The sequence below is a fragment of the Pteronotus mesoamericanus genome, unplaced genomic scaffold (genome assembly GCF_021234165.1).
Source record: "Pteronotus mesoamericanus isolate MK-2021 breed Mesoamerican mustached bat unplaced genomic scaffold, CSHL_Meso_final contig_20, whole genome shotgun sequence".
NCBI classification, from domain to species: Eukaryota; Metazoa; Chordata; class Mammalia; order Chiroptera; family Mormoopidae; genus Pteronotus; species Pteronotus mesoamericanus.
In genome coordinates, this window is record NW_026555085.1 from 30,683,802 (window position 1) to 30,755,890 (window position 72,089).

Consider the following 72,089-nt stretch of genomic DNA (forward strand, 5'->3'; position numbering starts at 1 on the left):
CTTAACCTACAGCATTCGATCAGCTGTCTTGCCTTCCAGAAGCATCTGCTTACAGAAGTTTGCAGCTACTTTGGAAGCTGTCCTCAACCCAAGTAATCTGTTTTATTCAATGGTATCTAAAATTAGCAACATTTCCCTTTGAATATTAAAACCAAGAATCTATGCCAACACTTATTCAACAGGTGTCTGCTGGCATTTAGTTCTAAAAATGTCTGAGCTGTTTAACATAATGTACTCCACATTCTATAGTCATCTGAATTTGGTCTGGGCTTTCTGTACAGTCTGGGTAATCATGGTCTTATTTGTTTTAATTTACAGGTGAATATAAATCTCTCAGGTAGCAAAAAAAACATGAACAGATTTTTAAATCATAGAAAAAATAATCTAAGATTTTTTTTAAAAACATTTTTCTGCTTTATATTCATACTTTTAATATTATTTATTTATTTATTTTAGAGAGAGGAAGAGAGGAAGAAAGAGAAGGGAAGAAACATCAAGGTGCGGTTGCATCTTGCATGCCCCCTGCAGGGGACCAGGCCTGCAACCCAGGCATGTGCTCTATACTGGGAATTGAACCGGTAACTGTTTGGTTCACAGGCCAGCTCTCAATCCACTGAGAGACACAAGCTACGGATGCTTTTTAAGATTTTTTTTCTTTTACTATCATTTCTCTCTCTTTCTCTCTCTTTTTTTTCTTCAAAGTTTTAGGTTTGCTCTATCTAATACACTTACTACTAGCCACATGTGGCTATTTATCACTAGGAATGTGGCTACTTCAAATAGAGATATGCTGTAAGTATTAAGATATACTGGCTTACAAAATATTAGTATAAAAAGTTAATATAAAATAATGTATCAATGAATTTTACGTTGATTAATGGTGAAATAACATTTTAAATATATTTGGATGAATAAAACACATTTTAAAATTAATTTCACCTCTTTTTTTCACTCTTTTAAGTATGGCTATTAGAAAATTTCAAATTACAATATGACTTGCATTTGTGACTCATAGTTTATTCTTTTGGACAGTGCTGATCTAGAGTTTACCAGAGCTGCCAACAGCTTTGTATAAACTATCAATCTATTTAGTCTGCTTCCACAAGGAGATATATGTTTGTTCCAAATTCTATTGGTTAGATTTATTCCCAATAACTTCCTTCAGATCTTTCAGAAACCTACATGAAAAATGGATAGCAACCATCAAGTGTTTTATTCTCACCATATTTTTCCATCTCTTCTTTTTTAACTAAAATATCTTGATTCACTGGACTGAAGGGACCTTCATTAGACTGAGTAGACATAAATGTATCAGATTGTCAAATTAGAGATCTCATCTAGTGTCAGGCTTTATTCAAGAGGCACAAGTGAAGCAGGCAGAGGTCTAAAACTTTACATGTAGCACGTGTATGTGTCCTCTGACCCAGCGTAGTAGATGAGATATCTAATGTGCATCATTAATCATCTCACACAGCAATGAGTATTTAGTTTATAAAATATTGCCACCTTATATACTCCAAATAATATAAAGTTAATGCAACCTTCTCCGAAGTGCTATACATCATAAATCTATATATTCTAAGTGTGTTTCTTATATGAGGCCTGTCCAGATTGTATCCAGCTATGTACTATGAAAAATAGAGACTTTTTCTGAAGAAGATACAAGAAACATTGTACATAAGACAATGATGCCCCAGTCCCCTTCAAAGTAGGCACCTTGGTACCTCAAACAGTTCTCCAATCTCCATCAGCTGTCCCATCATATTTCCCTAAATCTCATTAATGGTTTGAAATCTCTTCCCTTTCAAAGATGATTTCAGTGTTGGGAAAAGCTGGAAGTTGCAGGATGCCAAATCTGGGCTGTAGTGGGGCTCAGTCATTTGGTTGATTTGATGTTTCACCACAAAACTCTGTACCACAAGACGTGATGCATGAGCGGGAGTGTTGTTGCAATGAAGCTGCCAATCACCAGTTGCCCATAGTTGCAGCCTTCTAAATCATCTGGATAGTTTCAATGGAGGAATGTTCAAGCTTAACACAAAATCTGATGCAGATTCGTTTCTCTACTTCTTCAGTCATTTCAAATATGATGGCCACACAGTACATATACTCCCTCAATGGTGTCTACTGCCCCAATGACCAGTACAGTGAAGTCATCATTGTTCACATGTGTGCATTCCAGTCCACTCTCCTTGGATGCCAGGTTACATCTGTGTTGTGCAAACCATTCTTATTATATTAACAATGGTTGGACTTTTTCCAGACAGACCTCATATGTATAAGTAGGTCTCCTAAATCAGAGACATAATATTAGAAGTATTCCATAAGTAAGTACTATCCCCCTCACAAATAATATTCAACCACTTACCTAGAGGTCCACTTACCATACTTAGAAAGAGGTTACACTGTGTCACCATCTTTTGTCCTTTTTCTGAGGAGAATTTCTCTGGTCATTAGGGAAGAAAAGATCTAGACCGACTGTGTTGGGAAATGCCCTGCCTGGTTTCAGAAACTGTAGCCCCGCCAACAGGCAAGAGGGCCCCAAGGCTGAAAATAATAAAGGAGGCCTTGTGAAAACAGGCCACTGAGGAGACGAAACTTGTCACCCTGGCAGGGGCACAGCCTCTGCCCTCCTTACATCCCCCTTCTTGGCACTATGATGATCAGTTGTTGATGACGGGTAAGTTCTCTCAAGAGGATAGACAACCTAAACCAGATATCAGCCAGTATGGGCAGCAGACAAGGACGTAGAGGACACGGAGAAAGGGCAAAAAGGCCCATGGACAGGGCCAGGGTTCTCATTCTATCTAAAAGAAGTCTCATTATCTCTTGGTGGCTCCTCCTCACTGACCTGGCTCAAGCTTGAAACAATACTAAAGGCAGGTACAACCCTAAACTGGATTGGGCTGTTCCCGGGGACCCTCAAGCCTGTAAGTCCCTCTAAGCATGCTTTGTTCTTTCCTCAAAAAGCGATGATAACCAGCTCATACTGGAAAGGAGATTTACATTATTCATAGACCCTGACCTAAGGGAGATCTCCTGTGTTTCTCCAATTGTTGTCTATAATCTCTGTTTTCTGTAAACATAGCCTTTTGACATTGATTGATGAGCTTTGCATCCATATCCCTGTGCATATGGTTCTCAGTAAAAGCCTTTGGACACAGAGGTTCAGGGTCTTCTCCACTAGAAGGAAGAGCCAGGTCTCCTCTCCTGGCAAACAGACAAGTGTTTGCAACGACTTGTATTTATTCCCCCATCCGTGACAATCCCAGGACAGGCTCTGTGGGATTCAGAGCCCTGCTCCCTTCTAAGCTGGCTCTGAACAGGAACCTTCAGATCCAGGAGCCCTGTGCTCCCAGAAATGCATGGCCCCCTGTGACACAACTGCTTAAATCTTTTCTGCTCTGGAATTAGCTATAAATATTTAAATCAAAAATATTATTTATGATGGAAATTATAAAAGGAAAGAGAAAAAAAGTTACTTGTTTAAGGTTTTCCAGCCATCGGTGTCCATAGTCTAGCATATTAGAACTCACACATATCTCAGACTTTGTTTCTGCTAAAGCACTAATAGGTTCTAAAATCCAAGGATAAAGAAATTGATCACCCATTGAAATCACCTTCTATGAGAGTATAATCTGAAGCACAATTGCACAGTTTCAGAACTTTGAATATATTTGTTAAGTCTAATGTCATTATTTTCCTCTTTTTCAATTTCCATACACACATATGTATATATGCATATATGGCTGTGTAAACATACATAAGTATTAAAGGCATCACAATATGTATATACAAGATTTGTAATGTACTATATATGTATATATTTTTAATTTTATTTTGTTTTCTTGAACTTGGCCCTTAGGTTTACAACCATGGAGTCAACTGAACATGAGGTTTGCCTTGGGACTGTCTCCAATTTTGCAAGTTTCTTAGATTCATAACAGTAAACTCTCCATGTCTCTAAATGTCATCCACTATCATCTTCTATTTTCTCAGTATTTCTCTATCTCCAGCAGTGTGCTAAATTGTCTTTTTTATCCCTGTGCAGAAATTTATTTTCTAGGATCTGGTGTTCCTTAGGCATTTAAATTCTACTTCCCAGGAGACTTATCCTGTATACCCTCAGTTGACTAAGCCTTGTAGTCTGGCTTAAAAGATTTGAAAGTAGTTGTTAGTCTTGGTGATATTTCTCAATCTGTGCTCCCAGATTCCTGGTACATCCCTATACCGACGATACTCCCCAAATAATGTCTCTTCTTCTGAGTGACAATTTCCATACTATTCCAGTGACCAAAGAGACTTTCCTCTTCTGACCTCATTTAGCAGCAACTTTCACAATACCAGTATTGGATTAATTTACTTTATTACTTCTTTACCTCAGCAGAAAGATTCCATTTTCTTCTCACTCTTCCTTCCCCATAATTACAGGTATTATTCTTTAATTTAAAAAAAAAAAAATATGTAAAGCACTATCATGATTCCAAAGGCTCAAAAGGTCAAACTCAAAGAGAGGATGGCACCATAATAGTGTGGAGTTGGGGAGTGAAGAGGATAGTGGTCACTCAGAGGAGAAGTGATCACTGATGTGGTACCCCTCATCAGAGGGAAGCCTCTGATGTCTCTAAGAAGACAACATGAGAAAAAAGGAGAAAACATTGGGTCACCTGCCCAATCAAAGAACTCCAACACTGGGCCATCATTAACTGCCATATGGAATTGGCGGATGGAAGATAAATGAAAATAAATTGTGTTCAGAGTCCTGATTATTGCACAGGGCTGGACATTTTAATCTCTTAATTAAGAATGTTTTGTAACCTAGTGGTTTCTTAAGAGTAAGCAGGTGAGTAGATAATCCCTGAGACCTGCTCATGTTTTGTCTGAGGGCAAGAAAAGATATTCTCCATTAAGAAGATTTTCTAATGGGAAATAAAGACAAAATTTAATTTCATTAAAGTTACTTCAAGAGTAGCTTGTTCAACAAGCTGAATTCAATGCTAAAGGTACATATATATTAATTTTCTTGAAAGCGATCTTATTAATAATATATAAATACCATAAAGTCAAACACACTGCATCAATCATCTATATACTGGTTTGAATGTTGCCCTAGTAATAACAAAAATCTTTAGAAGGCACTATAGGTATATGTAATAAGAAGATCATTTCCCAAGTCCTGGCCATTGAGAACACATTACATATAATTGGATGTAAGTTGACATATTTACCAAAGATAATTTTTAGCTTTACTGTTAATCTATTTCATAGGAGAAAGTAAAGCATAATGTGAATTAACTGTTTATCTATAATACTTCAAGACTAACAGGCATAAATTCAAGAAAACCAAGTTTCAGTCCATAATCCTAATGAGTAGATAAAGATGTATCAGCATGATCCAGGAACCTCTGGGCATCCAGCAAATTGGCCATATGCTAATTTCTCTGTCAGAGTTACATCCAGAAGCTAAAATGTAGCTCGACTGGGAAATGTTTGTGCTGTGCCCCACAAACCTGGTGTATTTGTACTTTCTAGTCATCAGGAGACAGTGAATCAGACCTAGGAGGAATTTCTACAACTCCCAGTAAATAGTAAGTCTATTTTATAAATTGAAGATTACTAGGAAGGTAGCTAATCTCTAGGGCCTCTTTTCTGCCTTCATGCTATTCATTTTACAAAAGCCTGCAGAATAAACTATATGTGAACCCTAACACTCTTTTTTATTAACAGGTGGTATTTATATAAAACCTCAAACTATATACTTTCTAAAACAGATTAGTGCTTGATTGTACCAAAAACAATTTTACCTAATGTATAAGTAGACATAGTGGCATTTTTGACTTTGGCCAAGATACTTTTATTCATATAACGTTTGTTGCATAATCCTTAAATTTTAAAAAAATGTAAAAAAAAACCCAACTTCCACTGTCATTAAGTAGCCACAATAAATATGCAAACACCTATTATAAAAGACTAATATCTGTACCAACAAGAGAGTCTAACAAAATATATGGAACTCGGGATGATGGGGGAGTCTAAAAAAAGCTTTCTAGGGAAGATTTTTGGTTAGAATTCAGAAGAATACAGAAATTTATGAAGAAACAGAGAATGAGTAAAAGAGACACTCCAGGCACAGGGAATATCACTATTCACTATCAAAATTATGAAGCTCCTCTTATGTATCTAGAAGTACAGATATACTGATGCAGTAGAGCCTTGGCTCTTGTTCTTTTTTTCTACAACTTCAAGCTCCTTCTGGGCCTAAGGAGGTTTCTACAGTCTGGGGGCTATCAAGGGTTGAAAATGAATTCAGCTCAGTCCCCTGGAGTTCAATTAGGGTCCTCAAGGGTGTCCTTGAAATAGTCTGGACAAGTCTCAACATTGAGATTCAATCTGGGTGAGCACCACTGGGCCTGAGGATTGCCCCCTGGAGTCATCCATCAGTCAGTTACCATCTCCCAGTCGCTGACTGCAGAGGGAGAAAATGATTAGATGTTCACAGGGGGCCACCTTCTGAAATTTCATTATTGATAAGCATCTACTTCTTTGCTGGTAGAAAAGACAATCAGACCACAGAGAAAACCAAGAGCTGAGAGTCCCTGAGTACTATGATAAACTCTTCTATCCGTATGTGTCCTATATAAAAATAGTTAATATTGAGTTCTCCAGTGTCAATATTTTTTACTATTCTCTTTCCTCATGTATAGGATCATCACCACATTTGTTTATTTCATTTTATGAGAAAATAGACTCAGAAATTTTACTCTCGTATATATATATATATATTTCAATTGACTTTTTTCTTATTACTGAAAGTCATTTCTTACTGTTTTTAAAGTTTTGAGTTTTTTATGATTTTCATGAAAATTAGGAAAGAACAACAAATGTAAAACTGCTTGTCTCCTTTTCAGAATTAATTTCAATGTACAAACGCTCACCCTGGCTCTATTTTGTATAAGAGATAAAATGCTTTTTAGCAAAATTGTAAGACTTGAAATATGTCAGTCTCATTTTATTTATGCAAATATAAAATGCACCAATAGAAACAAAACCAAGTATTTCATGCTGCTAGTTTTATCTTTGCCATTGAAAAAAGTGAATTTTACTTTTCTATACAGTGCAGTGTTGTTCTGTCTTGTCCTTCACTTCTTTTCTTCCTTTAACATTCTCATAAATAATATTAATTTTACCATATTTTTGTTTGACAACTTGAGTGTGATTGTGGGTTTACTTAACATTTTATCTTAAAATGTACCCTTTTGTCTTAGAACCATGTAATATAATTTTTAAAAAATGATATTGGAATCAGTACAAATGACTATGTAATCAAAATGCTGATGAAATTAAATAGTTTTGTGTTCAAATACTCTCTTTGAAAGCAACTTTTTTCATATTTTAATTATGAAATAAGTCTTTAGATATAAGAAAAAATGTTTTTCTTCAAATACAAGTATCTGTTGTTGCCACACATTCAATTTCTCCCATAGGTCTAAGATTTAAAATAAATAAGATGAATTAAATTAATCTTGGACAAAACAATTTTTCTACATGGCTAATTTATATTCCACAACAGGTAGGAATTATATTCTGTTGCTATGAAGAGACACACTGAAACGGTTGTTTCTACTGTGTTGTAATAGATGTTATTTCTCATACACAAAGAAACCCAAAAGTAGATAGTCAGATTCTATAAGCTACTATGTTTGTAGTCTGACCCTCATTCTCATTATTTCAAAAAGGCTACCAGATATTGGACATCATAATTTCATGTCAAGCTAGATAAAAGAGAAAAGTAAAGTTTTAAAAATGTGTATATAAGATGAAACATTTCTCTTTAAAAAGCCACTCCAGAATTCCATCTAACTATTATTGTTAACATTTCATAATTTAGAGTTGCTTTATTTAACCACAGAGAAGAATGAGGAGTACTGCGAAATTTATGGTTTTTTTAGGTAAACACATTGCCACCCTTAATGAAAGCATGTTATATTAGTAAACATTAAGAATTAATATGCATTAGATAGGTAACTAATCAGTGTGTTTTTTCCCTACATATACTATACTTGAGCCTAAATTTATAATTCAGAGGTCAGTTACACAGTGTGGGAAGAAATTTGACTTGAATTGCCACTCTCAAAGGACACTCAAGAATAAATGTAAATAATTATGTTACATCTTATGAGTTACATTGTAGACCAAAATGATTAAGAACTTGGATTTGGGTCAGCCAGATTTGGTTTTCATTCCTGACATTAGCACTTACAAACTGTAACCTTGACAGGTTATTTAACTTGTCATCTCAGTTCCTTCATCTGCAATATGTAGTAATAGTTTGGCTACCATATAAGGTTTTATAACCTTTATGTAAGTAAAACTATGGCAAATGCCATCATGGTGGCTGGCATACATAAAACTTAGTTGTTATATAAAAGTATGATTAAGAAATTGGCAAATTATAACTGTTATATAAAACTATAGTGATGGTACCCTTCCTGAAAATATAAATTCCTGCTTTAGGAAGATTACAGAAATGTTCTCATATTATTTTCTTCTATAATTCCAGAAGTCCTGTGGATTTGCATAAGATGTTCTATTAAAATGGCAGTCATAGAACACTTTAATAATTGCAAATGGCATGTGTGTGTTAAATTTTTTAACTTAGAATTTTAACTACTTTAATAAGAGTGATGGTGTTTGAGAATGAAGACTCAAGCGCTGTAATACCTTCTGATTGACTTTAAATTGTAGCAAATAAAAACCTGTTTCACAATTTCCCTTTGCATACAATAGAAATACGTTGGAATGTATGGATATGATTCAACCAATTTAACACTTGAATGGAAAATAAGTACTAAATGATGTGTGCACATGGCATAGTTACTATGGAAGGCGTAAGGAATGTGTCTAGATATGGAAGTGAGGGTGTTCCTGCAGTCCATTCTTGCCAAATCCCTTCTTAGTACTGGAACACCCTCATCACATTTGAAAGGTCACAGGAACATTCATTTCACATTCATATGTTCACAGTGTCTTGTGAGATTCCAATTTATCAAGGGTAAAAGATATACTGTAGAAATAAAAATATTCTTCCTTGTTTTGTTTTCATATATTGAACTCTTATTACTGAAAATGAGACATTCAGGAATGAAAATTATAGACTTGCATTTGTCATTGACTTTGGACAAATAACTAAAAATTACTTATATCCAGTCCTTACATGTGATGATACTAGTGTGTCAATTTTTTGACTCAAGTTGCTGAAACTAGAAACGAGAATATTAAGATATTTGTCATTTGTACATCCCGTAGCATTCAGTGTCACTTCAAGTGTCATTAGCCTTTGAATATCATCCACAAAACTAGAAGTATAACTATGAATATTAATTCATTGTTCTGACAAAACAAAAGAAAAATGGAAACACGGTATGGATGGGGACAAGAAGAGTGACTAGTCTTTCACAGACAAAAATGCTCAATCATTCCATGTGACTTGTAAAAAAATTAGAAAATGAAAAGCTTGTAGTCTTATGACATGTATTTCAAGTTCTAATTTTTATGTCGTATTAATACAGATTTTTATTTCTTTCACTTTAGGGACTTTTCCCGGTGAAGAAAAGTCATTCCAGAAGTTGAGAACTTGAGTTTTTCTTTTATAAATCAAAGCTGCATATAGTTATACTATCATAAAAATGGTATTAAACTAGTAAACGGGTTTTACTGGAGTTTATACATATCACTGAAGAATAACAAAACAGTATTCCAGGGCATTCATTTGAAAAACTACAGTTGCAGAGATTTTCTGTTGAATGTGATAAATTTCAAATGCACAAACTTTACAATGGAAGCTCTGATACTTCTCCTTGCCTGTAATATAAGCATTTTTATAAATGTCACAGTTATTTATGCTGTAAACACCCTTTTTTTATTCCTTTTCTGACAAAATAATTCCTACATCAAAGCAGAGTTTCTTAAAGTTACTTTAGAATCTGCCATGTTCTCGTTCATTGTAACCAACAGTTGGATATACTGTTTATTAATTGCATCTTGGCTAATTTGTTGGCATGTCATTATGCCCATAAGTGATTTCCTTTCTTAAACAATGTCAGTGCTTTTCTTTTTTAGGCCATAAACTTTCTGCTTTCTGTCCATCCTAAATTTTGTTACAACTCTCATCTTAGCATTACCACTTTTTTTATTTTGTTGTACATTCTGTTTTCAGTGTAAAAATCCTAATTTTAATATTCACAATCCTAAATGGCCGTGCTTCCTCACTGAAGAGACCTGACCTTTCTCTCTGTAAGGCTGTCTGCTTCCCACCTCTCACCACCTGTTCACCTCCGTTTGTCCTACCTGCTATGCTTGTGTGAACCTCGAAATAGGTTGCTACTCCAGCAAGAGATCACTCTCTATCCCAGGAAAGCTTATCTCCAGGTGTGTCTGTCCTAACAGACTTTTAACCTGCTTGACTTAACTTAGCTGCTCTTCAGCGTAGCAGTTGCTTATCCTCTGAATGGGGTTAATTCATTTATTTTGAATGATTTGTATAGTTAATTTAAAAACAATTTTAATTCAGCCCTTGCCCATAAGGCTCAGTTGGTGGAGCACTGTCCAGTACTCCAAAAGTTTGGGGGTTTAATTCTTAATCAGGGTACATGACTAAGTTGCAGTTTTGATCCCTGGTTGGGGTGTGTATAGGAGGCAACCAATCAATCCTTCTCTTTCATATTGACCTCTTTCTCTCTAAAATCAATAAACATATTAAAAATAATTTTAATTAAATTAAAATAATGTTGATGACTTAAACATGAACATTAAAAGAATTAATTAGTATAGGCATATCTGTTCTGGATTGTGCCAAAGAATCCTTGACAAAATGGACTGCTGCTTCTTGTGGAAGTGATATAGATAGACTATGATATATTTATCAATACTTAATTAATCTTAAGCAGTAAGGTATTAATAATAATATACTCATTCATTGTAAAACATAATGACTATGGTTGATAGTTGATAACATTGCATAATTAAGTTTGCTATGAGTATGAAACTTAAATGTTCTCACTGAGAGAGAGAGAGAGAAGAAGAAAGAAGGAACAAAGGAAGGGAAGAAAGAAAGAAAAAGAAAGAAAGAAAGAAGGCAGGATAAATATGTGAAGTAAGAGATGTGTTAACTAGATCGGGAAATCCTTTCACAAGTATATATATAGAAATAACCACTAGTTATGCTTTAACTATCTTATGATTTTACTTCTCTTACATGATGAATAAAGTTGAAAGAATCCATAATTCAACATTAAAATCTCAACTCATTTGCCTTTTCAAATTAAACAATCTATACTTGCTTTAAATAATTCACAACTTTTTCCAGTGTCATGAATGTGTTTTCTCTGTTGCTCAGAAGTCAGAGGAGGGCGGAGATATGATTCTGCATGTGCATTATACAAAACATTATGAAGATAATACATATTAATGTATCAGGAAGAAAAACACATGTCAGAGCTAACTAAGGTCATCAAAGGTAAAAGAACAAGTTCAAGAACTGTTTATTATTAACCTGTCAAAATAATGTTTCTATAAGAAATACTTCAGTGGAATTGTGAAAAATGTTGAAATAGTCCAGAGAATCAGTAAAAAGGCTATCAGAGAGCCCAAGCATAGAGTAGGACAAGGTTTAAAATTATTGCCTAAACTGTAACAATATTTTACAAAAAGGATATAAATATTTAAGCCAAATATTTTTCTTATGGCTGTGTATTTGTAAAAGGTCATTGAATTACAGTTTGATTTCTATCAGTTACATGTATCACAGAAATTATTTAAACACTTATATCTTCCATAAAAATATATTTCTTTTACTCTAGAATTATCTTAGTAAAAAATTCCAGATTTATAGGAATAGTATAAAACCAATTTTAGAGAAAATCTTGAATAATTTAAAACAGAGCCTTGAAGAGGCCCTGACACAGCAGGTGCAGTGGGGACAGACATGTTTTGCTTAAAGCTTTACAGAGTCACATCTTCTCCTCAATTTAAATGAGGAAAGTTTGGTAGCACAGAAACCATGAATGACAAGAACGGATCCTTTTGGTAGCACAGAAATCATGAATGACAAAAACCGGATCCTTTTGACTGCATTTTCGTTATCCTTACCTAGCATACAAGAGGCAGCGCTGTGCGATGCTCTGCTCCTCAACATCTGGTCTGCAGAGCAGCAGCAGCTCCTAGGAGCTCATTAAAAATGCAGAGTCTGAGCCTCCAGCCCTGACCTATTTCAATTGTATCAACATTTCAACCAGATCAAAGGTGATGCATTTGTAGAGCACTGGAATAATGATTAAGCGCATGCACTGTGAAGCCAGACTAGCTGGGTTCAAGTGGCCTTTTCACCTACTAGGTGGGTGATCAAGGCAAGTCATTTAACATTTCCATGTTTTGTTTTCCTCATCTCAAAAATGGAGAAAATAAGAGTACCAGCTTTTTAGGGTTAGTGAAAAGATTAAAGCAGTTCACTCATGTTATGCTCTTAAAATAGACCTGAGATATAATATGATAATAGTGTGAGAGTGCTTGTTATCATTATTATTAAGCCTGTTCAAACTCTGAGCTCAGATTCTTTTATATTAGGAAGAATAAAAGAGAACACGGAGTAGGTAGGGTTTGGAGGTTGGAGTGAGATGAAAATGAATGTGGAGTCGGTATGTACTTCCAGCTTTGCGGCTGCAACTGATCTGACTTGGATCATTTATGTGCAATTTTTTATATAGATGAATAAGTAATTGCATATCAGCATCTTTTTCTCATTACCAAACACCTAAATTGTCCTTTATTATTTTCAATTAAAATGACAAAATCATATTGGATAAAACTTTAAAGACAAAATGGTAACATCTATAATTGGACTATGGTAATCGTTATCTTTACTGCAGTATTCACAGTTAGAAACAAGTTTTAAAGTAATTTACTTGAGGCAGTGAATGTTGGGAGTACTCATTCATTTATCAACTGACAGTCATTTCCATCCATAACAGAATATATAAATTCCAACATTATGGGTGTTCGTTCTAAGTGATCTAATGCTCATTGGTGGCAGTGGGTATATCTTCACAACTTTGTGTTCATAATATCTTTAGTTGTGGATAAGATAGCAGCAGATGCTAATGAAAATTTTTTTACCTCATATTAGGGTATTTAAATTCCCATAGCTTAGCTTGTACAGTTTGGTTATTTGGATAATTTTCTCTAATATATCTAGATATCTAGTCATTTGACTAACAAATAGATTGAAAAACAATTTAAACATTTCCAGAAGTACCATATATCTTTTCAGTTCTGAGTACTTGGAACTAATTTTACACAGTAATATTTTAAAAAATATAGACACTTAGGCTTGTCTACTCGACTTCTACATTTATTGGCCTCAGTGTTCTAAGGACATTTTAATGAATTGTAATAAACCAAGATACTGGAATAACATGTTTGAATATAAATTCAGTGTTGTATACTTTCTCTTTTTATTGTTGTTTTTGTTTGGTTTGTTTTAGAACTTTTGTTAACAAAAAATCATTTACTTCACAATGTTTTTCACTGTAAACTTAGTTACATACACAAATATATTTTAAGGTTCATAAACCTATTTTAGATTAATTTTAAAGAAATAAAAATCAACTTAGCTCTGTCAAATGCATTTAAAAACAACAAAATTGCATTAACATACCTATCACAATCAAACTACTTAAATATTAACACTTTATTTTACTATGATACACTTGCGATTGTACTCTAAGTTTTATGGAGTACATTATTTACTATAATGAAGAAAATTATTTCATTTTTATTAATATTGACTATAAACTAAGAAGAGTCATTTCCATGTGATTTTTCTTAAGTACAGCTTTTTTCAGAAAAAAAAAATGTTGTTATAGTGAACCAAAACTCTTTGAAAAATAGTGCAAGTCATTTTACAAATGAAAATGATGTCCGGTTTGGCCAATCCTTATAAAAAATCAAATTGACTTGAATTCTATAATGAAATAAATTCTGATATTGTTTGCACCCATGAATGCAAAAACAGCGAAAATGCAAAGAAAGAAATGCGATAGTAATATGCTTGAACAATTTGACCTATTCAGTTTTAATAGACTATTTAAAACAAATGTGCACAAGCACAATAAAACAGTGAATGCAAGGAGTGTGAAGAGGTGAGTCCGTGCTGCTTTCCACAGTGGCAGCAACGATCTGCCTTCCCACCAACAATGTAAGAGGATACCTCTTTCTCTATATCCTTGCCTGCTCTTGTTGTTTGTTGATTTATTGTTGATAGCCATTCTGATAGGTGTGAGGTGGTATCTCATTGTGGTTTTAATTTGAATTTCCCTGATGATTAGTGAGATTGAGCATTTTTTCATATGTCTGTTGGTCATCTTTGTTGTCCTCTTTGGAGAAATATTGATTCAGGCCCTTTGTCCAAATTTTAATTGAATTGTTTGTTTTTTTGGTGTTGAGTTTTATAAGTTTTTAATAAATTTTGAAATATTAACCCCTTATCTGTTACCTCAACAAATTAAAAACGGAACTGCTTGGAGTTACCTCAAAAAAATTAAAATGGAATTCCGTGATGATCCAGTGATTACACTTCAGGGAATATATCTAAAGAAAACCAAAGCACTCATTCAAAAAAACATAAGCATCCTTATGTTCATTGCAGCATTATTTACAATAGCCAAGATTTGGAAGCAAATCAAGTGTCCATCAGTGGATGAGTGGATAAAACAACTATGGTACATTTATACAAGGGAATATTACTCAACTATAAAAAAGAAGAAAATGCTACCCTTTGCAATAGGATGGATGGACTTGGAGAACATTATGCTAAATGAAATAAACCAGTCAGAAAAAGTCAAATACTATGTGATTTCACTTGTATATGGAATCTAATAAACAAACTGAACTAATAAGCAAAATAGAGACAGATTCATAGATAGAGAGCAGGCTGACATCTCTGTGTGTGTTGCAGGGGGATTAGAGGATGGACAGATCAAGCAAAAAAGAAAAAGAACTCATGGATATGGACAACAGTGTGGTGGGGAGGGAAGGAGTCTAAGTGGAAGTGGAAGATGGTATAAGGGGGGTAAATGGTAATGGAAAAAGCACAATAAAAATATACTGTTAAAAAAACTAGTCCTACAGATACCAATGTTTTCCTAACATTATCTATATACAGAATGTAGATATCTTTTACTAATAAAGAACTCATTCTGTGTTAGTTCAGTGCAGCTCAAAAAGATAATATCTAAGAAATGATAGTAGTTTCCAGGCAATGATACCTCATCTAATGAAGACATTGAGAATAAACTTTCTTTATTAAAAAACAAACATATTTTAGAAAAATCATCATAAATTATTCAGAGGACTGCTGTATTTCATATGGCTTAAAAATAATTTTATTTTTTGTGTGTGTGACTGTGTTTAGTAAAACGTCTCCAAATAGAAAATAAAGTTGTGGAGATTAAAATTCAAAGTTTAAAAAATGGTTGAAATATGAATGCTTCCATTTTTCTTAAAAATAAAATTTACTATACAGAACACGTCATGAAATATGAGTGCAAATATGAGTGCACTTGCATATAATGTGATGTAAGTCTAGCCTGCAGAAAAAGTTGCCAAGTGGTTTGACTTTGGGAAGATAGGGAAGGGTTTTTGATTATTTGTGCACTCACGTAGAGTTGGTTTTTCTTTTTGCTTTTTTTATATTATTCAAGTACAGTTGTCACCTTTTTTCCTGCCACCACTTGTCCCTGCCCTACCCATCCACATCTCCCATCCTCAATCCTTCCCCTCTTTCACTTTGTCCATGGGTCCTTTGTACAGGTTCCTTGATGATCCTTCTCCTTCTTTCCCGCGTTTTCCATCTCCTCCCTCCCTTGTGGTTACTGTTAGTTTGTTCTTTATTTCAATGTTTCTAGTCCTATTTTGCTTGCTTGTTTGTTTTTTTGATTAGTTTCCACTTATAGGTGAAATAACATATTTGTCTTTCTCTGACTGGTTTTATTTCAACTTAGCATAGTTCTCTACAATTCCATCCATGCTGTTGAAAAGGGTAGGGAGTCCTTTTTTAATTTTCCTTTTATTGAACATGTATAAATTGAAATGAAATCTGAGAACCACTCAGAAATATATAATAAACACTGTCATTCTGAACATTCTTTAGTGATGACAGCTTATTATAAAATAGTTATGTCTTCATATTATTAAAACCATTTTTGGAAACAGCCATTGACTATAATATTAAAAACATGTTTTCCATGTTGTTTATAGATATAATATCTAAATAAAGAACATCTTTATCATTAAAAAATGAAGTCAAAGAAATTTTTGAAGTTGAGCAAAAGTGTTTGGGGACCTTAATGACTAGTGTATTTTTTTATATAGCATAATATCTTTCCTCAAATCAAGATTATAGATGTAAACAATTTACCTAAAAATGCACAATAAAAATTCCTCGGGCAAAATAGTTTGAAATAAAGTTGAATTTCCTACACTTCTCATTAATAGCTGTATCAAACTACAAAGCTTGTTTTTTAAATCTATTTTCTATGACCTTAGACCTTGGGAAACATGATATATCATAAATAAATTTATTAAGAAATAAAAATTTGTTCAGTAACCAAAACTTCTACATGTACAATCATTTTGTACTGATTTCAGATAATAAGTATACATTTTCAAAAATAATGCCCATTTGTTCTAAAATTATACAATTATGAGTAACTAATGACATAATTTTACAAGACAAGATTTTTTTTAAATGTTGTATGTACCTGTATAAGCACTTCCTGAATTTCACTTATTTGTAGATTCTCTGTATAGGAACTCATAAATGTATCCACAAATGAATTAGGCATAGAGTTACTAATAAATACTTTTTACTATTTTAGTTATTTTAAAACCTGAATTAAATTAGTTATGAAAAGATCTACTTAGATTTTTTGAACGCTGACTGTTACTGAAATTTAATAAAAATGTAAATATTAAATATTGAATAAAATATTAAACTGCAGTAATAGCCAATAGCTAATGTTTTAGTAAAGTCATGGAGGAAAAAAACAAAACAGAAAGTATGTTTCAATGGTCCTGAGGAAGAAGCTTGCTTTGTCCATTGCAGTGGCTGATGGCTAGAGTGGAGGCGGCGGAAACATGGGTGGAAAGAGGTGAGGCCAGAGATGTGACAAAGGAGTAGGTCACTATGAAGACTTTGGCTTTTAACTATGTGATATGGGAGTCATGTTATACTTGGACTTGCATTTTCAAGGCCTCTTTTTCCCGAAGGTTTTGAAAATAGCCTATAGGGGCCTAAGACTGGAGGCAGAAATACCAGTTCAGAAGAGATTGCAATAATCCAAGATGTGGGGACAGCTGGTCCCAAATGGCAGTGGTGAAAGTGGTCAGATCCTGGATAAAGTTGAAAAGTGGGGCCAAGAAAACTTACTGAACAACTGGATGTGTTGACTTCATTATGTTTATAAAAACAATCCTTTTAATACAGCAAATCTACTGATTTTAAGTCCATCTTCCTTGACATAATTTTTCATACAAACTATCTTTCACAACTCTTCTGCTAAAATGACATGATTGTTATGATTCGATAACTGAGAAAAACAGCTTCAGTTCCACATGACAGCATCCCAAATAAGAAATGTGAAGGTTGTTCACAGAAGGGTTATAACCATAAGCAGAAGAAAATTAGGCAAAATAAATTGAAAATTGGTGCTTATGGAGTATAACTTTAAAACTAATTATTGTTATTACAGCACCTAATTTTTATACTTTCTCTAGCTATTTTAGTTAATTTTACTGTGCATTCTATTATAGCATTCCACTAAGGTCTCTCCATATTCCTTCCGGGAAAGATATAAAAATATTTATTTCTTGAATTTACTTACCTAATGAGTTTTCTCTTTTTTTATGCATTATACCTGTTTTTACCTTTCAGAAAAATCTATTTTAAAATCTCTCTCCCATAATTTTCTCTCATAAGTGGCCCATAAAGCAACATTTATTTTTCCAACTAATTGAAAAATATCACTTTACCATTGTTTGTTTTTGTTTCATATTTAAAACACCTCATATAATGTTTTATGTTAAACTTTATGCAATGTTTCCCAATAATTTTAATTGGACTAGATATCTCTAAGGTACCCTCACATTAATTGAATGATTTTATGACTTTGGGTGTTTAAATTTTACTTTTCCATTGCCACTTGATTAAGATCAAAGACCGGACAAAATTGAACAAAAATAATATCAGTGAAAGAAATACACCTGGCCAGATTGCTGGATACCATGTTTTGCTGATGTTAGGCCATTCTGCCACAGGAAACATTTCTGAGGCTGCTAAAATTAAATGCTGATCTACACTGACAAACTCACCATTGTCTTTGTCCTGACTGCTTCAGTAGATTCCCACAGGCTCCTTATTGTCCCCGTAGTACATACCCACAAACCTTTCAGCTCTGTGCTTATTTGCATGCTTCGTATGTTCCTCACATAGTTCTCAAATTCCCTTTGTCTTTTATAGATGTGTCTTACAGCATTTGTTCAATGGATGTTAAATGATCAAAGAGACATTAGTGAAGGAGAGCTGTGAGGCAGGAGGATACCCTACATTGCACACAAGAAGGATCTCATAACATAGTGGCAATTTTTCCATCTATCTTCTGTCCAGCTTTGGACATTCCTACTTTTCAGCTGCACATTGAGATTTTCCTCTTGTTAATTAATGCATAGTTCTAAACAATCTGGAATACTTTGTGGGTTACATGATTTGGCATAGAGTCCTGGAGAATCCAGGAAAGAAAACAGGGTCGCATGTGTACACAATGTGTTACACACGCGCGCACACACACACACACAGACTTTTTATTACCAAAAACTTGTTATAACACAGAAATAATCTGAACTCATAGAGTATTGTTGACACTTTGAAAGGCATAATAAACCATGGAAATCCTAAAAAATGCATACAACAATTTCACACAAAGAAAGAATTGAGAGAAACAGACATTCTGCATTGGGACCAGAGCATCTCTGGAAAACAAGCATTTGGTTAGTCTTACAGGTAGATTTATTTCATCACATGATTTTGAACACTGAAAATTATGACAGAACCTATATTTAAAAGCAAAGAACCGTTCATATAGTCACTAGTGTCACAAAGACCAGGGCAATATTTCAAGTGTGTGTGTCTGTGTGGGTATGTATGTAATCACTGAAGACTTTCTCAAAGAATATTTAAGAATCTATGACGATTATCAGAGGGAAAGGAAGATGGGAGGTAGAAGAAGGTTTAGGGGGCGTAAATGGTGATAGGAGGAGACTTGGGATGGTGAACATGCAATATAATATACAAATGATATATTATAAGACTGTACCCTTGGCAAGGGAAAGAAGGGGGGGAAGGCAGAAAATGTATTTAAAAAGTAAATAAATTAATTAAAAAAAAAAAAGACTGTACCCTTGAAACCTATATTATTGTATTACCCATCACTATATATTTTTAAAAATAATACATTTAATAAGAAAAAAACTCATTTGAAATTATACTCTGTTTTCATTAAACTTGATCAGACAAAAAGTGACAGGATTCATATATTTGTCTTTTAATGCTCACACTTGTTTGCTTCTCTTTAATTGGACATCCTCCCTGCTTCTGCACATTTTAGTCAACACAGCATGAGCAGGAATCAAGTCACTAAATAACTTGATTTAGTTATTTAGTGCTGGGATGTCTCTGTGCACAAAAGAACTATAAACTGCTCATGACAATGTGGTTTACTTAAATTTCTCCACAATCAATATATATAGGAAAAGGGAGCAAGGCAATTGAGGAAGAAAATGAGAAAAGATGTGGAAAACTGAGGAGAATGGTAAGAAAGTAAAATGATGGTTGTGGTGGGGGTGGGCTGAGTCACTTTTCCATAAACTATATGGACTGTACAGAGTATGCAAATCATCAAGGAGAAATTTAGAGAGGTTTCGAAGACAAAGAATAGTTAGGTCATAATGTTTCTGAATCTGAATTTGGAATTCTTGGATAGTAGTCAGCCTTATGTCTAGATTGACATTGTTAATCTTGACAACTGTGTGGTTCTAATTTGTGGTTTTGAAATCACAAAGAATCAGTCCTTTTAAAGGGGTACTATATTTTTAAAAATCCTAGATCAAAAGACATTTAGAATTATATAATCCCCTGATTGTAATTCTGTGTGACTTGCACAGGTTCTGGATCTAGCATTCTGTTAATAATCAGAAATCCTTTTTTTAAAAAATGAACAAATCTATATCATTATCTATAAATCTATTCACTCTTCCTTTACTATCTTATCTATATTATTAGCTAAGACCCCCCCAAAAAAGCAAAGCATGCGTTTATCATATTTCTACCACTTTTATTTTACCAAACTTATTATTGACAAACATACCATAACGGCAGATGGAATAGTGTTGTGCAGAATTACTGTGAAAGAAAAATAATAGTTTTATGTCCTTCCTGGACTGTACCAAAATCACTTAAAAATATGTAAGGCTTCAATACTACTATAGAAAGCTCAAATTGCTTTGATTTAAAATGTCATAATCAGGAAAAAAGTCAGAATCCATATTCCATGGGGCCTATGCACATATAAGCTTATCACATTCAGTATTTTTGAGGTCAAGATTCATATCTGAGTCTGAATCAATATTAATATTCCTTCTCAGCACTTGGTAGATGAAAAATGTTTTCTGCAAAGGAAAAGCTTCTATTACTTTTATTAAATAGTAGTTAGTTGGCTGAACTTTCCTTGGATTTAAAAAACATACTGTAGAAATAGCTGTGCTTATAGTTTCATAGTTTGCAAGAAGCGCTTTTGAGAAATGATATTTTAACTTTATGGAATTCTATGACTTCACAATAATAGTATTTTTACTCAGTTCAATATGCTTCTTTCTTAAAAATAAAAAAGTGTTAAAGTACACTGTCTCACTGGTCTTCCTAACAGTCCCATTAAGGCTTGAATAGATTCCTTTTTGATAAATCTTAGAAAAGCCTTCTTCAGATGAAGCATTCTTATTGTTCTCCAAAGCATAGACTAATTCAATCCTCAACCAATCTCCCATATGAGAATGGGAATACATGAATCACTTTTTCTAATTTTTTTTAAGTTCAGAAATAGAGCTTCTTCCTAATGTACATGGGTTTTCCCTCCTAAGGAATGACGTGCAAGGGTCCTGAGTCAGCCAGGGTAAATTGTACAGGGAAGAGCCCCACTGGTTTCATCACACTCTTCCCTAATTCACCCATCAGATTCCTTAACCTTTTTAAAGAATGTGTTGTTTTGCATATAAAAGAAAGAAAACAGAGAAGGGGAGAAATGTCAGAGAAGTATTTTTCTTCCACCCTCTGAAGCTAAAGCTCATTGTAAGCTAAGATAATTTTAGAAAAATTGAAAACATTGAAAACATTTCAATGTATGAAAAAAAACCCCAAGAAGCATATTAGAACAATCACTTCTTGTTCAACAGGCAATATAGTGTATTAATTTCATTGTTTACAAAAAGCCTCTCCAGTTGTGTCTTGTTGAGAGCATACAGTTCTTTATATATTATTTATCTTGTGTGAATGTTCACAGCTGTTGCCCGAGTCACCCCATAGCATATAAAATAGCTGTCCTTTCACACTTGGTTTAACCGTTGTGTCTCTAAAACTATTTAAAAAAACATAAGACCACTTCAGAAATAAGTGAAACCCAGTGAATTGAGTGACAGATTTGTGTTTCATGGACTAGCACAGTTCACATGTCACTTATAAAAGACTCATTTTTACAAAACATAAAGTCAAGTATTACTCTTTGCTCTTTCTAAAAAAATAAACAAGTATAACAAAATAATAGTAGGTTGTATAATTATTGGGAATTAAAGCACCAAATGTTGGGTTCTTTTTTGAATTTTTTAAAGCTATATTTTAAATTCCAGAGAGAACAAACAAAAATAGAATGTTGCTTTTAATTTCTTAGTAAAAATTCAGTTATTTATCAGCCAAATGGCCTTACATGCCAAAGAATCTTGTGTCTTCATTTTTTTTCTTCTTGTCTTACCCCTCAGGAAAGGTTTATAGCAAAAAGAAAAAAAAGCCAGGAGGCCTTTGAGAGTTATTCTATCTACTCTCTTGCTTGTGGCTGAATTTTAGCCATATTTAGTTTTTGTTCCCATGGCATAAAGTTCTACCTCCTGCCCTAGTTTTCCAATTTTCATCCAGTCCCATAATGACAGATCCCTATTGCTCAAAGTAAGACAGTGTGTTTTTGATCATTAAAGCAACCCCTTTATGTCTCACATCAGCCATCTGTATCTGGACTTCGGGATGTGTCCCCCATCACATAGAAACTATACTCAACAATCCTAAAGTAAATCATTTGGAACAACATACCTGGCCTGGGAATTATACCAAATATATTTTCCAGCACATATATTTTCTTTGGGGTTTATTTATTTAATACGAGCAGAAAAAAAAAGTAAGTCTATTTAATAGAGACTCTCAAAGCTCTGTCTTCCTATCGTTGAAGACAAGAGCTGTCAAGAAGCAAACACTGAAAAGATGCATGCTGCTCTCTGCTCAGTGATGTAAGTAGAACAATCTTGGACAGAGAGGCCAATATCAGACAATAGAACAGCTAGCACAGGGTGGTGAAGCAATTAATTTCTCAGATGCTTACTCAATGTCACAAAGAAGAAAGGAAGGGAAACAATAGAGCTACAGCAATCTTGTAAACACTATGTAGACAATAGATTAATAAAGAATAAGAAAAGTGAAAAAGAAATGTACTTTCAATTCATCTCATGCTAACTTTGATTGGAAATAGCCTAGCATAGCATTACAAAATTGCTTTTTAAAAAATTTTGTTTATTTTTATAATGGAAGGAAAACTTGGTATTTCTATCTCACCACCTCAAGTCAACCTTTCATCTTCTTTCCCAACCAGCATGCTGAGATAAAAGGTATATGCAGGAATAGAGATTGTTTGAGATTTATATTCTTGCAAGATAAGTGAACTATTTAAATACTTATAATTCAACAATATAAGAAAAAAGGTAAATAAAAAAACAAAATAAGTCCTCTGTAATGTGCCTCTGAGAGCAGTGATTTGGGAAGAGAGAATCATTTTTCAAGGTTGACCATATTCCACTTTCACAACAAAGACAAACACCACACAGCTGGTTTGAAATTAGTCACATATTTCCATTTAAGATTCTGTGACCCTCCACATTTTGTGTGATTGTTCAAGTAATTTTATTATTTTGGTTTCATTTTAAAACCAGAATAAACTTAAATGGTCTCTTTTCAAATTCCAAAGTAGAAGTTTAAATTGTCTTAAGAACACACGTCTCAAGCACTCTCAATATGACCCGTTAGGCCATACCTCTGGGGGGGTTGCTTTGTAATCTCTCCTGTAAGTCATGGCACACCTCCCACTTGGGGGAAGTAGGTCACCTGGCTGAATCTATACCTGGCAGCAGCAAGTGAAGAGAGGAGAGCTATAAGGGCTGTTGCTCAAACTCAGCTTTTATCAAGTGCAGGTTCACATGAGATAGAACATCAGCATTACATGAATATCCTATCCTCTACAATATCACACACAGTTAACACACAACAATCAATGGGGGATTAATGAACCCAAGTCCCAGAGTCTCAGTACCAGATCCGGGAGACAGCACCTGCAAACGGGTGTCTTGGTCCAACTTCATGGGTGCCTCAGGCAAAGTGAAAGTTCCAGAGCTCAGTTGGGCAGAGCCTCTGGCAGCATGTGACCCAGAGTAATGTGGAGCAGCATCTCTTGGTGGGAGATTTGCTGCCTCAGCGGTGGCTCGATATTCCACCTCAATTATACTCAAATTATTGTCACCTGATTGATTTGTGGTTCAGGGTCAAGAGACCCCAGTACTCTTTCAGTAGGTGTGCCCTTCCTGCAGTCATGCCTGTGTGCTGATATCTTGGGTGTGCCACCCTGGCAGGCATTTGGCAGGGTGCCCAGTATGACTTAGGTAGTTTCCACTTTGAACTAAAGTGTCATGGCTGACTAGCAGCCATCTTGGTTGACATAAGTGACACCATTTTATTTTATATGCTTTATCCTATATTAACTGAAACAATGCTGTTTTATTGGCCCTGATCTCTACACACAGCAGTTAAGTCTGAAGAGAAAAAGTTACCATGTCCTTTGCAATCAAATCACTTGATCATTCCCTCTGAGTATTGCCATGTTTAAATTCAACTGCTGGGCCAGGTTTCATTGCCCCCACTGAGAGAGAAATTAGAGTTAAGCTTGGGAGGATTATAATTATTATCTCTAGAATTAATGAATTACACCTTGCTGTCTCTTATGTCAGTAAAAGAAGAGGTTCAAGACAAATTAAGTACCACTTGAAAGAAGGCAAAGTATACAGTCCAAGCAAATATTATAGATACTGGATGTAAGGAGAGGCTCCCCAGCCCACACAACTTGATTTTACAGCCCTATGTTGATCAAAGTTTTTCCTTCTCTCTTTTGCAAATTCTTACAAATGTTGCTTATAAAAATAGGTTGTGGCAGCTGAGATCCATGCTGTTGCAAACATAAATCTCATAAACCTAATAACAAATAAAGGAATCGCAAAGACATGGATTCATATTCATTATTTATGGCCATTACCAGAATATATGCTATCTATCATTTTATTAATATTTCTGAGACTTATACACAATGACAACAACCATTTTAAAAACTAATTAAATGAAACTGGAAAACAATCAGTTTATTGTGAGAACTTCAAAATATCCTTAGATTTTGAACTTAACTTACCGAACTATTTTTGCAGTTATTTTGTACAGATGTTGTGAACTTCCTCTTGGAATATAAGAGGTGACTAATAAGTTCTACACCATTATTAATACCTGTTTTCTTAATGAAGTCAAAATATTCATTGCTTTTTCACTTTAGGCTCTAAGTGTGAGTAGATAATACATTATAAACTCACTTATTTCAAATCTGAAAATTAATTTTTTGCATAATGTTACTAAATGCACCTAGTCTGTCAGTGTTTAGGTTATTTTGAAACTATGCTCTTCACCTGTACACTTGCACTGTCAAGTTAAGATTAGCTACAAAGTTCTAAGGATGCCTTTTTAAAGTAAGCAAATAAACACACATCAAGAATATTTAACTGAAGTGACAGGTTTGATAGGAGCTAATATTGATTGTCATATGAAAGTTCATTATACTTAAGTAGAATTATTTTCATGTTTTTATCTTAACCATATGTCAAAGTGGAATAAAATATAAAACCTTCAATAATGAAGATGTATACTGTCTGTTTCAATTGTGTAAGATGAGAGATCACATCGTGCCGACAGTTCATTTTAACAATACCTGCAATAACATAACATTATTACTTGATTGTAGTTTAGTGCCCCTTTAATATCCACCTCAGGCAACTGAAGCACTTCAACCCTAGCTTCATGCATCATCACACAACAAAGGTTTTCATTAGTAGGCCATGCAAATACCCATGCTGTGTTTATTTTAAAAATCTTTGTGCAATATACATGTGCTTGTCTCTGACAAGTACTCAACTTTGGAAGAGCGATTAATTAAATTGACCATAAATCATCCATATGTTACTAGAAGAAATATAGTAGATGAAAGCATTTTTCTTCAAATGCTATATCTGCTCTTGACTAGTTTATTGCTTCTAGTACCTCTGGGCTCTTTATATTGACTGTATGTCTGTATAATCAACTTGAACTTAATGTACTCCTAGACAGTTATTCTTACCAATAGTTGTCAATTTCTTTTTCTAATAACTTATTATTGTTATAAATGTTAATATTGTTCTTTATTATTGGTAATTTACAATATAAAAAATTTTACTCTAATACAAATTATTATTATGTGAATTAAAATGACATCATAAATTAAATATTACCTAACACTACTAGAATGCACTTAAAGTTTAAAATTTCATAATTAGCTTTTGTATATTGTTAAACATATTGACATAATACCATTTATAAACTTTAATTTTCTTTTATCTATCGGTGTTTTTAAAAATATTTACCTTTATTTTCAAATAATTGTATTTGTATAAAGTAGTGAAATTTGTCTCATAATTCAGGAAAAGACTCTCAGTGGTATAAATGAAGAATAGTTGTTCATGAAATACATTGATTTTAGCTTGTGCAAACTATCAACTAAATAGCACTTATTTTGATAAGATGTTATATAATGGAATATGTCCTTCCTAAGAATTAATTAAAGTCAAAGTAAGTGAACTTATATAACCTCACCCACACTCTTTAATTATTTTAAAGTCTCTGTTTTTCAGACTATACATTCATTTTCTCATTGCTGATGTGCTGAACATGTTGTAAAAATTGATCCATGTAAATCTATTATTTTAAAAACATCACCACTAAACAGAAAATAGGAAGACAAGAAAGTACATTCATTAATTTATTTTTGTTAAATACACATATTTTGATAATGTTCTTGAAACAAAGCTAGCACACTGAAGGAAAAAATAATAAAGCATTGTTAATATATGACTAGTTTTAATAATTTGAGGGGATTATAGTCACAGAAGTAAATCATTACAGTATGGTAAAACTAAGTGAAGAATAGAGGTATGTGAAAATACAAAATAAGTATGAGAATGCTAACAAATATTTCAGTCTCCACTAAATGTTCGTCTGGGCCCTCTGAGATGCAAACTCTGCACTAGTGTTTGCTGTGGAAGAGATTTATTGGGGAAAATGCTAGGGAAGAGAAAATGACAAAGGACCCAGAGAAGGATGAAACATCCTCAAAGTGTCATTTATGCTCCTCACCGAAAGAAATCTGAATGGTGTACTTCCACTGCTGTCACAGCACATCTCTTGTCTCACACAAGTTCAAGACCGTCTACCCTATGACCCCTAAAGGCTTTCCTTCCTGAAGGAAAATTTTAAGATATTTTGGTGGGGATGAATCACATGGCTGCATTTGATCTCCAGCCAGCATTTCATTCTCTTCTTCTTCCTCAGTCCTTTCCAAACATCTCTTACTCTCAAGTATCAAGAACAAGAAATGCCTGATGGCTAACATTAATGAGCTTAATGTTCATTTTTAAGAGGTCTAAACCCTTGGTTTTCATATCCTTCTTAGGTCAGTGTTGTCATATGTATCTTCACAGTGAAAATGGAAAGATCAAGTAGCAGAAGATACCCAAGTGGATCACAAAGGTTCCAAATACTTTTATGTCCATCTTGTCGTTAAATTCAGTTCTACATTCTCCTTTAATTCAAGATAAATTACACCTGCCATAGTATGACTTTTTCTGTCTCCTGGTACTTAGGAACAAGGTGTCCAAGGTACCCTGGTAACATGATAATGTATAGGTCAAATGCAACATTAACTGTGTCCCCTGGCAAAAGGGTAATACTAGGGATTAGGACTTTGAGGATAGAAAGCACAAAATTCCCTGGTGAGTCATTAGAAGTGGTGATAGTGCTCACTTCTGCTTACCCTTTGATTGCCAGAGTCGTATATTCTTCCAAATGGGGACACAGCACTATACAGAGGTCTCTCATATCATGTACATACTGCATCCTGAAGGATAACACCCATTCTTTCAGAGTGTTGCCTCTCCACTGACATTTCGGTTATGTTTTTAAAAGAATTTCCTATAATTCTATAAGTTTGGCTGCTTCTGTTTGGTTAGATAAGTAATGCAATAAATGAAACTCATGATTGTTGTCTCTTTCCTGAATCTCCTTCCCTGAAAAGTTGGCCTTGTGGTCAAATGTTACAGAATGTGGGATCTACACTTGTGGACCTTGCCCTCTAGATAGCAGTGATGGCTGAAGCTCAGTAGAAAAATCAATGCTATATTTAGAATAAGTATCTATCCTTAGGAGGACAAACTTCTGATCTTTCCTAGATGGAAGGAGTCCAGCATAGGGAAATTGCTACCCCATGGCTTAGTTGTCTTCTTTAAAACTTAGTGTCAGTCTCTGTTGCTGTAAAGTTGTATCAACCTTGGAGCTCTGATAAGGACATGGAGAGGATGCTTAGACCTTCAGTAAAAATATGTCACTATCCTTATGTAGTCCCACTCGATTGCAAACTATTTCTGATTGGAATAAAAAAAGAGTACAATTACAAAATTAGTAGTTATATACCATTTACCTGAGACCTTAGTAATCTCCTCTTAAATGATACCATGTTCAGCATTACAATTGGGACCAGTGATTCTACTTAATTAATCCTGAATTAATGTGTTGTTACTCTCAGTGCTTCTGCAGGGCAAGACTGGCTTATGAAATTATAAAAATAAAAAAGTTCGTACCAGTTAGGAATTTAATAGTGTTATCCACATCTATCTTCTCCACTTTCAGCAATATTGTTTTGATTTTATGTTGGTCACAGGGGCAGTTTTTGAGGTTTCCACGTAGCCTCCTTTCTCCAGTCAGCCTTATCCCATAGGCAAAGGACTTAATGTGGGACTAGTCCAATTGTTACTGAATAATGGACCCTTGGGGCAGGGAGGCGGGGGAGTGTAGATGCTATTACTGAAAACAACGCCCCTCCTTCCCCGGGGACCCTCGGTTGTAGGTCCTTTGCCTGCTGCCTTGGAATTATGGCTCTCAATGGCAGAGTTTTGTGAAAAGGAAAGGAACTATTTACTCAAAAGTTATACAGATTTGATTAATAGCTAAATATCGCCCTTAAATCTCAAAATCCCTTCAAAACACCCACCATTTAAAACACCTACGAACACATACAGTCCTGCCTTCCCCCTTTTTGCCCTGTTAGGCCAGTCAGAGGTACCGTCCTTCAGAAGAAAAAGAACGAAAGTCCAGGGCTCGACTAAGCAGGCCTCTCATGGTTCTCAGCACCATCCGCTGCATCGCTGCAATCTCTGGTTCTTAATCCAAAGCCATGTGGCACCTCTTCATGGCCCACTAGCAAGACTCCTTTCTCCCCTTTTCTCTCAGCGTGGTCTTCACATTGTTCCCCAGAGTCCATGTCCCTTCCTCTCTTCTGCAGGCCCGTCCCTCCTCTCCTAGCTACATTCCGTGTTAAAAGTTTTTCAGACTTTCCTGATGAGCCTGGTTAAGATGTAAAACAACCCTCTTTGCATATGAGGTCTGAAGCTATCCTGTTATTGACATGCAAAATGACTCAACAACCCTGCTCCACTTCAGGTAGGAAGCTGGCCTGTTACTGATACACAAAGTAACTTTCAATGGCCCTGCTCCAGGTCTCCCATCCCCCATGGTGGCTCATCTTGGGGCAGGGAGAATATCTCATACTTTTCTTGGACACCCCAAGTTCTGGACCTCTTACAAATACCCTTTGGTGCGGGGGAGGGCCTGGCTGTGCCCTGTTACAATTTGCCACTTATATCACTTCAAATTATAATCACAGGGAATGGGAGAAACAGCGTCATATACAGGATGCTGATTCAGAGCCTATACAGCCTTCTGGAGACCCTTACTCAAGCACTGCAAAGTATTACCAATTACCTAGCACTAGAGTCTTCTATAAAGTCATACTGGTAGATAACATGGGGAGATCAGTGAATTCCATGAGCATAGACTCACTGCTGCACATACTTCGCTATGAAGTGAACTTGTTGATCAGAAGCAATGATGTCTGGAATATATAATGATGAGTAAGATATTTTATAAGTTTATCCAATAAGAAAAAAAATGCTGTCATCAGTGTACTGGGTCAGTGTGATATCTTTGTGGAAGAGAAAGATGATCAATATTTCTGACACATAAATTATGACATAAAGCTGAAGAGCTAATATACTCATGAGGAAGGACAGTCAAATGGTGATGCTAGGCTTGCCAATAAAAGCCAACTGCCTCTGGTTGACCTAATTAATAAGGATGGAGAAAAAACCATTTACTAGGTCAATAACTGTATACTTTGTACTAGAGGATGTGTGAAGTCCCTCAAGCAATGAAACCATATCTGGTACAGTAGCTGCAATTAGAGACACAACCTGGTTAAACTTGTTATCGTCCATTGTTATTTTTTAAGATATGTCTGTTTTCTACTTAAGCCGAATAGGCAAGTTGGATGGGGATGCTATTTTTTTTTATCACCATCCCTGCATCCCTTAAGCTCTTTATGGTGACCGTAACCTCTATAATAACTCCAGGAATACAATATTGCTATATTGTTTTGGGGTTATTGTTTTTCTAGACAGAGGCAGTTCCAGTGGCTTTCACTTGCCCTTTGCCATAATAGCAGCCCTCACTTCAAGGTCAGAGAACAGTTGTAAGGATGTTGCCAGATAATAAGGGTATATATTTTAATTATACATTCTGGAACTGGGGCTAGAACCACAGGATGGTTTGGGGACCCACTATGTTCACAGTGATATGGACTTAAGTTAAACCTGTGTTAATACCCTGACCTCCATAAGCATCTACTCTCACTGGTGGGTCACAGTGGTGTTTTATTAGCAGTGGTGTTATCCTGCTAAAAGACCACAGTTCCCTTTAAGAAGGCTAGAAGAAAATTTAACATAAATTTTTAGTAGTGTAGTGACGCTTTTCCTCAATGGGATTCGATTCCCCTTCCATTTTAAAGGTTCTTGGCTTATATACTGGCTCAAGTCTAAGAACTGATTGAGACTGTGAGTCTCTGCTCTTATAATTTAGGTACTCCTATTACCAAAATTGGTGTTATTCACAGTTCTCCACAAAAGATGGTGGTGTAGTTGGAAGGCCTGAGAGCCAGAAAGCCAGTGGTATGGATTTCAGTGTGTTTGAGGCCTGAGAACTAGGACCTTTTAAGGCAGAAAATTGCTCTCTTCTCAGACAGTCAGGTAGAGAGCTAATTTAAACTTCTCTGACTTTTTATTCTATCTGGAACTTCATTGAATTATATGATGCCTACCCACATGGGAAAGGCCATCAAATTTACCTGTTTCACCAATTTAAATACAAATATCTTTCTGAAACACACTCATAAACACACTGAGAAATAATGTTTAACCAGATCCCCTGACTTAGTCAAGTTAACACATAAAATGGACCTTCAGAATCATCTCCAGATTTCAAAGCACCGTTAAATATGGCAGCAAATTATCCCCATTCTCTGGAAATTTTTTAGAATTAAAATCTTGTATTCTAAAAAATCATTCCCATATCAATGAATTCTGACATCCATTTTTATATTCAGGTTCTCTTGATTAAGCAATGTAAAAATCCAATCTCAGAAGTGCTCTCTTGTCTCTTATTTGTACATGCTACCAAATTCTTGTAATTCTTTTAGTGTGTAATCTGTTTTACACTCATAATATCTCCACTCATGTTTCATTGAAATTTAACCCTAGTTGTTAGCCTGATGGACAGAAGAGGAAATTGGAGTGGCATTGGAGGTGATAAGGGTAGAAATCTGTCTCCTGCTGGTTTTCTGTGGTGTCTCTTAACACAGCAAACATAAGAACTCTTGTTAAGGAAAGATGGATTCACCTCAGCATGCCCAGAAGGTCCACAGGGGTCTGCAGACCAACATATTTAGAGTATCCATTTAGATGACCCATTTCAGGATTTAGGGCTCCAAGATTTTCATGTAAGATCACTGACTTTAGCATTAGCTGAGCATTCAAACATCTAGCTCTTTAGCTTTGCAAATCTATTATACTTTTACCTGATGCTTAGTCCTTTCAACTGTTCTGCAAGAGGTAAGTTCTCTGTAAGTTGTCATTATTTACCTAACACTTGCCATTACTGCCTTAGAGTGATCCTCTGTTGCCATTATCCTTCATCAGAAGTTAATACAAGTTAGTAATCGCCTAACTCCATTATCTTTGTAAGCATTGTTTACACTATTATCTTTCAAATGCCCAAATAATCATTCTTGCAAAAGCATTGCTGTCATGTGAACATTTTTCAAGGAACACTAATACAATTTTTAACAATTTTAGGCAAAAGTTTATCCTGCCTCGCCTACCAACAGGTCCCTTTGCCTGTTGAGTGATGAGTAAGCCAGTCCCAAATTCTCATCCTAACATCTGTTTTCTCAGTTCCACATGTGTTAGCCTGGGTCCTGCCCAAAGAAGATGCCAAGACAGAATAAGATATACAGGGTCTCTACCAGGGGCAATGTGAGTGCGTGAAAAGGAGGAGGAATGCGGAGAAGAATGGGAACCATTGAACTCTACATACAGGTCTGATCACCACTAAGGAGAGAGGAAAAGAAGAAAGTATCTCTGGAATACTTTAGACTGCAGTGCAGCTTTAAGGAAGTTTCAGCAAGGCTGAGTCTTGAAGCCAAAGTTCACCATCAGAGGAATCCCAAGTCTCACAGAAATTGACCTGACTTAGTATGCCTTCTACATTCATTCACTGGCTAGGAGAAACCCTTGAGAATCATGGCATCAATATGAACATAGCGTGTTGCTCAATTTCAGAGTGGAGCATCTGGGTGTTTATTCAATTACGCAATCCCACCAGGAGATCTGAGAGGTGTTTTTTCATGGCTGCCACATATTTATGTCACTTATGCTAAAGCATTGTTTTACAATGACACAGAAATTTTTCTTTTTGTGTAATACAGGAAAGTTTTCTGAAAGTATACTGGCTAACCCTGTCAAGTTTGTAAACATGACTAAAGTTAATAGCATCTACAGTGGCCAGTACTAATGAAGGAATAGCATGTGACACACAATAGAAGGAGGAAAATTCTATAATAAAAATATGACTCCTGAGCTTAAGGATAGAAGTGGAAGATTTGTATGTAAATGAATTATTGATTAATGTGAATAAAAAGTAAATTTTTCTCATAAGCTAACTGACAATTCTAACTGTACCTTTTTCCTTCATTTATCCATTTATAATATCCAAAATAGAACATTAAAAGGACTCAAAATTGTTATGAATATCATGCTAACAATTTAGTTAATCTCTGATTCGAGTTACCCCTAGCCACCTGAATAACCAAAGTCACAACTCACTAGAAAGTGTGTGCTCTCCAAAATCAGCCTCTACTTAATCAGAAAAAAAAATTTTAACATTTCAATGCTATCATCAAAGAGTTTTATGTCAACCCTTTATATAAAATATATTTGGCATTAGAATTATTTCATTTGCAAACAGAAGACAGAGTTTATCCTGCTCAAAATTCATTTTCAACTATATGTCCCGTATGCCTCTGCCAAGACACTAACATTCTGCCCACTTTTTTTTTTTTTTTTTGGTAATGAATGATAAAGAGCCAATGAGCCCATCTGGTATGTGGGAAACAAAAATAAAAATAAATAGATGCCTCAGTAATAGATATAGAATGAACAAGCTCATGTTTGATTAGAAATTTTGGTTTCTGTGAAAATATGTCAAATTTGACTTTCACAAATTAATATCAAACTAATTTTAATTATCTGAAATTCAATGGAAATTGCTATTTATATGAAAATATTATATTCTAATGGTGCTATTAAAAGGATATTGTTTTGTCCTACAGTTGGGTACAATACATTTACTATTGTGTAAAGACAATAATTTTGACCACAGGGAACCTATAAATGGATGTAAATCCAGGTCACCAGTGTCACAGGGAAAATAAGATCTGGGTGCTGTATATTAAATGTCTCTATGATGTTTTGATGCTATGCATATAAACACTCATGGTCCTTTTGAGCAATCTTATATTTCAGGGTATCCACAAGGAAGATCACTTTTCTCTGTTGCAATTGATATTTACCATTTGTAGAAAGAAAGGAAATGTGTTACATTACAATCATATGAAGAGTTTAAAAATACAAAATTTAAAGCAATCATTCCATTATTCTACTTCTCTTATACATTGCTATGAAATTGGCAGAATTCAGGGTGTTTTCTTAACAAAGGGTGAATTGTTTCTGTGTCTTAAACTATTTTCCACTAAAACAGGGAGAATATTCAAAGATGGTGCAAAAATGCATTTATAAGATTAAAAATGTCATAAATTTTTGGTGAATTAAATTGGAACTATCGGTATATTAAATAATACACATCTAGATAAATATAAATATAAGTTCTTTGGCTTCTCCATTTACTATACTATGTATAACCTCCTTTGTATATTTTATACCTACCACAGTGCAGAGAGGAATAAAGGGAAAGAAAAAAATGGGACAGCTGTAAAAGCAAAATCAATAAAATATACTTAAAATAAATAAATAAATATAATATAAAAATGTCTATGAAATTTTTGTTTTAAAAATTACATTTTTATGGTAAATTTCTCCCTGGACTAAAACTTGGATGATAGGCTTTCAGTTCAGAGGGAAACTATATTTGTAAGTTACATATAAAAAATAAAATATTCATTTGAAAAGAATGGAAAATAAAAGATGCTTGCAATTTTAGGCTGCTTCTTTTAATTCCTTTTGAGGGTGATTCAACATCTTAATATCTTAGCTCTTAATTCAGAAAGTGGTTTCTCTGTAGGCAAATTTGAACGGAGTGAGGAACAATTATTCAGGTAATGAAGATAAATAAACTTGTTCTAAATGAAAGTGGTTTTATTGGTTCAAATTATCCAGAGTGGATACATAAATTAACTAAATTAGTTAGAAAATTGCTCAGCATTTCACTTTGCAAGTGAGGATACAACCTGATTAATATAATAAAAATATTTAAAATGGTATACCACACAAATATATGTGGTTTTCTACAAAGAACTTTTAGTGCAGAACTGCACAATGACATCTTAATAAATGAATGAGTCGAGGAAAAAGAAAATAGTGTATATGTCTGTGACTTTAATAAATAATTACAAATGCATTTTACCACAGGTTTTACTTTTTTAACCCAACATATTAAAAAAATCAATATACCCAAGTAAGAATTAAATAAATATCCATTCAACATTACAGAAAATTTCAAGAATAACAGGCTCCACCGAGATAATAAGAGTTCTAAACATAAGTTTAAAATTTACATTTCTTTGAAAGCCTTTGCTCACTCCAGAATTTTAAAAGGAAGACTCAGCCAATTCTCCTGATCCATTTTATCTTCCATCAGACTGCAGACCCAACTGTCAACTCTTTTTGAACCATTGAGGTACGCAAGGAAGAAGAGAACTACCTGCTGAGTGTGAGTTGCTGTTCTGTTACTCATATGTGAAATTAAGCAAGGCTTCATTTACTTTATTTGTGAATATTAAGTGCAACTATGCATGGACAAGTAGCTTTAAACTATACAGTGTTTCAAAAATAATAGTATTAATATAACAATAGTAACTATTTTAAAGAAAACATCAAATCTCTGTTGAAATGATAACTGTTTAAGAAATATAAAAATATAAAATGTATCCAATTCCTTATTATTTATATTTAAAATATTGTTGTTGAAGACAACATAGAAAATAATTCTGGATACATGCAACTATTGATAAAATATGTAGTTAAATAGATTTATGATAAGCAATTACTGATTTTAATTTGTTATTATCTCTCTGTAAATAAATAGGGAATCCTGCCATTTTTGGAAGGAAAATAACCTAACAAGGAGAGGAATGAAGAAACCAAAAATATAATTCTAGCATAATGAGCAATAAGAATTTGATTCAACAAATTATTATTGAACATACGCTGAGTGTCAATGATATCCAATATACAGGGTGGGGAAACAGTATGTGTACAGTTGTATGCCAAACACAGAAATTATTATTGTATTATTATTTATTGTATTATTTTCCATACAAACAACTGTAAACTGACTTTTGTCCCACTCTGTATTTATATAGAAAACTTTAGGAAAATGATGTACTTGAAAAGACATAAGGTTCACTTTCAGGATTTTGGCCAAATGTTATAAAGTCCTTTGCATCCCTTCCATTATGTCCTTTTAGCCTTTTTCATTATTATGGAGACATCTCCTCAGTCAGTACAAGTCAGTTTATATATCCCTGGTTTGGGGTATGAATAAAGCACATGTATTCTACTTCTAAGTTAAGTGTCATAGAGAGCATTGCATTGAGATAAGATACATAATCTTGAAGATATAAATAAGAAAAGGATGGAGGAAAAAGTAAAAGGGAAGACTGGTTCAATTATCAGATGCTGTTTGGTGCTTAAGAGAGCTTTAAGTTTGCCCCCAGCTTTATTAAACTTCAAACAGTTTTCTTAGTGACTCTAGGCCTGACATCCCCTTATTTGAACATTTACTTGAAAAAACGTGCAGTTATAATTTCCTTCTTTGCCTCTTGGAGAGGTATTATCTTCTACAGCCTAGGAACTTCTTTCTCAAGGATCAGGGAGCCATCCCTTTGAAATATAATAACCAAAAAGATCGTACCTTGTGTCTTTCAGTCTTTGTGGAAGGGTAGAAACCTTACTCAGATAAGCGACCAATGAACAAACACAGGTGACCTAATTCCATTGGCCAGCCTTCCCCCTGTCATTTTCTAGCCCTTTTCCACGAACTCACAGAGCACTTAAAAACTCTGCCGCCGTTTGTATCAGAGAGTTAACGGTAATTTTTCTCTCCTATTACAAATCTTGAATAAAGTCTCCTTTGCCTGATTTATAGGTCTGGTGCAATTTTTTTTTTTTAAACCTTAGGTAAAGATTGCCATGAAAACAACCACCTTCTCTTCCTCTGTCTCTCAATCAATAAAAAAAGTTTATATCGATTAACTAAAACTGAGGATGTACAGGAGACACAGGGAAAATTCCTAGATCTCAACAAATGATTTTTACTTGCTTTGCAATTCACAGTAACTCAGCAGCTTTTTGTAGGTAGAGGATTACTGAAAAACTAAATATTGAGTCCAATGTTTCTTTATTTTTTTTATATATACACATATATATTTAAATAACCAACACAAAAAACACCCCATGGGGAAAGTAGGAAAACTAATCTGGTAGTTCTCTACAGGTTTATGAGATAGCATTCAGTGCTTGATGGCTGACTTTTAAATAGTCTTTAAATACTCACTTGAAGCGATGCATGCAGATATGCCTTGCATCTAGTTATTTAAATAGACTAACACTGAGAGAAATTTGCCAATGTTAATAACTTCAATTCAAAGCTCTGCAAAATACACACTGTTGTCTTTTCTGGAAATGCTACATGCTGAAAGGAACATTAGCTTCTAAGAAGAGAAGAAAACATAAAACAAGGTATGCATTAATAAAACATTTTAAAAAATGAAGTTACATCAGAGGAAATAGCAAATGAAAATATGTTTCTAAAAAGTTATAATTATGTTATACATTTTTATTATAACATAGATTTTCCCTTTGCTCCCTGTAGAAGATTTTGAATGTGCATAAAATTCTAAAGGAAAATTTGTCATTGACAAATTGATTCAATGTCCAGATATTAAAACTAGTTTTGATTTGTAATTCCTCGTGTAAGTTTTCTTTTCTTCTTTATTTTATCTCACCTTTCTTTCTTTATCTTCCTCTTACCTTTTGTTCCTCCTTTTCTTACTTTTCTTCTTTTTCTAAAGGTGCCTACATGACTGTAGCTTATTCCCAGAACTGAACAGGGGGCTTATAATTTTAACTATAATTCCATAGTGGGTACAGTCCAGATTGTCCTAGTGCCTGAACATACTTGGGGGAAAGTTAAATTTAAGAGCAATTTAATGTGCATGCTAAAATTTCAAGTTGAAAGTCTGTAAGAACTTATTTATGAAAATGTATTTATTTAAAAAATGTACTTATGAAAATCCTTTTTACTAAGAGAATTACTCTCTTCTGCTAATATGTATGTGCCAAAGTGCTTTTGACTTACCTATCATATAATTATTGTGTCTCATTCTTTCAGGACCCATGGAGACACCATGAATATTAGCTAAAGCCAAATAATTAGATGCAATTAAATTGACATACTTTCCACAAGGCCAAACTAGTTAGACAAAGATTAATTCTCTGGACTGAATGATTAAGGAAATGCTGCATTCTCCTTAAACTAAGCTAGCATGGATGTGGTTATGACTTATCCTGATTTCTGACTGGACTTCTCATTTTCTGGTTGGAATAATTTGTTCAAACACACACAGCACAGTAGCACAGCCTATCCAATTGCTGTTCTCACCTCAAAAAATTCTGCTTGCAGACCATTATAGAAGTTTAGTGGATTAAACCTGGAAGATAAAACTGTTTCATGAATTCAAGAAGGTCTCCATTAATTTTCTACCTAATTAGGCCTATGTCTTTCTTTGGATGCAACTACAGAGACATTCATAAAATATATATTTGTATTGTAGATTTAAGATTGTCAAACATGTCTGTTTCAACCTGAATTTATAAAAATTATCTTGAAAATGTTGGAGGAAATGATCATTCAAAAAGTTTAGATATTTTACCCCAGTATAGAAAACCTAATGAATGTTTATTTTTGTTGTTGCTAGTTTTGTTAAGCTGATGTCTCAAATTTTTATTTTTCTTCAAAGATTGAAAATCAGTAAAAACTTTTTTGGAAAATACTAAGTTAATAAGATGGTGAGGGAGAGGGCAAGGAAAATAGATATATTTGGTTAATACATACTATACCCTTTATGATATGTTTTTTTTTTCAGCAATTTGGTAAATCCAATTGGCATTTTCAGTGTACCATGCACAAACAAGACTATCACTATAATACATAGAAAATATTGATAATATTTTATCTATCAAAAATAAATTAATTTTATGGCAGTAAGATTAATACAAAGTCTTTTGAATGGTGTCTTATATTACTTTCCAAATGTTAGAAAAATTTTTTAGATAGACAATTTTTTCCCTAATATGTTACTTTGGTAATCGGATTTTTAAAATTTGTACTCTGAGATTTAGCGTGATGTGGTTATTAGTGAAAAAATGTATTATCGTAATTACGTCAGGTAGAAATTCCCCTGATAAGATTGTAGATACAAAGAAGACAAGTTCTACTTAAAATGCGATCTTTGAATATTGTTAATCAACCAGAAAAAAATGAAAACATTTCAGTTGTGGATCCCAGAGGTAGACCTTCTATCCATGAAAATTATGCAGTCTAGACTCCGGAATTCTAAACTTGAATGCCTTAATAATTATGTGACTTTTCTCCTGCTTTACAGTTAGTGATAGATAGACTTACCGAGTCAGAGAAACTGAGGTTTGGCTTGGTTAACCGTGTGAGAAAATCGGTATTCGTCAGTTGCCACTCTGAATTATCCTGACATTTGAAATGTTTGTCCCAACCAAAATTCTTTTTAAGCAAGTACAGAAATCTTTATTTACCAGATAAATGGAATTTTCTTTTTCCCTTGTCTCTTAGCATATGTCTTTTAGATCTCAGCAATCTTCCCAGTGGCTTGGCAGAAGGAAATCAGTAGACCTGTTTATAATTGACATTGCTAACAGCTACTTTGTTTGTTACAGAATGATCGCTGTCTATATTTCTAGCTGAGAGTGTGAAAGTATGTATGGCATGAGGAAAAAAAATTAGTGAAAGATCTTATATCACAAAGAAATTGGCTTTAGCTTTGTTCAGAATGTTTAATAGAATCTCACTGCTATTCTAAGCTCTATAAGGACGGATGTATTGCCTTTTTTAATGTTGCTGTTTACTCATATGTGCTCAGTACCTTACACAATGACATACAGTAGATCCTCCATAAGCATATGTAGCTGCATGAATATATGCCTTCTATAGGTTTATTTTTAAAAGTTTAGTGCTGTTGCAGAATTAGATTCATACTTCATTCTCCTTTATTCAGGCTCTTCTATGCATCATGTAATTTTCAGGTGCGGTCACATATACTTACAATGTAAGTCTCCCTATAATACTTTAAGGAAGGCTACTCTTTAGTTTAAGATTAAAAAATTGAAGTACCACTGTACCGTGATACCTCAAGTAATCATCACCAGGATACAAACCCAGGTCTCCTAAATCAATGATTCATGATCAAACCATAATGGCTTGTAAAAGGAGTGTGAGAGTCCAGAACAGAAATGCACCCATTATTTTAATCCTATTAAGGAAGCAATGAAATCATAAGTTTAAGTTAAAAAAGAACTAAACCTTGATGGAGTTAAGTTTTGAAATGAAAGGAGACAAGTAAATGTATAACTAACCCTACGTGTTGGACTCCATGCTATGGTTTAAATCTTATCATCTAATGCTCTGGTAAATTTCAGATTTCAAATTGTGACTTTGCCATTGCCTAAGGGTTTAAATAAGACACTAGAGAATCTGACTGGCACAAATAATTTTTTTATAGTCTTAGCAACCTAACTTTCCAGACAAAATAAAATGAGTACGATGAGTGTTTCCAACTCCAAAAGGCCCTTAGCTTGGCTGCAATATGGTTGTTTGGCTGGAGTGCTATCACTCCAATGTAGGAAGATGTTACAGAATTCCACGAATAAATCATGCACAGATGCATGCTGGACATGCTAATATTGGTGGCAAATAAATTAAGTTTCTCAGTGATACCATTAAAAGGATGAGGTAGTAAATACCTCACATTTAGGAAATCTTTTACTGTGGTCATTTAGAACATTATTAGAATCTTCCCACAAATGTTTCTACATTTCAGGATCTGGATGCACATCAGAAAATTTTTGTTAAAAAATACACCTCTAGGGATTGGCTGACAAATACCTTGTTGTTTTTATAGATTTAGATATTTCCACAAACAGAAGAACCTCTGTATGTTGCAATATAGGACAGTCCTATATTAAAACTGTTGTCCTCTTGTCATATCAAATTTAGTAACAAAAAAAAGTTACATTTTTTGTGTGTTTAACCAAGTACACCAGTACTTTTGTTTAAGAGTAATAGCTGAGTTTTGTAAACTTACACTTTGTACTTCTGGCTTCTGCCATGATCTTATCTAGAATTATGTGAACAAAGTTCTCAATGCTACAACTGTTCAAAACTGAAAGATAAACAGGAACTATTTATTTCCCTTTCATTAACTGGTTATAGACATAACATACCTAACATCTCTCTTTCAAACACAGCATGGAGATTCTTATTCATAAAATGGTTTGTGTTCCGATGCGAACAGCCCAGTACAGCTAAGTGCTTCCACTATCTGGGCTGCTGTGGCCACCGCAGGGACTAAGCTGTAGCAACCAGGGAGGGCATGTCCTTGCCTTGGCCTGCAGATGCATTAAGCCTTCAGGCCCAGTTAAGGGGTTTGGGAATCATGAAGAATTACAGGTTAGGTACATGTAGAATATAGTTGTAAAATGAAGCTTCAGTATTCCTGTTTTAGAAGCTCTAAGAACCTGTAAAATGCTATTGCCTCAGGGGATTTTCTTTTACTGAATAGTATAAGACTATTTTTACTATTTGCAATATCTTTTTTTAAAATGTTACCATAAATCTTTTAGGTAATAATGTGCTAAAAATATGGACATGGGAGCTTAATGAAAAATAACACTGAATTTCTTTCTTAAAGATGTTAAAGTTAAATGAGTAACATTCTCCAAATGGACATTTATCATTCATTATGAGCACCAAGGTGATAGCACTCATCGCATGAAGGTCACAAGAAACAAAAATGTTAGAGTAAAAGAATTAGCATTTAATTCATTAAACATTATTTTAAGATGATGATATTCAAATACAGAATTAAATGTAATTATACAAGTGGCATATAGGTAAAGTATGACTTTTCATTGAGATCAAATAACTTTTCTTGTAAATAAATTCTACTTATTTTAATTAAAATTTTGTGGATTTACAAAATGAGAAGCAATGGCTATTAATATCTTAGGTTCATGAACAAGGGAGAGCTTTTTCAAACAGTTAAATAATGCAAGACATATATCCATATTATCATAAAGTTAAATAGAAAATCAGTTATTTCTATTAGTGGCTTGATTTTATATTTTGAACATAATGTAACATGTAGATATCATTGTGGTGATACTATTGCAAAATAGTTAAATTCATCATTAAAGATAAAATTATCTCTATAATGATGGCATGAATACACATTTTAGTAAAGCATAGTATCATGGTAAAAACAATGATCCCACTAAATTAAAAAGCTTCCAAAGCAGAAAAGTACTCGAAACTGATTGTGTTAAATACATGAGTATTAATACTAAGTGTATCAAAAAACACTGTAATATTCTACCAATTAAAACTAAAATTTATATCTGTCAAAAGTTAAGCTGATATTTACACAAAGAAACTGAACTTCAATGCTTTGTGACAAGTATGATACAGACTTCTAAACATAAATAAATATATGAGTAATCAGTAAGATCGCATATGAGATAGCATTTGTTGCTTCACAACCATCTCTCAGATTATAAAAAAGTATGGGTATTTGAAAAACTACTCTGCAATTTTACCTAAATATCATAGAGGGGTATTGATCCCCTTTGGACCTATCTAAGTTCCCTTTGGAACTTCAATATTTTAGTCATCTTGGAACATTATATTGAAATATTGATTTAATCATTGATGGTATTTGTCCTGGATTCATTTACTTTTGAGTATTGAGATGTCAAAGTGGTTGATTACAGGGATGGTAATGCTAGTCTCATCCAATTGCAGTCCCATATACTTCCAGCCAAGACTCTTGGCTCCTTAGGGGCTCCAATTCTATCATTAATGGAAAAAAATTAATATTTTACTATAAAACCAGAGAAAAAAATTATGTTTCTTTCATTTTCTCAGAAGAGTCTTCCATATATTTATATTTTAATTACTCTGCTCTTCCCTCAGTAAAATAACTTTTAAGCATAGATTAATTGTTTTTACATACTCTAGTCCTCTCACACAAAGGAAATTTTATTCATAATCACATAAGCAAATGTCCATGTCTTGACTGGTAAAATATGGTAAAATAGATTTTCTCAACTAATTCCTCAGTGACTGAGTGGTTATCTAATATGCTCCCCTCCATGACCAGAAAATGCCAGCAAATGCACACTGCCCTGAAGAGCTTTGAGGACGCACAATTATATAGATTTGAGGGCTATCGGACCAAAATATCTGCCACCCACTTATTCATAATACTCTGTGTGTGCTATTGGAACTACTCTGCTTAGTCACTGAAGGCTGGACTGTAATTAATAGTATATGAATCACAGTGTTTTTTTTTTTTTTTTTTTAATTCCTGGAAACCCTAACTGAGATGAAAAATGCATCTTGTCACAACAGAAGCCCCAGTCATTTGTGTCTGCTAGAATCCTGATGCTGAGATGCACAATGGTTCTGGACATTCCCCATATGCAGAATGTTCTCACACTGTGCCTGAGATAGTGGATGATGAGTATTAAAGAATAAATGCAACAGAGGCTTTCTCTTTTATACACCCACTTAGTCATCCAGGCTGCAAGTTTATATAAAGCACCTGGAACTGTCATTCACTGTGCTAAAACTAAAGGTAGTATATTGAATAAGACAGATTGGTTCCTACCTTCTCTGCTTTGTAAGTAGAGTAAATGAGCTATTAAAATCTGGAACAGAAAAGCTCAAAGAGTTATAAAAGAGAATATGAATATCTAGGTGTACATTTGTGTAGGTGGTAGTTACCTACCATACTCTGACTGATGAGGGAAAGCTTTTCTGAGAAGGTGATATTCAAACTGAGAACATAGTAGAACCAAACATGCCACAGCAGAAGAGTGTTCTAGCTAAGAAATTGATATGTGCAAAGAACATGAGGCTGAGAAGAGTTTAGAATTTTCAAAGAAAGACAAAAAAAATTTATGTTAGGCTGAGACATGATTTGCAAGGTGATTTTTGGGCATAAGAGAAGGCCAGAGAGTTAGCAATGGTCATGTGAAGTCAGATCCTATAAGAAAATGTAAGGGTAATGCAATATGTAAGCAGGTAAATTTTTGAAACTGTTTACATTTTTAAATCATTCCTTATTACTGTGTGAATTAATTGAGGAAGAACACAGATAAGGGAGCATGATAGAGACTTAATAACATGAGTCTGTCAGAGTGGCTTATTCTAGCCATCTAATAGTGGAAAAGAAATCTAATCTCTCTATTTAAAACAAAGCTGGGATTCTTTTTTTAGTATATTTATATTCTATTTGGAAATACGAGTGATCGGTTATATATTTATATATCAGGTAATATGTTAAAAGTGAAAGTAATTCATCTTTCACATTTTTAGTTAATTTAACAAAATATATATCTTTTTCACAATATGAACACTGGATATACAAGCTTTATCTTTTTCTATTACAAAAGCGTTGTAATTCAAACTCATCTGATTTATATTGATTTTGAATTTAGCACTGAGAGAAAACACTTACATGTTCTATAATATTGTTAAGCTGCACAAATAAAATTAGAAGATGAATTGTCATTGTTTTTTTAGTTATAAATTAGATGACTCACCATGTGGGAAAAGGAATCTGGGATGACTGGGTAGTTTATAATTTGAATTGTAAGTTAGGCATTATGATGTGTTTCCTGTCACAAAATTTGTGGTCTAGCATTAGATTATGTATTCTTATCTTGAGCTCAATTAAGCAACAAAGTGCTGAGTTAATTTAGTGAATAAAATTTAAGAAAGAGCAGCTGGCTTTCTCCCAGATTGTGGTGGTTCTGTAGTGTGCTACTATATCTTTGTCATCTGCAAAACCTTCATTTTTGTAACCTACTCATTACAAACCATGTAGCTTCAAAACTCTCCCATTTTTACATTCATACTCTCTTTTGAATTGTATTTAAAAATTCTATTTTATTATAAAATAATAGGCAAGGGTAATCATGAAAACTTTCTTTGCTGAAGGAAATAATGGTCAGAGAAAAGAGTCAGAGAGCTTAATTTAAAAAAAAAATAGTTAAATTTACCAAGTCCTAAAACTCTGAGTCACATTGACATGAGAAGGTCTAGTGCTTACATACTGTGGATTTTTGAAGAAGGTATTGTTTTCTCAGAAAATTGTGTATATACCTGACCAATGGTTTTATAGGCAGAAATGTCTTCCTTCATTCATCTCACACTCATTGTATGCTTTGGGAATACAGTGCTCTTGGGAAATTTCCAAAACAGTAGTCCTAGACCATGATCTCAAATATTTTAACTTTGGGTAGGAATAGGAACTCATTGAACACACACCATATCAATATATGTGATTATTTATTTACTGTTCTTCCTTACTAGATTATAACTTCCAAGATATCAATGGCCATGATTCAACTTTACAAACCACTGGAAATCCAGATCCAAGTGTTATGATCAACACAAAATGGACATTTCAAAATTGGTCTGGATGTAAGCAAACCAATATAGAGACCCTGAAGTAAAAGAATATATTTCAAGAATACATTTACTTATTTTAAAAATAAAAATAATACATTAACAGAGAATTAAAAAGTCTCAATCATACTGGGATAAAATTTAAATAGATTTTAAGTGAAGAAAAAGGGGAAGTCACTACAAACATCTCAGTGAAAGGCATATGTGCTTAGGCCAGAAATGTACTTAGTATACAGTCTAACATTAAATTAAGAAATTCACCTTTTATATTCAAGTGTCTCTACTTATGGAATTTTCCAATTATCACTGAGATATATATTTGGACCAAATGGAAGTTTGCCACCAATATTCTTGGACCTATGGTAAGTAATAGTATATGCCATCAGCAATATCAGCAACATTCCAGGTTTCAGTGAATAGTGACCTTCACCCATAGAGGCTATTAAAAGTGCTATTAGTGGGGTGTCTGTAGGGAAACTGGGCTATGAGACAACAAGAAGTGCATTGTGTGTACATGGAGTTCTGCATGCCTTTCAGATGACAAAGAACAATAAGATGATGAGAAAAGCAACTGGATTGTATCAACAAGAGAGGAAGCAATAATGATTATGGATTAGATTAGCTTTGAGTTGATACTGTGTGTTCAGATACATTCTTTACCAATTTGGTTATTTGGTAAAAAAGAAAACACAAAAACAAAAGAATAATGATGTAAACTGGATAATGATCCCTCATGTCTTAATTCATCCTAATCCTTTGTACCTGTGAATATGTTGCTTAACTCACAAACAACTTTGCAGATGTGATTAAATTAATGATTTTACAATTGGGAGGTTATTCAGGATTATCTGATGGGCCCAATGTAATCACTAGGGTCCTTATGAGAGGGGGTTAGGAGAATCATAATTAGAACCAGAAGAGGCTATGCAATGACAAAAACAGAGATAAGAGAAAAAGAAAGAGAGTGAATAATTTGAAGTTGTTATGCTGTGGGCTTTAAAAATGGAAAAAGGAGCCAAAATTTAAATATCATGGGTGATTACTATAAACTGAAAAAAGCAAGGAAAACAGATTCCCCTCCTGAGCCTTCAAAAAGAATGAAGCTATTATGACCCATTTGGGACTTCAGACCTTCAAAATTATAAAGGAAAAAAGTTGTATGGGTGTGTTTTTAAACCACTAAGTTTGTCATACTTTGTGCAGCAGCAGTAGGAAAATAATACGGGGCGATGGGCGGGGAGTTTCTGTGAAACTGATATGGAAGATAAAACAGGAAAAATGATCATAACATCCTTGTGTCTACAGGGCTTAACTAACATATGGTGAATCTTTCCAGCTAACAAACAGCAGGGCAGCAGAAACTGGGAGAGACCTTTCTCAGTTCATAACAGATCAAAGAGACAACAAAGGTCCGTAGCGAAGTTTTAGAGGATTAGATAATAGTAAAAACAACAAATATTAAATGTGAGTTTAAAGTTGATTTGACACTGATTCAGTTTTGAAAGCTGATCTTTGATACTTGCTATAAGTCTTCATAGCGTAAGGTTTTATCATGTTAGAGTGCACAGAAAGTTTTGAGTGTGTACCACAATAGAATCCCAGTTTTATAAGAGGACAAGTTGAAGCCGGACAGGGTAAGCCATTTTTTCAAAGTCACAAAGTGGCATTCTCCTGATTCAAAATAGAATAATATTTCCAATATATTATAACTCTATAAATATTTTAACTTACTATATTTTTATAATGAAATGGATATTTTGCCCATATGAAACATTAAAGAGACACTAAATAAATGATCATAATGAGCATTAGCTGGAGACAGTATCTAGTGGGAGATGAGTTTTGAATTACTAGCAAGTAAGGCAGCACAAAGAAAAGGGCAGTTGATTCTACTTTGCCTGACACCATTATGTTTATGTGAAAGTGTTCAGGCTAACATATTTTTTTGCTATTTAAATTTTCTAAGATTTCATTGTGAAATTGTCTCAGTCCAGGGGTGTTCTTTACTGTAGCTCTGCCATTCTCTAGTCCATTTCTGGTTGTCCCCTGGTACTCCACTGAAGGTCTGAATTAATCAGGATGACACCCAGTCTATCTATTCAGAGTCTAACATGCCAAAGAAAGGGAGACATTATGCTTTCTGGTGCCTTTTCTCTCAGTGCCTGATGAAGAGCAAAACCAGGTCCCTCTGAATTGGTACCAGTCCATAAGGGTCTGTATTGTTTGTCAACTCATGGGCTGGAGAAAAGGACCAAAGCATGTTCTTTCCACAGCTTGAATCACATTGTTTTCAAAGACGCAAGAAGAGCTAACATGTATTAAGTTTATATCAATATCTGGAACTGCAAAACCATATTTACTCTTTTAATCAATAAATATGTATTGGCTAGATCCAATATGAAATGCGTGTACAGTATGATAAACAAAACAGACATGGCACCTGACCTCATGCAGTTTTAAATCTAGGCCTGGAGATGGTTAATAACCAGGTGAATGACACATAAATACTTAGGAAAACAATTGAGAAGAATGCTAGAAGAGAATATGTGGGGATTAGGGACCTATTTCATCTTGGATAGTCAGAAAGAACTACTCTGAGAGAAAGACAACGAACTTGATTCCTAAGGTGGAAAAAAGAATCAAGTAGTCAAAATGTCATGGAAGGTGTTCCATACAAAGGAGCTAATATCTGCAAAGGCCTGGAGAGTCAAGAGCTTTGTTTAATAAAATGTCTATGTGCCTGGAACACAGTGAAAAAGAATGAAAATGGTGTGAGAAAAGATCAAAGAGTAGGTAAGGAGCAAATGAAAAGATCAAAGAGTAGGTAAGGAGCTAATTTTATGAAAAATTCAACATTGGTCTAAAGAGAAAAAATCAATGTCATTATGATTATCATGAAGGAAATGAAAGTAGTTCTAGATGGAGAGAGGGAAAATAGCAACAAGGAAGGTTCTGGGTGGTGAAATGTTAGAGGCAGGTCTTATAAGCCATGTTAACATTTCCCTCGTAACCTAAGAGAAATGGAAAGCCATAGGAAGGATTTAAGAAGTGAAGGGACATGATAATATATGTATTTTTTAAAACTAACTTTGGCTCTGGGGAATGTGGCATTGAAGTTCTAGGTGAGAGGGTAAGATATTGACTCTTTGAACTGGGGTGGTGGCCATGGGAACAGATACAAGTTAAAGGAGCAAGGTGAGGGAGAGAGAGTGTCAGGGCTTCTTGCTTGAGCAACAGAAAGGATGTTGTTGCTGGAAAGCAAGTTAAATGAATAAAAGTTTAAGTTTAAGTATATTTTGTTTAAGGTGCCTCAGAGCTAGCCAAGAGGATATATAAAGTTGAATATGTCTGTAGCTCAGGAGGATGTCTGAATGACAAATATAATTTAGTGAGACCTCAACAGAGAGACAGAAAAAAAAGTTGAAGCCACAGTTCTGTCCCAAAGGAAATGTAGAATTAAATGAAACCAGGGCTCCAATCCAAGCCCTGAGATCTAACAACATTTAATATTTTCATAAAGTATTAAAATTGGTGGAAACACAAAAGGATACTCAGAAGAGGTATACTTAGAGTAGTAGAAAATAACAGAGAATGTAAATTTTTGGAAATCCAAATTAAGAAAAAAGTAAATAGAGATTTGTGGTCAATAGAGTTAACTGCTGCTGCAAAAAAAAGATAAAGATTTTTAACTGAATGGCAGGAGTTAGAGAAAATGAGGAAAAATGTACTAGAATTTCAATGGATAAAACAGCATGTACAAAAGCATAATGATGCTTAATGGCTGCAGTTTTCATAAGGTTATAGTACAGAGGTGGTAAAATAGTACCAGAAGAAAAAATAAATTGTGAAATGAGCTAGAGATATAGCTAAAAGTTCATGTGCTGGCACAGCGGCTTATCAAAATTTCAAATGTGATAAAACTGTTAAAGTTGGGATGTGTCACAATCATATTTGTATTTTAGAAAGTTTACTCTGACTATTCTGACAGCATTTTGGAAAATTGCCTGCAAGGAGAAAGTGGAGTTCTACATCAATTTCAATAAATCAGGTAAGTAGTTAAAGAGCACAAAATAAATCAAACACGTAAGAAAGGGAGAGGAAGAATCTGATTAGGGAGCTGACACTTCTGGATTTGAAGGACTGGATGAGAAGAATAAGGTATAGGAAACGGGGATGCCAATGAGTCTTGCATTTTTAACTTGGTACAAGTGAGGAGAGAGCATCACCACTCACCAAGACAGGGAAGCAAAGGACAATACTATTCATTCATTTATTGACCGGCCATAATATTTAAGGCCCTGGGGATACCACAGAGCATAAAACAGACACAATTAATAACCTCCTGTTTACAAAGTGAGAAGTATTTTATTTGTCTCAAATTGGTATTATAATATCTCTACTTTGGTAAAATCTCAAAAATAAAGGGATCTTTTAGAAAGAATTTGGAGATGGAGGATTTTCCTTACACGGCGCAAAATTTTATTACACAGTTTTATATGGGATGATTGCAAAGAAATCAAATTAAAATAAATTGTTAATAAATGAAATAATAGCAGTTATTATATAATCCACATATTCTAAAGCTACAACTGAAATAATATCTCCTTAAATATACATCAGATTCAATCTGTCAGGTATCTCTATACCTGACCTTTATTCATGCCATTCTGAAAGGCACTCATTGCTTCCACTACAACCTTTCTCTCATTGCATGTCACTCTCTTCCTGATTCTTGATATATAACGTAATCTCTCATTTTACTCCTGATTCTGTCTGTAGGTCATTGTGTTGGCATTTGCTTTCTCTGGCTTTTATTTTCAATGTATTGCCTCCTGCATAGTTTGAATCAGTTTCACCATTCCAGCCCTTACTACAGTTACAGTACTCTTTTAAGGCCAAACTTCAAGAATTCCAAGTTCCACTTTCCTTAATCCTTAGCTAAAGAGATGTCAGGCAAGTAGTGTCTGTATAAATAACTAAAGACATTTTCTTCTTAACTCCAGCTCTGGTCAAATATTTATTAGCATAGTGGTTTTCATTTGACATCCTTAACTGAGTCATGATAAAGAGTATTTGGAAAGAAACCAAAGTAGAATAATAAAGATGATTAAGAACTAGAGAAATGAGACACAGGAGAAAAGGCTAAAGAAACCAGGTTAGTAATGCCTAGAGACATGAATGCTAGAGTTGGAGGCAGAGACTTAAGCACCATAAATAGTGAAGAGGCTCTTGATAGTGAGAGAGAACAAGTGTTCTTTCCAGGAAGGAGCAGTGGGGATGCAGTTTATAGCAAGGTATTTAGCCTAAGAAAGAATGTCTTGATTTAATGGATTGTGAGGGTTAGGTTGCTCCTCCGTAGTTTCTTAGTGAGTCTGTGATCTTCTTTCTTCATGGTCATACATCTTTACTAACAATTCTCCCACAACGCGGAAGTAAAGGCAAAGAGGAATATCTAGAATATGTGGAATACCTGAGAACATTAAAAAACACTTTCACATCTTAAGTATCTATACATATCCATAATATTTCACTGAATAGATGTGGTTTGACAACTGGTATGCAGAGGAAAATATGCTCTCAATAAATTAATAATGTTTTTAGTTTACAGCATAGGGAATATAGTCAATAATTTTGTGATAATTATGTGTGAGGCCAGGTGAGTGCTTAAAGCAGCAGATGGACTACACTGTAAAGTACATGATTTTCCAACCACTTTGATATACATCAGAAATAAATAAAGAATGATATTGAATGGAAACATTAATTAAAAATAAATAAATAAATAAAAAGTATATTTACAAAACAGGATCTTATGTCAAGTTTATAGTTTCTTTTTAGAGTATGCTATTCCAAATATTTTTCTCTCTAGTTTTTGAGCAGTAGGGTATGGTTACCAGTAATTTGAGTATGTGTTTTCTAGATATCTTATATGTAGCATTTTTCCTGACTCAAAGACACTTTGAGTTAACAATAACATTTGACCATTTTTATTTAAATATGCTGAGCTTTAAATAATCTTGAAACGATTATGCTACAAAAGCCATGAACTTCATTACTTTTATTTTTTATTTTTAAATATGTTTTATTGATTATGCTAATATAGTTGTCCTAATGTTCCCCCTTTGTCCCCTTCCACCAGGTACTCCCCTTCCCTCCAGGAATCTCTCCCTTAATTCATGTCTATGTCATGCATATAAGTTCTTTGGCTTCTCCATTTCTTAACATCCCATTGTCTGTTTTGCACCTATGAATTATGCTTCTTTATCCCTGCCCCTTTTCCCCCCTTCTCCTCTTCTCCCTCCCAGCTAATAGCCCTTCAAATAATCTCCATATCTATTATTCTGTTCCAGTTCTGGTTGTTTGCTTAGATTCAATTGTTGATTGTTGTGAATTTGTTGCCATTTTAATGTTCATAGTTTTGATGTTTTTTTAAATAAGTCTCTTTAACATTTCATATAATAAAGTCATGGTGATGATGAACTTCTTTAGCTTTACCTTGTCTGGGAAGCACTTTATCTGCCCTTCCATTCTAAATTATAGCTTTTCTGGATAGAGTAGTCTAGGTTGTAGGTCCTTCTTTTCACCACTTTGAATACGTCTTGACAGTCCTTTCTAGCCTGCAAAGTTTCTTTTGAAAAATTAGCTGATAGTCACATGGGAACTCCTTTGTAATTAACTCTCCACTTTGTGTTTGCTGCTTTTAAGATTCTCTCTTTATTTTTAACATTTTGCATTTTAATTATGACTCGTCTTGGTGTGGTCCTCTTCAGATCCAACTTGTTTGGAATTCTCTATGCTTCCTGGACTTGTATGTCTATTTCATTTGCCAAATTAAGGAAGTTTTATTTCATTATATTTTCAAATACATTTTTAATTTTTTTCTCTTCCTCTTCTCCTTCTGGCATCCTTATGATTTGGATATTGGCCCTTTTGAAAATGTCCTGGAGGGTCCTTATACTATCTTAATTTTTTTAAAGATTTTATTTATTTCTTTTTAGAGCAAGGGGAAGGGAGGGAGAAAGAAAGGGAGAGAAACATCAATATGTGAGAGATGCACCAATCAGTTGCCACTCACACACCCCCAACTGAGGACCTGGCCCACAACCAGGACCCTGCCTTGACTAGGCAGGCCAGCACTTAATCCAATGAGCCATACCAGCCAGGGCTCTCCATGTTTGCTTGTTTGTTTAATTCTTTTTTCTTATTGCTGTTCTGGTTGAATGCTTATTTCTCCCTTATGTTCCATATCATTGATTTGAATCTCAGCTTCTTCCCATCTGCTTATGGCTCCTTGCAGATTTTTCTTTATTTCCTTTACTGTAACCTTCATTTCTTCCTTTATGTTGTTGCCTTACTCAATGAGGTCTTTGAGCATCCTGGTCACTAGTGTTTTGAACTCTGTGTCTGATAGGTTGGTTATATCCATTTTGTTTAGTTATTTTTCTGAGTTTTTGTTCTGTTCTTTCATTTGGGCCGTATTTCTTTGTCTTCTCAATTTGGCAGCCTCCCTGTGTTTGTTTCTGTGTATTAGGTAGAGCCGCTTTGACATCCTGTCTTAATAGTGAGGCCTATTGTAGAAAAGGCACCTGTAAATTGTGTGGAGGGGAGCCTTAGGTAATCACCAGGGCAGGACAACCTGTTTCACTGCTTTGTGGTTCAGTGAGTGAGAAGATCTTATAAAGGGAACAATGCCACTGTCTGGCTTCTGGATGTTTGCCCAGCACTCACCCTCTTTCTAGTCACTTCACCCATTACTGTATGCGACTGGCACCTTTCCTGCTGTTGTTTTGGCGCTGAACCGCAACAGGTGGGTGGGTTTGTGTATCTTCTAAGTCTGTGCAGGCCCTTTAAATGGAGCCTCCTGAAAATCCAGCAGTTTCTTTCACTGCCCCAGCCTCCATTGTTTTTAACATCTAGAAGTTATGGGAATTTATCTTCTCGGCTCTGGAACCCTGGGCTGTATGGTCTGGCCTGGGGCTGGGTTTGCTCACTCCCAAAGTATCCATCTCAATTTTTATCCATCATACATGAATGTGGGACTACCTGTTACAATGCCGCTGCCTCTCCACACCACACCATGTCTCCCTACTCCAGACCCTTCTCTGGACTTCGCTACTCCTACCCATCAGGATGAATATGGCTTCTTTAATTCTCATTTGTCGGACTTCTATAAAGCGTGGTTTTCTGATGGTTCTGGGTGTTATTTGTTTTGAGATCTAGTTGCAATTCTTTTGGTGGTTGCTCAAGGAGGCAAAGCATGTCTACCTATGCCTGCATCTTGACCACAAGTTCAACTTCATGAATTTTAAAATGTCTCTCATGCATTCTTAACCTTAGGGGAACATTTAGTCAGTATAAAACAGAATAATGTTTGAAAGAAGGCAACAAAGGATACCTTTAACTTTAAAAGTGTCTTTTCTTGTGTATAATATAATGAAACAATATTCAGTCCAATTTTTTGTTTTAACCCTTCATTTAAAATGTGGAAGTTTTACTATATTCTACAATTCTATCGTTCTCCTATGGCCTATATTGATTTATGTAGTGTTTCTTAAGCAAACAAGAGCCAAACTCATTCTTGAAGGGTGGAGTAGTAATATAGGTAAGGCAAAGCCATGACATTTCTATATGGTTTGAAGGAAAAAAATATTCAACTTCAATAGTAAGAAGGGTCAGGGAAGAAGTACATGTATCTTGATCAGCATGCATTTATTGGAGCAGCATCTAGTACAGTTAGCTAGTTATGTGCAGTCATAGTTAGGACATCTTTGAAAGCTGGAATGAGGAATCCTAATGTCAAACAAAAAATATGAGTAAGGTGTTTGACATTCATGTAGTGATTAAGTGATATTATAGGCTTCAAAAGCAGCCTATAGTAAAATGGAGAATATCTGGAACAACTATTCCTGGTGAGAGCATATAAATCAAGTAGAAGGAAGAAGAGGAATGAATATTAGGCACTTAGATTTCATGTGTAAAAATCAGTAGTAACTTAAAGTTATTCCTCAGAACTCTCTTCTCTGCATTCTAATGTAGTTGTGTATTTATGCCTTGCTCTATTTACATAACCATAGTGTAAAATATAACTGACCTTCCCAGCTTCCATTTCTGATATTTTTTGCCTAACTCAGGTGCAATACCTAAACTGTAATTATTGTTTATTCTCTCTGCCCCAATTGCTTCAGATCACTGTTGAAGTTTTTAGTGGTTATTTTCACTGCTGATATGGTCTTTTCTTTGGCCTTCTTCACACATCTTCAGGTGATTTGTAAACTTAACTTGTTCCAGTCACTAATGAAAATTCTAACCCCTGGTGTGTTTACAATTGCCTTCTATTAATCATGCTTTGCTCTATATTCCCATTGACAGAGATCTTTGAATAAACAGCTGTGATTGTTAACTCTGCCTAATCATTGACATCCTAATAGCTGTGTCATTTCAAACTAATGAATGCTGATAACACTGTATGAGGCAACTAAATTTTTTCCAACCCCAAGATCAATGGATGTCATGGCTTAACCATAATGTACATACAATTACCTCACATTTAAATATAATTATTTGAGAACATTTTCCTATTTTAAATTTGACAATTTACAAGTTACATTCCACACATACTTAAGAAAAATAGTTGAATGTGATTTTATATTTTACATCCATTTAAAAAAAATATATTAGCTACTAATGTTTGACATGGTATTTTGCTTTGCACAGATGATTTCACTGAAACTGTGATTCTGAGTTTTTCTAGACTTTAGGCTTTTAGGATTCTTATATAATGACAGTAGCATATCACTTTCAATAAACTGCTCTTAAAGGAGTTGAGCTATTTCTTTTCTCTTGAGATACTCATAGCAAAATACAGAAAATGTCAGAAATAATTAAGATGAATGACTTTCTATCTAATCAAATGAAACTTTTCTTTTGGAATTTTGACATTTTTCCTATGCTGTGCATGATTCTAACAAGAGCAAATCAAGTGTGCATCTGCTCAACAGGAGTAGAAAGAATCTTATATATGGCAGTTAAGAGTAATTAATTGGTAAAATAATATAGGAGTTTAGAATCATCAACCATCCCTGTGTTCCAACTGTTACACAAACAAGGTTAGAGCATGTGGCCCTAGATATGAGCAATGTGATAATCTTACTAAATGCAAAACAATTCTCTCACTTTCATGAGCATAAAATTGATTCCTCTGAAAAATGTTACTAACAAGGAAAAGGTTTTGTAATTTAAATGATGTGCTCCAACTGTCTACTTTCTGAGGAAATCATAGGTATCTTTAGCAGTTCAATAAAAATTACCAACATACTTCTAGAGAACAAGCTATTCCATTGCCTGGAATTAGTTCTATTATCAATATCTTATTTACTAATTAATTTTCTGAAAATGGTTCTCTGTAAGTACAGTTTTTAAGTTTAGACTTAGTCATATAATTTACTTATTCATTCAATTGTTTAAAAAATTAGCCGATATAAGTAGCAACATTTCTTCAAAATGTATGTGCTGGTGTGTGTTTAATATAAGATAACCATCTTGAAGATTACTAAGTTGATCATTTGTTTACCCATTTTTAAGATGCATCATTAATGTCCTCATGTACTGAGAAGCTGATAATAAAATTAAATAAGCTTGCATGTCCATGAAAGTATTCTAAACCTATGGTGTCACTCTATTTGATACCAGACCCGTCCAAAACCTAACAATATGTCCCCAAGGGAAAAATCTAAATCCTGAGAAGGGAGTGTTTTTCAGCCAAGAACTTAAGGCAGCCAATTATTCTCTGATTTTCTGAATTCCATTTCAAATGATCTCAGGTATCATGTGTAGAAATTACTCTTTCTATTTCAAGAAAAAGTTGTTAAGTTTCTATCAGCATGGAAAATTGCACCCTAAATGTCCAGCACATATATCCGATGTTTGACATAAAGCCCTGACTCATTCTCCCAAATTGGTGACACTTCTCTAATTAGGTACATGCATTCATCCAACACTGTCTGCCTATGGAATGCATGAGGAGAGTCTAGTCAGAAGAGACATCTATTTAGTCAAATCCTGACAGGATAGAAAATATACTTTCCAGCTGCTTTCTTGGATCATACCAAGTCTTCATTTTATAAATGTTACAACAGTGTGGGATTGAGCCACTATTACCACACAGGGAATTTAAGTGATGTTGGCAACATGACTGGTAGTGATGAGCAATTAAATTTTACCTTAGTGTGAAATAATATAAAATATCATATAGTTGTATAAAAACATAAAAATAAGATTTATCGTCATAGCAAATATTTTAACAATTTGCAATAGGTGCACTGCAGAGTTCAATGTCAGATTTGAGTTCAATGACAGTTACTAAGGTAGTTTTGTGACCTTGGGTAACAATTATTCTCTTTTCTCATTTCTTTAGTTAAATAGCTACTATGTCAGAGTGACGTAAGGATTATATGGCCTAATACTTATACAGTGACCTAGCACAATGCCTGGCCCTCCTGAAGCACTCAACAAACCTTAGCTATATCATCATTACATATATTAGGTCTTTTTCCCAAAACATGCTTTCAAAGCCTCCTATCTCCTGGGCTATAATTATGCATTCCTGATATGTACTGCTTCAAATTTCTGTGACTTTTAGAGAAGAAGTTTTGTTACTATTTAATTTGTCAAAACAGTGTCACAATAACAACAATCAAATACATCTCTTACACTATATAGGGATGTACAACCCATCAACAAAAACTGATTGATTCAGAATAGTGGTTAGCATACATTTTTCTATAAATTCTTGATAGTAAATCATTCAGTTTTGACTGCCATGCAGTATCTGTTGCAACTACGCAGTCTAGACATTGCCATTCAAGTGTAGCCATAGACAATGTTCATATAAACGTATGTGGCCGTATTGGGCTAATAAACAGAGTTTGCAGACCACTGGGTGAAAAAATAATCTGAGGAATGGAAGAAAAATTATTGAAATTGAATAATCAATCCAAATATTTTATAAATAGGGTGATTTCAATAATACTCATAATAGCATAAGATAAAATGGCCTAAATCTTCAATTTTTAAAATGACTTGACTACTTACTAATTAGAGTTTTCAGGAAAATACAAAACATTTTAGGTATTTCCAACAGGAAGGGATATAATAAAGGAAATTAGAGAATATGAAAGGGCATGGAGGATGAAAGTCAGAGTAAAGGGCTACTGACTTTCTAGGAACCCAGTTACCAGAGAATCATAGATAACTTGTTGCTGATCTCAGGTTCCTAACTCATCCAAGTAGCTGATTTACAGGAGCATATCTGAAAACCAGTGTCTCAACCTCTCTCTCACATTCTGGCAAAATGTACATAGCTGGCAATGCTACAGCAGTTGCTTCATTCTTTCCTGTTGTTACATTTTCCATCTTAAGAAAGTATCCTTCATTAATAGAATCTAAACCATATATCTGCTGAAAAGGAGTCCGGGAAGTGTAGTTTTTATGATTCTTATTCCTGCAATACACAGATCTTGGAAAAATAAAAATATTGTGGATTAGAAATAGGTAGTAGCTAGTTCAATATTATCCGTGGATAAAATGAAGACAATGGATTTTTAAGGTAATATTTGCTTTGAAATTGATAAAACAATGGCTTGACAATTTAAAACTGGAATGTAAATATTACAAGTTATTTTAAGTTGGGGAATAGCTAAGTAAAATATTTATTTTTTACTGAAAGCAAGGAATATATTTGGCATCAACAAGTGGAACCAATTTTTTTTTTCATTTGAAATGTTCATGGTTAAAAGGAAGATGGACAAAAATCTTTAAAGAAATTATTTTACATTATAACTAATAAAAGACTTTTCCAAAAGAAAAAAAAATGGCAGAGTAAGAAGTCATTATTTTAAAAGTGATCTTAATCACTTTGGGGGGAAGAACAATGTAGGATTAAGTAGTTTATTTGGAGATGATCCCAGGAAGCTCAAGAGAACTGGAAACGCGAGTCAGAGGAAGATGAATATGCAATATAAGAGAGCATTTTCAATTTCATTGCTGTGGGCAACAGGGCAGATCTCTGCCAGAACAGCCTAACAAGTACAGTGCGCTTTGTGGTATTGTCTGCCTGAAAGACTAATCCATCGGACTGCATTTCCTGTTGATTGAGGGCACTCCCAGAAGCATTGTTCCAGAGTCCCCTCCCTAGCGTCATTTAGGCCAAGTAGGCTCCCACTGCCCTGGGAAAGGGCCAGAGACAGAAAAATACTATGTCTCTGGTGTCATGCTGTCAGTTAGAGATAAGTCTCACTTGCACAGAGTGGTCCGCCATTGTTACTGCTAAAATCAGAGGTGAACTGAGGAGATTTGGCTCATGGAAATAGAACAGATTGCTACTATCTCCTTGCTACACTGCTCAACTTCACTCATGGGAGAATACTTCCTATACCTTCTTGACAGAGCATTGTAGATTCCTTTTTCAAGGATGTCCCTTTTAATCAATTTCTGAATCTGAAAATTGGCTCAGGTCTGGAAATGGCTGAGGTGACACAATTTTACACTGGGTTGTCTGACATCAGTTAATTTTAGTAAATATGATAAGTAAGAAGTAGTATCTCAGTGTAGTTCAAATTTTATTTTTCTTAGTAGGAGTAGACTCAAGAATATTTTCATATATTCAAAGCTAACTTTATATGTTTCTATGAATTGTTTGTTCATGGTTGTTGCCCATTTTTCTATCTGGCTTTTGGAAAACTTTTGCCCTCAAATTATAAAATTTATTTTAAACTGGAGGAATTATTTTGCAATACAGCAAATATATTTTCTAGTTTATCACCTTTTTTTTTTTTTTACTTTTTGTTTGTTGTCACCATACAAACACTTTACAAATAAAATTAGCAATCTTTTTATTGCATTTAAATTTTGATACCTATTTTCAGAGTTTATATAGTATGTTTAATAGTATTTGTACATGATATATTTTGAACTAAACATAATGAAATCTATTTTTAATATATTGTATTAGTTTCTCATTATGTTTCCAGTAACACCTGTATAAGGGGAGCATTATTTTTATTTGGCCCATAGACTTTTTAAATTACTATACATCCAATGTAAGGTATGGCCTTTCACTTTGTAAAGTGTCTTTTTTCTCTAATTTATGTATTGATTTTTGGCCTCCACTCTGTCTTGACTGATAGTAAAGTAACAACCTATGCTTTTTCATTATATCCATTTGCCTGGATACCTTTGCCTAGAGGCCAACACCTCTGGCCTGGAGTCCTGCAATAGTGTCTTACATGATCTTTCAGGGACCCTTTGCCCCTATAGTTTGTTCTCAGCACAGCAAGTGGAGCAATCCTTGTAAACAATAACTCCTAGTGGGCCATTCCTCTCTTTAAAAGTTTGCAATGGCTTCCATGTCATTCAGAATAAAACCCATATTCTTTAAAATGGCCTGCAAGGTCCTAAGCGATCTCAACCCCAAAGTCTCTCTGGCACCCTCTTTTACCCGCTGCCCTCCCTACTCCATACACAACAGCCTAATCCTGTTTTTGGAATCCCCATTTGTGCAATCACCTCAAGGTTTTTGCACCAGCTCTATCTTCCAGTTGGGGCATCTCTCAAATATCCGAAGGGCCAACGTCCTTGATATCTGCAAGTCTTTGCTCAAATACAAAATTTGAATCCTTCTCTGGTCACTTTATTTAAAATTGCAACATAACTCCAATCTCTCTTACACTGACCTACATTTACACATTTATCATGTTTGTTGTAATTATAACTTCCCCTACCAGAGTGATAGCACCACGAGGAGAGGGACCTTGTATAACTAGGATATAATCAGGTATCCTAAGATCTCAGTGATGCCAACATACAGTAGGGCTTTAATATTTATGTGTTGAATGAAGGTTTTCATCTCCCTCTAATCTTGCAACATAAGGGTATATTCTCTTCAATGTATGAAATGAATGTCAGAGTTATCCTTCAAACTGTAATTGAACCATACTATAACCTTTAATAAAAACTTTTTAGTGACTTTTCATCATCTATAAAATGAAACTTAAACTCCCTTCACCTGAGGAACAAGGCCTTTCATGCTTTTTTCCACTCTCTACTCTTTCACAATTCCCATTACACATTCTGAATTCTAGCCATGATAAATTGTTTGTACTTCCCCAAATATGCTATGTTTGCTCACGACTCTGTGTCCCTGCCCTTGTGTGGGGTGGCCTCATAATTTATTGTCTAAACTAGGACACTGCTGAGAGGGAAAGTGGTGTTTCTTAATCATTGTAAAAGGGAACTTTCCCAGACAAACAGGAACAAATTGTCAGTCACTTTATCCTTAGGCTTTCTGCCTGAAGTGCCCTTCCTAATTTCTTTGCATAATTCTGTCAAAACATCTTTCATGTTTAAGTCCCTGTATCACATAGTCAACTAGGCTTTTTTATGTCCTTGGTCTAGATCCTTTTTCTGTACTGGTAATACCAATCATGCCCTTATTCTTATCACCATACTTCTTTGGGTCCCCATGAGACTGCTTCTTGAAGACAAGAACCATACTGATTCTGCCTCTTTTTGGCACTAGGTACACTGCATACCAAATAATAGATAACAATAATGTAAGATAGCAAAATGTTAAGCTTAGGAGGTGAACTGTTGGCTGTGGAGCCGGACTAGTGGGTTTCATCTTGTCTTTCCCAAATGCTTTTTATGTAACAGTTGCTCAAAAAATATTTGTTAATACTAAGAATCGAGTGACATTTCCAATATTCTAAGTGGATCTTGAAAATTGCCCTTAGAAATTTTTGCCACAAAATGGAAAAACAAACATTAACCTCAGAGATAATACTGAATTTATTTCATGTTTGCTCTGCATCAAGTACTATGCAAAGTATATTACTTTTTAAAAAATTTTTCCTTATAATAACACTATGAGCTAAGTACTATTATAATTCCCATTTTACCTAGTGAGAAAATACATTTAGGTCATTCCTCATATATTGTGTAATGCTTACTTGCAAAACTTTAGATATAAATATTAGAAAATATAAACAAGAAAAATGCAATTTATATATACATTTATTTATCTCAGGAAAATCACATGCTACATACAGGAGAATATTAAAATTCATTACAAAATTATACTATTCTTATTTTCTAATTTACATAGGGTAGTATTTTATTTTCTATATATATTAAAAATAAATCTCAAGTTATGATGTATAGATGATTCATTCATATTGTTGTGCTCTCCAAAATTATCATTTATTATATACTTAATTTTTCTTTTCAAAGGTAATGATTTGATCCTTACATAATTCTTAGACTATTCTTTTTTATTGAATTTATTGGGGTGACATTGGCTAATAATATTATATAGTTTCAGGTATACAATTCTATAATATATATATCATCTGTATAATGTATTATGTTTTTACTACCCCAAGTCAAATCTCCTTCCTTCACCATTCATTGCTTTTACCCACTGTTACCTTCCCCATCCTTCTCCCCTCTTATAATCAAAATACTGCTGTCCATGTCTATGATTTTTTTTTCTTTCCTTAATCCCTTCACCTTTTTTACTCAGCCACTAACTCACTTTCCTATAATAGCTGTCAATCTGTATCTATGAGTCTGTTTCTATTTTCCTTGTTAGATTATTTTGTTCATTAGTTTGCACATATAAATGAAATCATATGGTACTATGAAGTTTTTTGTGTGTGTTTGTTTGCTTAATCACCTTCGCCTTTTTTACCCAGTCTCTTACCCCTGTCCTTTCTGATAGCTATGAGTCTGTTTCTATTTTGTTAGTTTATTCTATTCATTAGAATCCACATATAAGTGAAATCATATGGTACTTGTCTATTTATGACTGGCTTATTTCACTTAGCATAATAGTCTCCAGGTCCATCCATAATGTTGCAAAAGCTAAGATTTCCTTCTTTTTTTACACTTGCATAGTATTACATTGTGTAAATATACCACAGTTTTATCCAAGTACCCATCATCTGATGGGCACTTGGGCTACTCCCAAATTTTGGCTATAGTAAATAACTCTACAGTGAACATAAGGATGCATATATTCTTTCAAATTAGTGTTTCGAGTTTCTCGGAGTATATTCCCAGAAGTGAAATTGCTGGATCATAAGGCAGTTTCATTTTAAATTTTTTCCTCTACTTTTACAATATGAAAGACCCAAAAATGCAAAAAATTCAAGTAACAAATGGGCAAAGGATCTGAATAGACACCTCTCCAAAGACGACATACAGATGACCAATAGATATATGAAAAGATTCTCAACATCATTAATCATCAGAGAAATGCAAATTAAAACCACAATGAGATATCACCTCACAGGTGACTATCTCAGGATGCCTATCATCAATAAGTCAACAAACAATAAGGGCTGGTGAAGATGTGGAGAAAAGGGAACACTAATTACTGTTGGTGGGAACACAGATTGGTGCAGCCACTGTGAAAAACAGTATAGGATTTCCTCAAAAAATTAAAAATGGAACCACCTTATGCCCTAGTGATCTCACTGCTGGGAATATACCCTAAGAATCCTGAAACACCAGTTAAAAAGAACCTATGCACCCCTATGTTCATAGCAGTGCTATTTGCAATAGCCAAGTGTTGGAAACCGTCCAAGTGCCCATCAGTAGATTAGTGGATTAAAAAACTGTGGTATATTTACACAATGGAACACTACTCAGCATAAAAAAAGAACTCCCACTTTTTTGTGACAGCATGGATGAAACTGGAGAATATTATGCTAAATGAAATAAGCTAGTCACTGAAAGACAAATATATGATCTCACCTATAAGAGGACTCTAATAAACAAAATAAACTAATGAGAAAAATAGATCCAGAAACATGGAAAGATAGAAGAGACTGACAGCTATAAGATGAAAAGAGGATGGGGAGAATGGTGGAAGGAAGGGGAAGGGATTCATTAAAGAACATGTATGAATGACTCATGGACGTGGACAATGGAAAGGGGAATGACCGTAGGAAAGATTGGTGGTATGGGTGTAGGGGTCACAAGGGAAAAAAATTGAGACAACTGTAATAGAATAAACAGTAAAAAAATACTAATTTTATGTAATTAATTTTTGCATAATTTTTGAGAAATTTCTTATAGCATGTTAGTTGATATTCCTGGGTTCTAAGATATGCCATTTTTTAATAACTTCAATAAGTTCTTAATAAATGTATGCCTAAACCACAGTACATAAGTACCAAGAACCCAAGAACCATCTGAAACAAAACATGCTATTTTCACTCCTCTCATGTTTTCAAGAGAGGGGTTTGTTTCTCCTTTGTTTTTATTATTTTCTAATTGTCGGCAATTCCTGCAGCTGCAACAGCATTAGTCCTGAATTTCTGAAAGATTTATAAAGACATGACAATATTTTGGATTTGCAAATTAAATTGTGTTTTCTCATATCTTTGAAATATCCAACTCTTGGGATATAAGAACTACAAGAACAAAACTACAGAGACAGAGGCCATAGTGAGTCTAGAGTTTAATTTTTTCATTTTCCTGGAAGGTCCACATTTTTTCCACAATATTGATGAAGGGAAAAAAAAGGCTAGAGAGAACCCAGTAAACCACAAAGGAGGAAATTATGGGGCTGACTTGATGGCCTACAAAGACCTTCTGAGTAATTTAAATCCATATAAGAAAGAGCAGTCACATGTCAAATCCAAACTAAATTTCAGAAACATTTTTAACTCAGTGCACTGCAAGAAAACTGAATTCTTGTTATAATGGTAATCATGGAACTCAGAAAAAGTTATTACCACAACCTTCTATATCTGCTGGCAACAACCCATGAATGGTTATTTAAGCAGATTCAAATATTCCACATGAGTTGGGGCAAAAAATTTAATGGTATTTTGAAATGTACACATTTCATAAAGTCCTTCAAATAGATGTAGAATAGTGCATAGTGTGAGTATTATTAGGTGGATCACTCTGAAATTTTTGTGAAAATAAATACCCAATAAATTTATAATAAATGATACCTCTATTTTTAGTAACTCAGATGTTTCATATTGTAGAGATAAACTTAATATGGCATTTAAAAGTTTTTGTAGAATAGAAATTATTTTTAAGAGTAGAACAAAAGGTAACTCCATACGGCCTTCCAGTTGTTTTTTTGTTTGTTTGTTTTTTTGTTTTTAAGTTGAGCTGTTTGTCTTCCTGGCATTGAGTCAGATAAGTTCTTTATATATTTTGGAGATTAAACCCTTGTCCAATGTATCATTTGCAAGTATGTTCTCCCATACAGCTGGTTCCCTTTACATTTTGATGATAGCTTTTTTAACTGTGCAGAGAAGTTTTAATCTGATGTAGTCTCATTTGTTTATGTTTTTATTTTATTTCCCTTGCCCTAGGAAATATATCAGCAAAAATATTGCTATGTGGGATATCTGAAATTATACTGCATATGATTTCTGGTAGGACTTTTATTGTCTTGTGGCTTATATTTAGTCTTCTATCCATTTTGAGTTTAATTCTGGTGTTTGGTGTAAGTTGGTGGTCTAGTTTCTTTCTTATTTATTTATTTTTTTTGCATGAACCAGTCCAGTTCTCCCAACACCATTTACTGAAAAAACTGTTTTTATTCCATTGTATGCTTGTGCCCCTTGGTTGAATATTAATTGACCACAGAGACATGAGTTTATTTCTGGACTCTCTATTCTGTTCTGTTGATATATGTGTCTATTCTCATGTCAGTAACAAACTGTCTTGATTACAGTGGCCTTGTAGTATAGTTTAGTATCAGGTATTATGATCCTTCCAACTTTGTTCTTTTTTCTCAGGACTGCTGAAGCTACTTGGGGTCATTTTTGTTTCTATATAAATTTTTGGAATATTTGTTTTAGATCTGTGAAATATGCCATTGGTATTTCGATAGGAATTACATTGAATCTACAGATTGTTTTGGGTAGTATGAACATATTAATGATGTTAATTATTTCAATCCAAGAACATGGCATATGCCTACATTTGTTTGTATTTTCCTTAATTTCTTTCTTTAGTGTTCTACAGTTTTCTGAGTATAAGTCTTTTACATCCTTAGTTAAATTTATTTCAAAGTACTTTATGTTTCTTGTTCCTTTAGTAAATGGGAGTTTTTCCTTAGTTTCTCTTTCTGATAATTCATTGGTGGTGTACAAGAATGACATATTGACATTCTGAATATTAACTTTGTATCCTGCTACTTTGCCAACTTCACTTATTAGGCCAAGTAGTTTTTTTGGTGGAGATTATAGGGTTTTCTATGTACACTATCATGTTGTCTGTGAATAATGACAGTTTTCCTTCTTCCTTTCCAATCGGATGTCTTTTTTTTTTTTCCTTGTCTAATTGCGGTGGCTAAAACTTCCAGTACTATGTTGTAAAAGAGTGGTGAACATGAGCACCTTTGTCTTCTTCCCGATCTTAAGGAAAACACTTTTAGTTTTTTCCCATTGAGCATAATGTGGCAGTCAGGTTCTCATAAATGGCCTTTATTATGTTGAGGTGTACTCTCTCTATTTCCACTTTCCTGCGTGTTTTTATTATAAATGAGTGCTGCATTATCAAGTCCTTTTTCAGGATCTATTGATATGGTCAGGTGATATTTGTCTTTCACCTTCTTTATATGATGTATTATGTTTACTGATTTGTGAATTTTGTACCCCCACTGGATCATGGTGTATGATCTGTTTAACATATTGCTGGATCCAGATTGCCAGTATTTTTTGTGGATTTTAGCATCTATGTTCATCAGAGATATTAGCCTGTAATTTTCTTTCTTTGTTGTGTCTTTACCCCACTTTAGAATTAGGATTATATTGGCTTGTAAAACAGAGTTTGGGAGTCTTCTTGAATTTTTGGTGTAGTTTTAGAAGGATAGGTGTTAGTTCTTCTTTGAATGTTTGGTAAAATTCACTTGTGAAGCTATTCAGTCCAGGGCATTTGTGTGACAAGAGTTTTTCTATTACTGTTTCAATTTCACTACTTGTTATTGGTCTATGCAGTCTTTCTGCTTCTTGGTTCAGTCTTGGGAAATTGTATATTGCAAGAAATTTTCCATTTCACCTAGGTTGTCCAGCCTCTTGGCATATAGTTGTTCATAGTAATTTCTTACAGTCTTTTGTATTTCTGTGGTAACAGTTGTTACTTTTCTTCTTTCATTTCTGATTTTATTTATTTGAGTCCTCTCTCTTTTTTTCTTGATGAGTCTCATTAAAGGTTTGTCAATTTAAAAAAAATTTGGGGTTTTATTTATTTATATTTAGAGAGGGAAAAGGAGGGAGAAAGAGAGGGAGAAACGTTTATGTGTGGTTGCTTCCAGTGCACTCCCTACTGGGGACCTGGCCCATAACCCAGGCATGTGCACTCGACTGAGAATTGAGCTGGTGACCCTTTGGTTTGCAGGCCAGCATTCAATCCACTGAACCACATCAACCAGGGTTGTTGTGTCAATTTTGTTTACCTTTTCAAAGAATCAGTTCTTGGATTCATTGATTCTTTTGATAGTGCTTTTAGTCTCTGTTATTTAATTCTGCGCTGATCTTTATTATGTTCTTCTTCTTATTCACTCTGGGCTTGTTTGTTGTTGATTCTCTAGCTCTTTTTAGATGTAGGGTTAGGTTGTTTATAAGATTTTTTTTTAATCTTCTTTAGGTAGGCCTATATTGCTATGAACTTCCCTCTCGAGTGCGCCTTTACTGTGTCGTATAGGTTTTTGGTTATTGTATATTTATTTTCATTTGTTTCCAGATATTGTTTTAATATCTTTCTTTATCTCATTGTTAACCCATTAATTACTTAATAAATGTTATTCAATCTCCATGTTTTGAATGTTTTTGATTTTTTCCTTGAGGTTGGTTTTTAGTTTCAAGCCATTGTGATCCGAGATGTTTCTTGATATGATTTCAATTTTCTTGAATTTGTTAAGGTTTGTTTTGTGTCCTACCATGTGGTTTTTCTTTGAAAATGATCCATGTACATTTGCAAAGAATGTGTACTTTGCTTCTTTGGGGTCAGATGTTCTGTAAATATAATTAAGTCAATTTGACTCTAAGATGTTGTTCAACTCCACAATATCCTTGTTGATTCTTTGTTTGGAAGATCTATCAATTGTTGACAGTGGGATGTTAAAATCCCCTGTATTTCTATTGATCACCTTCTTAAAGTCCTCCAAGATTTTCCTTATGTATCTAGGTACTCTTATGTTGGGTGCATATATGCTTGCAAGTAGTATTTCCTCTTGTTGGATGACTCCCTTAAGTATTATATAGTGATCTTCTTTGTCTCTTGTTATAGCCTTTGTGTTGAAATCTATTTTGTCTGATATAAATATTGCTGCTGCAGTTTTTATTTTTATGTCTATTTGCTTAAAACGTTGTTTTTCCATCCCTTCACTTTCAGTCTGTGAGGATCTTTTATTCTGAGTTTGGTCTCTTTTAGACAGTATATATGTGGATCATATTTTCTTACCCACTGCTATCTTATGTTTTTTATTTGGAGTATTTAATCTATTTACACAATGTTATTATTGATAGGTACTTGTTCATTACCATTTTCCCCTTTGTACCTGTGTTCTCCTCTCTCTGTCTTTTTGTGTCTATTTCTTTTTCTTCTTAAAGCAGTCTCTTTACACCTCTTGCAGTGCTAGCTTGGTGGAGTTGTACTCTTTTAACCTTCTTTTTTTTCTGGGAAGCTCTTTATTTTGCCTTCCATTTTTAAAGGAAAGTCTTACTAGATAGAGTAGTCTTGGTTGCAGGTCCTTGCTTTTCATTACTTGGAATATTTCATACAAATCCCATCTTGCTTGAAGTGTTTCTGTTGAAAGATCAGCTGATAACCAATTGGAGCCCCCTTGTATGTTACTATCTGATTTTCTCTTTGTCTTTAAAATTTGGCATTTTCATTATGATGTGCCTTGGAGTGGACCTCTTTGGCTTCCTCTTTATTGGGATCCTCTGTGCTTCCTGAATTTGCATGACTTCTTTCCTCACCAAGTTAGGGAAGTTTCCTGTTTAATTTTTCATACAGATATTTTATCCCTTGTTCCTTTTCTTTTCCTTCTGCTAGTCCTATGACATGAATGTTGTTCCATTTCATGTTGTCTTGAAACTCCCTTAAACTATCCTTGTTCTTTCTGAGACCTTTTTCTTTTGGTTGTTCTGACTGGGGGTCTTTTTCTACCTTGTCTTTCAGCTCATTGATTTGGTCCTCTGATTCATCTAGTCTAATTCACATCATCCAATGATTCGCAATTAGAGAACTAAGTCCATTAGTGTTGGTAAAGGTATGATGAATTTCAGGTTTTGATCTCTGAAATTGAAAGTGAAGAACAATTATTTATGCAATAAATAAAATAAACTTTCATAAAATTCTCTTACCTGGTTTACATAATACAATAGATGAAATATTGACTTAAATGGTAAGAATTTTAAAGGGAATATTTCAGCATCTCTGGATTGACAGTTGGGAACTGAATTAGATTTTTACAGTTATTAAAAGAAACTATAAATCTTTAAGTGTAGCACAACACTTCTGAAAACCCTTCCCCATGCGATTTCTAGGTAATTTGTAGATATATCAATGTAATTAATCAAAAGCATAACAATGACTCACAGGTTAAGCACTTTAAAAACTAATATCCTCCATTATGATTTTTCATTGGGCATAATTAAATAATTACATATAGGATGATGAGATTAGGACAAAAACTAGATGTTGACAATAGATTTTTATAGAATATACTATTTAAAAATCATTTAAACTTAAATATTGAAAATAGTAGTCTGTTTATTTTCCCAAAATTGGGGTTATATTAATCCCTTAAAATCAGGAAAGAATGAGGTTTAATGAAGCAAAGAAGCAAACTATTCTGAAGTCAACAATTTACAACGCCAGTTGAATTTTTGACCTCAGTTTATGTTACTCTTTCTACCTTCCACTCTACTCAGGGTTCCATGAATTTTTGCTCATAGGAAGGCCTAAAATGTTCCAGAATCACTCTAAACAAAAAAATAAGATAAAATCAGACCCAGGGTGAAATTTAAACCTATGTAACAGGTTGATGTTGTTATTGGTGAGGCTATTTTGAAACAACCTAAATCTTATTTAAGTATTATTTAGCTTAAATGTTAATTTTCATGGGTTTCTTCAGGTGTGTGAATTGAAAATATCAAAGCTTTTCAAATTGAGAGATTTGTGACCAAGAAAACTATATCCAGAATTGGTTTAAACAAGATGAGACTTGAAATAAGTAATATATTTTGCAATCATTTTTATTAACTCGATCTCCTCAAAAATTGAAGTAAAAAAAATACAGAGCTAAAGAAACTGGAAAAGAGCCAAAATAAGGGTATTATCTTATAAGAACTAAGGAGAAACAAAAGAACTAAGGAGAAACAAGGAAGCTTGTGGTCAATACTCATTCAAATCCTCAAAGGATGTCACTGTCATCTGAGATAAAAGATATTTATATCTTAAACATTTTTTTTTGAGAATTTTCTGCAAAATTCTGCATTGGAGGTTATTGTCAAAGACAGGAAATAAATTGAAAGTTCAGAATATTAAGCTGACTGGCGTAAAGAGGTTATCATAAATACATGTTGAAAAGCAGTGATGTCTCTACCTAGAAACTATATTAAGAAAAAAAATAACTACAGAAAATGTGCGGAAATAACTCTCTATTTGTTAGTTTGGGTCACTGTGGTGTTACTTTGCCTGTGTACGTGTTGTGTGTGCTTATGCACAAATTTTAACTGATTATGCAATTTTGTATTTTAGCAAATAATATCTACCTGAGCAAGATCTTTCACACATTTCACCTTATTTTTATTATTCTGATTTTTTCCCTTAAACATTTCAGGCCCATTTCAACCCTCCATACACTGAGCACTCTCTATTTCTTAGTATAGCTGCTCTTCTGGTGCTGGTACTTAGTAAACTACCTTCAAGTGACAAGTGCAAAACTAAACTCACCCATGAATTATTTAATAGATTTAGCTCAAATCAACTTTGTTTTTGTTTTTTATTATATTTTTTCCATTACCAATTATCCCTGTTATGCCTCCCTCTTCCTGCAATCCCCACACTGTTGTCTGTCTATAAATCCTTTTTCTTTTTGGTGCGCATCTCCTCCCCCTAATGCCCACCCTCACCCCAACCTGTCAGCCTGCTCCCTATGAGTTTGTCTCTATTTTGCTTGGTAGTTCAGTTTGCTAGTTAGATTCCACATATGAGTGAAATCATATGGTTTTTGTCTTTCTCTGACTGCTTTATTTCACTTAGTATAATGTTCTCCAGGTCCATCCATGCTGTCACAAAGGGTACATTTTTTTCTTTTTTACAGCCGAGTATATTCCATGTATAAATGTTCAATAGCAGTTTTATCCACTCATCTAATTTTAACTTTTGAAATGGGCTTCAGGACATATCTGTTTGTATGAGTCTCATCCACAGCCAGTTGCATAAACATGTGGCTTCACTTGGTGATAAGCTCCTCATCCGCTGGGCAGCCTAATAAGAGGATGGCATAATGTCAAGGAAAATGTCCCTGGCTTATCAAAACTCCTGCAGTCAACAGTCCTCTCTTTTACCCTTCAATTTGCTACAAGTAATATATAAAAATAAACAAATCTAAGCAATAAGCAGCACTTACAATCATCTAAAGTTGCATCAAGTTCTTAGGATACTAACCATAATTTAAATCAGCAAACTCTTTTGATTTGGAAAGAAAGAGTTTAATCTACTAATGTGTGGATCTCATTGGCTAGATGCAAATTAAAAAATCTCAATTTGTAATTTTATGCATTACTCCCTACACACAACCAAGACTAATATAAAATTTTCTATTTTTTTAAAGTCATGAATCACTCCTTAATTTAGCTCCTAACTTAAAATTTTTTAAACTGATTTTCCATTTCAAAATGTCATATATTATTTCATTATCATGTAGAGAGTGTGAAGTTCTACTTATAAAATTTGATGTAAGACAAGTTGTAGTCCTCTTTTTTTTAATTTTTTAAAATATATTTTATTTATTATTCTATTACAGTTGTCCCAATTTTCTCCTTTGCCCCCCTCCACCTGATACCCCATCTCCCTCCAGCGATCCCCCCGCTTAGTTCATTTCCATGGGTCATACATTTGAGCTCTTTGGCTACTCCATTTCCTACACTGTTCTTTTTTTTTCCTTCCTCCCCTTAAAGATTTTATTTATTTATTTGTTTGTTTGTTTGTTTTTATTTTTTCAAATACATTTGTCTCTGCCTACCCCCCACCACTTTCCCTTGCCCCCTCTCTCTTTCCCTCCCTCAACTCTTCCCCTTTGGTTTTGTCCATGAGTCCTTGCTATATGTTCCTTGACTTTCCCCTTCCCTTCCTTTTCCCCGCCCCCCCTCCCTTTTTCCCTCTTGTCTCTGTTGATTTCTTTTCCTTTCAGTGTTGCTGGTTTTATTTTCCTTGCATCTTTGTATTGTTGGTTAGGTTCCACTTATAGGTGAGATCATATGGTATTTGTCTTTCGCCCCCTGGCTTATTTCGCTTAGCATAATGCTCTTCAGTTCCATCCATGCTCACTGGTGGAAATGTAAACCAGTGCAGCCACTTCAGAAAAGCCTGGCAGTGATTCACTTAAACACAGAATTACAATGTGACCCAGCTGTCCCACTCCTCAGTATATGCTCAGGAGAACTGAAAACATATAAAAAATTTTTTTCTACAGGCAAAAGTACTTGGAAATATGTAAAAAATAAATAAAAACTAATTTTGAAGATGGAAAAAATCAGATAAGCATAACATTAATTTGTTTAAAGAAATTTTCTAGTTTAGAAATAATTTCTCATATTGGAGTATCTGA